The sequence below is a fragment of the Neopelma chrysocephalum genome, unplaced genomic scaffold (assembly GCF_003984885.1).
Source record: "Neopelma chrysocephalum unplaced genomic scaffold, ASM398488v2 Primary Assembly neopelma1_44, whole genome shotgun sequence".
NCBI lineage: Eukaryota > Metazoa > Chordata > Aves > Passeriformes > Pipridae > Neopelma > Neopelma chrysocephalum.
Window position 1 is genome coordinate 4570018 of NW_020897703.1, and position 72089 is coordinate 4642106.

Below are 72089 nucleotides of genomic sequence, written 5' to 3' on the forward strand. Positions count from 1 at the left end.
TGTAATGTTTTGCTTCACAAAGAGCTACTCCGTGCCAGTGCATTAAAATGACATGTGTCAGCTGTAGAAATGGATTGCAACTCTGATAAAGAAAACAATCTTAACCTGCCACTATTGGTGTAATTTATATAAAGCTTTTAAAAAGCAACCTCTGAGATGGGAGAAGCTATTTTAGCGACACGTCAACACGTGCATCATAATCTTATCCCATGTCAGTAAGAGTTATGTGTCTTTTCTGTTCTCTCATCGGCCATACTGAGCTGAAGGTAATTAGTTTTATTATTATTTTGTCTTAAAATATTCTATTTGATATCAACTTTTATTTATGTCTAATGAAAATACTAAGTGGGACTAAATGAAGGATATAGTAATTCTCTATATTAAATGCTGTATTTTTAAAGCTCTTGAAAAGAAAAAACAACTGGAGGGAGGGTTTGATCCTTGAGTAGCAGCACAGTGAGGCCTCTCAAACACATCACCACTCTTGCCCTCCTGCTGCCTCCACAGGGGAGTGCAGATCTCTCCTGTGGTCCTTCAAATAGCTGATGCATCACTTAATGCATGCTACAGCAGCACTGTAAACACATTTGGGAAACTCCATCCAATCCAAGGTCTTTTTCTATTTAATGCTGAAGTGTGTCCAAAGAAGGGAAGTAGAGTTGATGAAGGGTCTGGAGCACAAATTTTGTGACGAGAAGCTGAGGATGTTTATCCTGGAGAAAAGGAGGCTCAAGGGGGACCTTATCACTCTCTACAACTACCTGAAATGAGGTTGGAGCAAGATGGGAATCAGTCTCTTCTCCCAAGCAACAAGTGACAGGATGAGAGGAAATGGCCTCAAGTTGTGCCAGGGAAGGTTTAGGTTGGATATTAGGAAAAATTTTGTCAGTGAAAGGATGGTCAAGCACTGTAAGTGCCCAAGGCTGCCCAAGACATGTAGATGTGATACCTGGAGATATGGTTTACTAGTGGGCTTGGCAGTGCCCGGTTAAGGTTTGGACTTGGTGATCTTAAAAGTCTATTCCAAACTAAACAATTCTATGATTCTGTGATTCTATGATTCTATCTCTTATCAAAATTATGTCCCACGAGTATCCAAAGTTTCAGTATAGTCTCAAGAGGGAAGAATGGTGTTAAATAGGATTAAAAGTTAATGAAATATTTTATGACAGTATTTTACCATAGCAACAGAAAGTTAGATCTGAGCATTGTATAAATATTAATATTACTCTCCTCATCTCAATCACTAAAGGACTTGGAGAAGGTGTATGCAGGGGAAAGAAACTCATTTCTATGGTTCTAAAATTCAAATGTGAAAGAGGAAGAGAGATTAGGTTATAAAAATAAGGTACTGCATAACTTGCCTAATGGCCTGTAATCCGCTGGAAGTACAGCTGCAGTGGGCTTTTAAACAGGTGCTCTGATTATAGAGCATAACAAACATGTTAGGCTTTGTAGTGCATTTAATATCTTATAAACAGCCAGGCTAATTTAGGCAAGGCTAATGGGTTAGCTCAAATGGTACTCATGTAAAAGGTTTGTGATTATATCTGTGTACATTAAAGCTGAAGTTTCGGCGCTCTGAGCTCCCCAACCTGCCTACATCTCAGAGCAGAGGCTGCTTCAGGCACAGGCAATGCCTGGAGGCTGTGGCAAATCCGCAGTGCCCGCCTGGTCAGTGCAACAGGGAGATTGAGCTGCTCCTGCTTCTGATCACTGGGTTTATTTTTTGATCCTGTAGCTGTGTAATCTTTCGGAACAGGAAAGAAATTGAAAATAAGCTTGGTGTCTTGAGGTAGTTTGCTGTCATTTATATTTGCCCCCTCTTCAGAAACCTGTGACTGTGGTTTTTTTCAAGTGCAAACCTGGCAAGTATGATATCCCAGCTGTCCCTTATGTTCTGTGTTTTCTGAGGTTCACTTTACCAGGACGCTGAAAACCTCTGCTAGCTTGAGACTAAGTGGGTTATACTTCCAAACGAGAAATGAAAATCTAATGGAGTGAATGAACACTGATTCTACCATGACGTAAGACGGATTTCAACATGTTAGGACTAACAGGAGGAAATAATCAGGGTATTATTGTGTGCGTGAAAAAACAGAGTCGAGAACTCAATGCAATGCCCTGTCTCCAGCAACACTGGTCTTGTTTGGATTGTTAAAGCCTTGAACACTGATCGCAGATGCTCAGTCTCAGGCATCAGTCCCAATCTCCCACAGGACAAATCCCAGCTGCCTGCTGCCTGTGCACAGCTGCCTGTCCTGCCTGCCGGCACAGGCGCTCTCTCCAGCCAGCCCCTGGAGCACATCTGGGAAAGACACTCTGCATGTGGACCCACTCATCTGTCACTGTTTTGTGCTGGCCAAGTAACACTTTATGCCTGTGGTTATAATCATGCTCCCTGTGGGCATAAAAATGAGGTGTTTAAATATTTTATTAACTAGATCGTAAAGCCAACATCCGAAGGGCTGAGCCTGCACGAGGCAGTAAGATATACTGCCCTCACTCTGCTGTGCAGCTGCACCTGAACTCATTAATCCTTCTGAGAGGTCAGCATAGCAAAAAGAGAAAGGATATGTTTTTTTAGGGTGGACCATAAGGCAAAAACAGATTTTGTGAATTTAGAGGGGAGAGGGCAAAAGATGCAAATGTTTGATAGGAAATTGCAGTGGTACCTGAGAAGTCCAGTCTGGAGCTGGAGCCCCACATGTTGGCTGCAGCACCTGCAGATACCTCAGTGGTGCACAGTGCTAGCTTAGGGATTTGTAAAGTACAATATACTTTAAAAAGCCATTTTTTTGATGATATTTTATTTTTAATTGCTGGGGTTTTTTGTCAGAATGAATTTGTATACCCTGGATGAAATTCAATTCAAATGTAAAAATAATATTCAGTGCACTCCTTTGATGCATACTGTAGTTCATTGCACAGTCAGAAATTGTTAAGTGATTTAGTTTTTCAGGTTCTGGGAGTTTTTCTAACAACTGACACATTGAAGTTTCAATATTTATGCTCAGTTGAATTTCGACACCTAAAATATCAGAAAGCGATGTGACCTTTCAGGGTTTCTATTTTGTTTTCATTTGAATCGCTGCTGTTCGTTCAAGCATCTGTTTGGTGGCATATTGTGGAGGAACACCTATTATTAGATAGTTTATTTTAAGAACAATGATATAACAGATATGTCATAGTTAGTTCAAGCACAAAATATAAGAAATAGCATATTATGTTGGCAATGTTAATACATGTTTCTGGGATGCATCTTAAACAGTGAATACATTTCTTACCCAACCTGTTCCACAAAAGAAGAGAAATAGGTTCTTTTATAGCTATACTAATGCCACATGAGCCATTCTGATTAAAAAATTTAGAGTTTCACATCTGACGCTGAAATCCAAGAGAACAGTGAGATTGAAACATGCCACATCTTCAGTGTGGCATCTCCCATTCAAAGAAGAATGTCATAAGAGAAAGAGATTAACCTTCTCACGCTGTAAAAATTCAAAGGTTAAGCCCAAAGCATTTACAGCAAGCACACATGGTGGCTTAAGCCAGAAAACAGTTTCTAGCGGTGAATCTCAAGAGTTACCAAGGCTCTATCTTAGCCCAATTAAGTTCCTTGAACTCCAGATATCTGTGGATGTGTACAAATCTCCCTGAAATCCTATAATAAACCAAGAGCAAAATACCTGCTATTCTAATGACTGAATGATTTAAGTCACGCTCCTTCCTGCCACCCAGATACAGCCCCAGTGCAACACTCAACCCTGGCGCTGTATCACTTTGTAACATACTGCATCATGGGTATACTACTCAAGATCACTTTAGATTTTATGTGTGCTTCATTATGCAATCTTAAAAGCCTAAAATGTGATATAATGGAACGTTTAGCTCAAAGATAAGGAAAACAGCACGCAGCACTTTGTAGCCATTTGATATCCTGACAGGAAAGGGAAGTGACACATGATAAAGAAATAAATAGCACTAGGAGTGAATTATGGCTAGTGCAGATCCATTCATGCATTATTAAACTGGTATCATGACACAGTTCACTTTGGAATTGGTCAGGCCACCATTTTGCATTCCTTCAAATAGACTCGTTTCCTGTGTAAGGAACTGACAGGAGCAAATAAAATGAAAATACACATGCAAATGGTAGGCAAGAGTATGAAATAACAAACCCAAGGGCAAATGTGCACATCCTGTCAATTCCCAGACCATAAGGGAAATAAAGTATTCAAACATTATGATGATTCATAATGTATAAAAGGTAGATAATGTAAAGCAGTTGTAGTGAATTCCTATTGCACAGGACATAGAATTGCCCCAAATTATGTTTTCCTACTTTCAGGTAAAGACTCCTACAAAAAACAATTTTTAAAATGAATATTGAGGGAAAATCCAATGCTTTCTATGTTAAATCACATTATGGTTAGTTATCCTCATGACCATAATTCTTTAACAGGCTCTTTGATTAACAAAACCGCTCGAGCACCTTGATTCTTTCTGTTAAATGTGTTTTCTATTTCTTCCACTGTTCCCATAGCTACAGAACTCTCTTCAATTTATTAACACCCAAAAGTTCAGAGAAAGCAATAAGCTGATTAATTATATGTAAAGAAGGATCTCCAGAACGTAAATCCAGGAGGTCCTTACTGATGCAAAGAAGGGCTTCAGAGATAAAATCAGAGAGTAGAAAAAAAAAGGAAAAGGAAAAAACCTCACAAGTATTTTCATGCTTGCCATTTTTTGTTGGTTTAGATGTCCCTGTAGTCCTGAGGTTGATGACAGTCCATCTTGTCCTGAGAGTGCAAACACATTACACCATTGCCTGCACTGTCAGTCTCTGCCCTCCCGTCCTGTCCTGCCTGGTGCTCACCGGGCAGAGATTTACCCTCTGACATTACTCCTGTGAGCCTCTGTTGTGAACATGTTCATTCTGTTCTTTCTTTCTCCTGCTTTCAGTGCTGTTGATCTGGAGTTGTCCTGGCTCTCTCTTATTTTTTAAATTACTATTTCCCAGGAGTTCGACAAACATTCCTTCTCAAATGTTTTCTACTTTCTTGATGATTTTAGCAACTAAAATAAATTTCATTACTTTATTCTTTATTACTTTATTCCAGATATGTAAATACAAAGTGCGTTTAGTTAATGCCTGTTCAAAATACAGAACACTAATAATAGGAAACTCTTTTCTTGATTAATTTGTCAAGCATAGATCTTTGCACAGAGCATCTGAGTTTTTGCAGTATTAATCTGAGTTGCTGCTGATAAAACGAGTGTATGTGAGGGTGCACAACAAGAACATAAATTCCAATTATCAACCAAAGAGAAGAAAGAATTAATTCAGTAGTTTATAATACGCCAAAAGAATGCTGCAATTGTGGATGTTGAAGTAATAAATATTATAAATATTTCTTACATTTTCATAGTCTTCACATGGCAGGAGCTAAACAAGGTTGAGAAAGAAGAATCAATATTAAATTACACTCTTTGCAAACATTAATAAATATTCCTGTTGCTCTACAGCCCCTATACAGGAATCCAAACTAATAAATCATAAATCTTGTTTCATTTTTCCATTTGGCCACCACCCAGACCAAAGCAGGTGGAGAGATTAAAAAGAGTTGTTGGGAGATTTTCCTTTCATTCAGTTATCTGTCTGTCCTTTCATTGTTTCCTTGATAGTGCTACTATTTTCATTTTAGTATACAACACAATTGCTTTTGTCCAATTAGAGCTTTGTAATTTATGTAATACTAGCTCTGGAAACAGAGTATGATTATGTACACGACAGTAACTCCTCAGGATAAACAAATGCATTTAAAAATGGTAGTACTCCTGGCTACAGGACTTTATGCAATGCAGAAATTGTGTCTGTGATATAATATATGCAATTAATTCCAGACAAATCCACAGGAGTTCCTGATACTCTTCAGGGTACATGAAGGAAGGAGAAAAAAGTATTGGAAAAAAGGGTGGAAAGAATTCTAAAATTTGATTGTATTTTATGAGGAAATGTTCTTAGAGGAAAAAAAGGAAATTATTAAGTTTATACTATATTACAACTATGTTCAAAAATGCTATCAACATAGATTCTTAGTAGTATGGATAATGTAAGAATCAGTAGGGTAACCCACATGAATGGGTCTGGAAATTGTGCTTGTCTAAAAGATATCTAACTTCATATGATAAAAAAATGTTGCTGTAAATTGAAGTCTATTTATTTAAATAAATTTACTTAATAAATTTTTTAAAGTAGGGAGAAATTAGAAACAGGACCAGGAGTTTTAGACCCATTTAAGTAAGGTCTTAGCAGGGCAGTGATACAGTCATTTGTCACTTCCCATATAGCAGGTAGGGGCTGTACCACAATAGGAAAACTCAAATTGGGCTCATCCTCCTCATTCTCCTTCTCTTCCTTCTCCTGCTTATTCTCAGTGAGATGACAGTACTGGTTTCACCCTGGGGAGGTGGCTGGTGTTGTGTGAGGGAGCTGTTGGGTGACTGGGCCAGCCCTTGTAGGGGTCGAGGGGCAGAAGGAAGCAGTGCAGACCAGGGGTATCCCACAGGATCTACTGGTGGGACTCCCATGGGTGACCAAGACAGTGGGACTCCTGCAGATCACCAGAAGTGACTCAGCCCTGTGTGACCCCAAGGGATCTCAGCCAAAGCACTGCAGGAAGGAGAAGGGCAGGCTGGGCAGAGCAGACACTGCATGGAATCCAAGAAATTCCTTTAACTCAAAACAGACAGCATGACTGCCTTGACAGTGCTTTCCCCTGTTTCATCTCTGCAAGGGATCTGTCACATCAGCAGTCAACACGTTGACCTTTCAGAATTTTAAATCAGAAAATTAAGGATGTTTGGGTCCCATGTCACCCTGCAATAGTGTTGTGGGGGCCAGGAAATAAGGAGCAGGCTTTGAATTTGATGTGATTTCTTATTTTTTAGTATCTTACTCTGTCTAAGAAGGGACAGAGTGGGTGGGTAGGGAAAGGCTGAGGAGGAAGAGCCTCTCTCTGTTGCTGTGTTAATTACCTTGAATTATTAGATGGTTGTTTGGCGTAGAAAAATAAGTTTTCTATTATATCTATTGTATTTTTCACTCATTCTGTTGATGTTGTTGCAGCAGGGAAGAATTTTTAGCTGGAAGGGTTAAACAAGAGCCCTTTTTACTCCTGCTTAAATGACTGAATGATGCTAATGCCAAAAAATCTTTCAAGCCATACCTGCCACACAGCTGCCCCTGTTTTGCACAGCCTTTCTTTCTCCAGATAATGGGACAAACAAATATTAGTGCTTGTATTCCACCAGAACAGCAAGCCTTTTCTCTTGCTACAGCCTGTTTATTTTCTTATAGTCCTTGGAGGGGGAAACAAGAGAGGAAGATTTGAAGAAATAAAACCTGGAATCTCATTGTTCTGCAGAGCATAAGCATTATGTGGGATATCTGAATCTGTGAAGAGGCAGTTAATATTGTTGTTCTTTGCAACAATACTGTGCTTAAAGGTCATTCCTGACAGGGGCTTTGAGAGCATCTGTTTCTAGGAACACACGTGCTGAATCCCGATATTGAAAACTATTTGAGTGACAATCATCACAATGTTTCACTATTCATTATCTTTTCTGATTTGCAAGAGATCTGTACCTGCTTTCCCTCGTTCCTGTTACCCAACAAATATGTCAGACGTTTTTCAGTTTGACAATTGTGACCTCAAAATCACTATTTCATGTTTTATTTTATTCCCATTTTACACTGCAAATTAGAATATTTGTCATCTTGAAGCAGACGATTAAGGAGACATTACCCCATGAATAGTCCAGCCACTGTGCATGATAAAGAGGTGATGCAGTTCAAACATTGAGACCAAATAGTTCATTTAAGCAAACCACTGTTTGAATGTTTCCTCAGTGACTTGAGAATAACAATATTATCCACCTTTGAATCTTCCCTTGAAGTTTGCTTCCCATTCTGTTTAGAAATCCCTGCTGCAGTACAGAATGCAAATGCTGGCTGTGGGGAGGAAAGCTGTACCAGCCCTCTCAAAGCTCTACACTGTCTTCATTTGTAGGAAGAATAAATTTAATATTTTTGCAATCTGATTGAAGAAAAAATTTTATGAAGAAAAAAATTAAAAATTCAGGGACTTTCATCAGGCTGATTCACATTATTTTGTTTATTAAGTAAATTAAACATGCTTATCTTTTATTATAAACATATGTTTTAATTCTTCAACATATTTAGCAATATATATGTTAATTTAAAACCTTTCAAATTCTCCATACCAAAATAAAGCTTCCAGAGAAATGTAGTGCAATATTATCAACATACAGCTCTACTGGTGTTACACATTTTGCTACTTCTGATACTATTCCTCCATTAGAAGCACTGGAAATGTCATCTCTTCATCCAACAACGAAAACATCTTTTCTGGTTAAAAATTTTCACTTCTAGTCTCATATGAAAGCATGAGGGTCAACCAGTTCTGCCATTAGCTTGAGATTTTAAGTCTAGGAACAACTGTGTTAAACATTCAGCTGGACATGAGAAAAAGTGATATATGTGAATTGTCTCTGCAATGCCACTAACCTTTAAAGCTGATCTTGGGGAGGAGCACTTTGCAGTGTATGAATGCCATCCATCAACAACCTGAACTGTAGCAGCTCTTTCTCTCCTTCTGAAATAAAAAAGGTAAAATTAGGGGAAGATGTAGGTTTTTGAGATGGGGTTACTGGTCTCTCAAGGATTCAAGAGGAAGAAGACACGGAAAGATATAAACCCCTAAAAGCCAAGAAGTAGGTGATCCCCAACCAAGATGTAGGTGATCAAGACATGTAGGATCATCAGATTGAGCTGTCCATTGGTTGTGTCTCTGCTGTATCTGCCGTGTTGGTGGTGATGGAAGAGTGCAAAATTTCCTCTGTCCATCAAGGGATGGTGGCAACACTGGAGTTCAGCCCAACCAGCTGCTTAGAGCCTGTCTGTCCTTAGGGTGTGTTGGCCAGCCAGCAGTAGCTTTGTACTTTTGCATTCCTGCTTGAGGAGGTTCTTTGGGCACACTTGAAGATGCCAAACAAATTTGCACAAGAGAGGAGGGCAGCACTGCATGGTCAATAGGATTTTATAAACCTCTGAGCAGGATTTTGGAAATTTGGCTCATCTCATAGGAACTGGAACTCCTCTTGGACTGCAAAGACACTGAGTGTGTTGAAACACAAATAGTATGAACCACAACAACCCCCTGAAATGTAGAAGAGATTTAAATGCTGGTGTTTTACAATCCGGCTTACAGTGTCACTCGCAATCACAAGAGAAGCACACTGCTGCACCTCAAACCAGATTACCAATACACTTCACAAATCCAGTTTGACACTTATGTGTCTGTCATATTTTGTTTTGTGTACCAGTGCAGGGGTGACATTTAATAACTTATATTTGCAGCAGCTGAAATAGTAGTCTGGGTTTCTAGCAGATAACATACAAGCAATATTGGGAGTTTGATCATTCTGTCATTTGTTATGAAAACCCAAAATGGTATAGCTAATATAGATTTTTTTTTTCTCCTATAAACACCTAAGATATAAATTCACATATAGCATTTTGGAAAAATTCGGGATAAGGGTCTGGTGGTGTCAGTAGTATTACTATCTATTAATCTACTATCATATGATATACATTGGAAAACTTTGTTACTTCAGTATTCATAACTCTTAGTTTTCTGCCATATTGCCTCTATACATCACTGAAAATCTCATTTACTGATTTTTACTGACAATGGCAGCAAACAGTTTTCCTATTTTGTATATTATGAGTGTATATGGAAACAGGATAGCCATTTTAAATTATTTAGTTTCTCAGTATATGGCATATTTTTGCAAACAAGAATCAGCAAATGCCAACACAGAATTGTTAAATAATGTATTGGTTTCTCTTACATTGTGCATAAAGTGTCTTCCCTAAGTATCATTCTGTCCAAAGGGAAAATCACAAGAGCTCAAAACCCAAAATGCCTGACAGTGAAAACATAAATCCCTGTGGGCATATTCCCCATTGTCTTCCTACCTGCATCATCCTTCATCCTTTTGTAAAGTGGGTATATGGTACAATCAGATCTGAAAAGCAGATGATTTATTCTGCTTTTCACAATGGTAAATGAAGATACAAGATGCAGAACAGCAAGAAATTTGATCCTTGGTCCTTCATAAGCCTCTTTTGTTTGCTCTGAAGTACCAGCTGTATTTCAGGTCAGAGATTAAAGTGTATTGGAACAGCTTTAGTAGTTGCCATAAAATGCTTTCATTTCCCAGCAGTCACTAAAGTGATCATCTTTTACCAGGTTTTTATGCTGTCCCTAGGAAACATCTAACATCTGAAACAAAACAGTTGGCAAATACTGACTCTGTACTTCAGGAAACTTGCATGTGCACACTATTTTCCCACTCAAAAATACAATCTGCATTACTCTCTTCATTACTGGCAGAAGATATAGTCTCAGAACTGGTCACTTCTAAATTAGTAAGTGCATAAAACTCATGATTAAGCCTAGATTTTCAAGAGTACTTGGTATATGCAGAGCTCTCTTGGAAACACAGTAGGTTTTCAAGTGAGCTACTTTACATCTGTCAGAAACAAATTTAAAGGAGCAGCAATATCTAGTGAAGAGGAAGAACTAACTCGAACTAGCATAGTCTTCCACTTGTTTAATCTTCAGAGAGTGATTATTTTACCTGTTTGTATTCCATGCAGTAATATGATAATCTTAAATTACTATGGAGTGGTTATTAAAAGTACTGCTTTGCAGAAAATGTTGTCATTCAAACACATCTTCATTTATGTCCTATTTGTGAAGGCAGCAGTGGTGTCAGAGCTGCTTATAACTGTGGTCCTCACAGTGCTGGGTCCTTGGCTGTTATCTAAACTACATCTGATTTCTTTTATTTGTGGTTTCTGCAAACAGAAATATTTACTTCAATATCCAATAAAGATTGTGTGCCACTCACACACATATCCTCCTTCTGTTGTCAGTGTTCACAAATGTCTTTTGTGGAAGTTCCTCTCCTTTGCAATGTAAGTTCTTTTAGCTGGCTTCAATTTTTTTCTGTGATCAAAAGTAGAGTAGGAAAGGGAAAAAAATTTTTGAAGAAAAGTAACAACAAAGCAAAAAACATTCTTACCTTTCATTAAACCATTCAAATCCTAATAAAAATCATTTGCCTTTGCTTCTACTTTGTACTGCACAGACCAAACAGTTTTGAGTTGGGATCAAAAAAATCATAAAGATAGTGGATAACATGCTTTCAGATAATGTGTTTTTTACTGAGTCCCACAGTCTGAGAACGTGAGGGCAATCAGACAAACAGAAACCATTTCAAAACACATAAGGGAAGACAGAGTAGCAGATGGATAGATAGATAGATCGATAGATAGATCGATAGATAGATAGATAGATAGCAAACTTCTGGATTTCTTTGCCACACAGATTTGCTGTGGACGCCCACAAGTGTCCTCAGAGTCAAAACAGGAGTCAGACAAATTCAACTCAGCTTCATAAATGGACACTGTAACATCACTCCTCGTTGTGTCCTTGCACATAGGGAGGAGAGGTGCATTTCTCAACAGTTTTAACAAACAAAAGCACATCAGAGTAAAAGTGAGGATGTGGGAAAGCAAGGAGGGGTGATGGCACCTCCTTGGTAGCACTGCTACAGCCCCGGTACAGGGGGTGCAGGTAACACCTCTTGCTACTTCCAAACCTTTTGCCTGGATCCTAGTTCTGATGGAGGAACCTTCTCTTGAATATGGAAACACACAGGCTTATGCCCTGTGACAGAAACAATTGCAGATATTTTAATCAAGTATTTTAGCATATTTTCTAAAATTATATTTGATTTTGCAGTATTTAATACTATCTTCTGCTTTCCCAAGGCACATTTTTAACAGACATTCCCCAGGTAGGAGTTTGACATGTGCTTAAAGATCACAAAATAAGTTAGCTCTGCATTTGATTTTAATGATCTAACATCACTTCAGCAATGTTCAGGAGAAAGAATTTCAGTTTAATCTTTAAGCAAATCTTTGTCCCAGAGTACATTCATCCTATAGGTGCCCTTGCTTGCTTTTCTTACTCCACACAATTTGATACCTTTCAGTTCAAATGTTAACACTGAAGTATGGAGTTGATGTGGAAAAGTAATTTCTCACTGGTACTGTCATATAAAAAGAGAAACTTTTGCCAGACTCTTTCTGGGATTAAGTTTGAGTGATCATTCTCTATGCAATTAAAGTAAGGGGTTTTGATTATTTTAGTTCTAAAACCTTATAACAGAGAGTTCTTCAGGAAATGCCTCATTTTTCACAAACTGCCTGGCACAGAGAGGGAAATCACATTACTGATTAAAACCAGCAAATATAATGGGAATCTAGTTTTCATAAAAATAATACAAGCTGTGAGAGCTGAATGAGAGAATTATATTTTTATTTGTGACTGTAGCTACACATTAAAATATGAAATATTAATAAGGACTATAATAGTTATCATATTTCATATTTCGTCTAGATTTTTGCCACATCAGTCTAGTTTAAATAAATACCAATGAGCTGCATAAAAAATAAATCTTCAATAAATGGAACAGCATGTACCTTTTTCTTTGGAATTACTTTACTTAAAAAGATTACTGCTATTTCCACATGTTCCACTTTGATTTCTGAAAATAGGGTCATTGTCAAGAGTCACAGACATAATCAATAAAAATATCTGAATTGACACAGAAAACATGAAATAGCTGATTTTACGGAGAGTAGAGCAGAGCATTTTGTTGCCTAGCACATAAACATGACAGAGAGGGGGGACTTGGAAAAGGGAAACATAAACAGCCAATGTTTTTTTCATTCCTACTTTTGGTGGTTTCTTGTTCTTACTTTGCTACTGAACTCTTGGATGAAAGTCTTCACTCGTGAAAAGGCAAAGGACCTTGAGAAATAACTTAGTTTGATTCAAGGTGAGAGTTTCCAGTAGCAGTCAGAACCTAGAAGTTGCCTGAACATATCCTGGAACTACACGTACCAGGAGGAGGGTTCCTCCTCCTCCTCAGAATTTGACAGGTAGGACTGGCACCTTCTACAACAGGTATGAGGCCCTGGAATGAGAAGGACAGAAAACTGATGAGGCGGGTGAAGGTCCTTCTGAAAAAGCTGAAGTTGTGCTTGGCTGACAAGGAAACCTGGCAGGATTGCACTAAATGGTATCCTTTCAAAACGCCCTGTGGGAGGGTCTGTGCCCGTGACTGCAAAACCTAGGGAAAGGAAAAAAATAGCGTTCCTAGTAGCTTGTGAGCCCATGCAGTCTGCAAATGAATCCTCAGGCCCCAGAGAAGTTACAGGTGATTTTACCAGCATCTTTCTGACTATTCTCTCCTGGGGGTTTCCCCCTTGCCCAGGTTTTTTAGATGGTGAGCACACAAGGGCAACTGTAGAGTGATGAACTGCCTGACTTGATGGGTCACTCCCAGAGGGCCTTGAAGAGTCTGGCAATGTGCATGAAGCAAAAGGGCATCGAGTTCTGTACCTTAACTGCTCCCACATGTCTTTCTGTAGCATGCTACCAATTGTGCAGAGAATTTGCCCTTCCTTGATTTGTGGGAGGTCGCAGACATGTGCCAGCTAAGTGCTATAAATAACAGCAGCTCCTCTGCTGTCCTTTCAAGGGAACTTCAGGCTTTCTCTTGAATCAACACCACTTTTAAGCAATTTCCTTGAATTTGCAGAGGACATGTGCAGAGATGTCAGGGTGGGGATGGCTTATTTTAAGCTACAATGGTGTGGCAGTGATGCAAACCATGACTTTCAAAGTTTATTTCTTTCCACCTGCTTCCCTTTCCAAAGCTGATAGGGCTTGTCAGGTCTTGAGGCCTGTCATGTCTTGGTTCTTTTTGATACACTGGGCCAGGATCTATGAGAAACAACAACTCTTAGCTGTCTTTAAGCTTTCTGGGTTACCTCTGCAGTTATTGGAGAGGAATGGAAAAGTTAGAGTGGGAACAGAGACCAACAGGGAGGGTGATGAGACGTTGTGCTGCAGCGTCAGTTCGAGGAACATTCTCTATGTCGGAGCACTGCTGTGTTAATCTTCCAGCTGAGAGTGGATTTTAGAAACAAACATGGCTTGTATTCCCATTTGTGTTACATTGGTAAAAAGGCTATGGAAAAAGAGTGGTGCTTTAAAGGGCAGTACATGCCTTCATTTACTTCTCTTCCATTTCCAACATCCTATTCAGTGGTTTCGTGGAAGCTGGAGCGTGTGCCCTGTGTTGTGATTGTCTTCCCAGTGGGCACTGCCTCCTGTACATTCTCTTGGTGGGAATGTATTAGCAGGGAGGAATTACAAACCATGCTCTGCTGCCTTGAGAGCTCCCTTTATATGGAAACACTCTCTCAAAATGATTATTTATTTGTAACCCACTTAAGACTTGGATTTCTAAAATTATCATGAGTGATATTTAAGAACACGTTTACGCTGGCCTTGTGTACTTGATTTTTAAAATTTTCCTTAGAGTACAGTTCTGGTTTGGTGAGTTTTTAAATGAATTCTTATTGGTCTAATTTGGATAGGGTTAGTTAAAGATTACTGCACTATTTTATGCCTGGGCAGGTATTTTGACCAGCTTTGTGTGTAGCAATTGTATGTTTTTGTATTATAGAACCACCAGTACCCTTCAGACATCTTAAAATATTTCTTGTGTAAAGTATTTGAAGAGCTAATTGAAAATTTCTCCTTCTGTGTATGTACTGTGCAACCCTGCAGTTGGTAGCACAAAACAACAACCCTGCCTGGAGATATGAAAATTAAAAGATCCTATGCACTCAGTAAATAGTTATAGGAGAGGAGCAATGTGGACACTGACAAAACTCAACTGCAGTTGAAGCTGCCCAGAAATGTAGGGGACAATAAAAAAAGCTTTTTCAAATACATTAATGGCAATAGGCAGCATAGAAATATCATCATCCCATTACAGCATGAGGATGGTCACCTCACAAACAGGGACAGAGACAAGGCAGAGGTGTTTAACACTTTCTTTGCCTCTGTCTTCAACACAGATGACGGACCAAGGGGTCTCAGTGCCCTGAGCTGGAGGACCATGACTGTGAGAATGATCAGCTCTCAGTCCACCCTGAAATTGTGCAGGATCTGCTGCTCCAACTACATCCCTACAAATCTATGGGGCCTGATGGGATTCATCCCAGAATCCTCAAAGAGCTGTTGATGTCATCACAAAACCTCTCTTGATGATTTTTGAGCAGTCTTGGGAATCCGGAGAGGTCCCAGCTGACTGAAAGCTGGCAAATGTTGTCCTGATTTTCAAGAAGGGCAAGAAGGAGGACCCTGGAAACTACAGACCTGTCAGTCTCACTTCAGTGCCTGGTAAAGTCATGGAGATTATTCTGGGAAGTATTGAAAAACGTCTAATTGACAACGCAGACATTGGTCACGGCCAGCAGGGCTTCATGAGAGGAAAGTCCTGCTTATCAAACCTTATTTCCTATTATGACGAGGTAACCTACCTAGTTGATCAAGGGAAGCCAGTTGATGTAATATGTTTGGATTTCAGTAAAGCTTTCTATACGGTCTCTCCCAGGATCCTTCTGGACAAACATCCAGCACACAGGTGGATAAACACATCATGTGGTGGGTGAGCAGTTGGCTCACAGGTCAAGCACACGGGGTAATAGTGAATTAGTAACATCAGACTGGTGACCTGTCAACAGTGGGGTTCCACAGGGCTCCATCTTAGGCCCTATGCTCTTCAACATCTTTGTAAATGACTTGGAGGCAGGACTTGAAGGGATACTGAGTAAGTTTGCAGAGGACACAAAACTTAGAGTAGCTGTTGACTCCTTCAAAGGCGGGGAGGCCTTGACGAATTAGAGGGCTGGGCAATCACCAACCCTATGAAGTTCAACAAAAGTGCCAAATTCTTTATCTGGGATGGGGCAAGCCTGAATGTTCGTACAGACTGGGATGATGAACTGACTGCCTTGATGGGTCACTCCCAGAGGGCCTTGAAGGGTCTGGCAATGTGTATGAAGCAAAAGGGCATTGACTTCTGTGCCTTACCTGCTCCCACATGGCTTGATGATCCCTGTGTGTCCCTTCCAACTCAACATATTCTGTGTTTCTGTCATTCCACCTCCCAGGAATCCCACCGAGGTTGAGTTGATGAGCAGCTGCAAAGGAACCAGCATTTATTGTAGTCAAGGAAAGATTCCTACATCAGATATAAAGACCAAATTGTCGGTGCGGGAAAATCCATGTCTATTACCATGTACTATGCAACACAGTTTTAAAGCAATATAGGTAAAGAGGAGTGGTCTTCCTGGATGCTGTGTGTGCTGGCTCTAGAAAGTCCTGTGGGATGGGTTTCTGCTTTAGCTGTGACACCCACAGCTCACTTCTATTGTTTCTTACTCAATGGAGAATCCCAGTTGATGTACAAGGAAGCAAAAGCTGTCAAAATACCAGCAAACATTTGAGATTAACTGCACCTCCTCTGTCTTAAATCCAAGCAGGGACAAGGGAAATTCATTGAAAAAGTTGCAATATTTGACAGCACCTTGGAACACAGAATCATAGAATTGTTTTGAGTTGGAAAAGACCTCTGAGATTTTTGAGTCCAACTGTTCACCCAGTGCTGCCAAGTCCAGCACTAAACCTCATCTCCAAGGGCCAGATCTACATGTCTTTTAAATAGCCCCAGGGATGGTGACTCCCCCACTTCCATGGACAGCCTGTTCCAATGCACAGAAAGAAAAATACATATTTCATCAACTATTTATTCTGCATTTCAATTTATCTCCATTGCATACTATTTTCTTTCTGTCACTGTGCTACCTTATTTTGTAAAGTACTTTAGGGATGAAGTGTCAGGAAAGACAAAAAGAGAAAAATATGTATCTTGATTTAGAGATTTAGGTTTTACAGAGACAGAAGATGCTTTGATATTTATTAACATCACCTGTTGCATTGTTCCAAAATTACTTCCGAATCCCAAAAAAGGAATTAGTTATAGGAAATTAGAGTCCATTAAATAGTCTTGTTCACAAAGTAATCAGTAATGAACAGTAATCCTTCAATTTAAAAACCTATCTTCCTAATAGCCAATGTAATGCTCGATTCAGGTTAAAAGAGCACATGTTTCTAGTTTGTCTGTCTCAACAGAAGATGATGGTACATTTGTACTATGCTGACACCCCTCCTTATCTGTCTGCACTCTTGTACTTGGAGAAAATCACTAGCAGTTGAGATAAGCAGGTACCTGAACCTAGGGCTGACAGATTGTTGCCTTTTACAAGGTGAATCATATTTCTTAAAATGTACAGCAGAGGAATTTTACCCTGCGAAAAGTAAAGTGGCAGTTTTGGAGTTCCATCTCAGTGGCGGAAATCTTGGAAGTTGCAATGACCAAAACTATCTCCTTTTTCTGAATAATAAGGAATGTTTGCATGTTATTATTGGAGCTTGTAAAACAAGGATCCAAATGTCCCAGTAAAACTAAATAAATTCCTACACACTTATATTAATTTTCTTTCTTCTCTCTTCTCCTTCACTCTCAGTAGTTGCCTCTTAAGAGACTCCCCATCTTCAGTTGTTCCTTGGTCTGTGAGATGTGTATTTACATTCATGTACAAAGAGATATATGCATTTATATATGCATATAGATAAATAAAGCAGTTATAGACTAGCTATGTAATGACTACACTGCAATTGATTAAGAAGTACAAGTGTGCTAGAGCAAAGAGGTAGATTTTTGGGACAACTGCTCTGTTTCAACTAAGATGGAATCATGGCACCAGTTATGCTGTGTTTGTGTAGTATTTCGTGTGTTGGTGTACCCATTGTAGATACCAGGGAAATGGCAAGGCACATATAATCATTAAATCTAGCTATTGGATGGATATTGAAGGTCTCAGCATTCATCTTCAGGAATTTGAATTCTTCAGAAGCTGATGAAAGGATGCACACTGGTGGTGTCTGTTTTGATACACCATAATAAGTCTGAATATAGTGCAGAATGAAGGGCATTTGGGAACCTGGTATTTTAAACATGCAAAAGAAGTGAACCCAAATCATTAAAATAAAAACTGTGAGAAATTGAGCAATGATTACAATAAAACAAAAACCAATAAGCATATCAAAAGTAATGAGTAGTAAGCATACCAAAAAAAATGGTATGACTGACTATGCTACATCCAATGATGAATAAGGATTAATTGCTGCTCCCATTGCAGCTGTGAACAATATAAAGGTAAAGAAATACTGCCTTCCTTATGGATAGAAGAATAGACAATAGAGAACCAATAAAGGGAAAATGAAAGCACACCTCTGTATAATGAACCTAAGTTCTACTGCAGCTGTTTGTATAGAAGGGTTAGTGTGGGGAGAAACCTCCACTGCTGAGCTGTATATTTGATTTCTCCCTATATCCTGTAGTTCCTGTGGCTTGGATTTGCATAAACTGTGACAAGGTGCAGCAGAAATCTCCATTTAGCTCTATTTTCTGACTAAACTATGCATTTACTCCAGCTGTGCATTCTTTATCGGGATTTGGCCCTTTGTATAAAGGTGGATGCTTTTTTGGCCGTGGTCCCAGTGGGGTGTTTGATAACTTTGTCAGAGAGAATCAAGAAAATGTAATGACTGAACAAATAATAGGCTGTCAGAGAGACTTGACTTACAGGAACTGAAAGATAGTCCAAAATGCTTTGCTCTTCAAAGAAACCTAGAAAAACTTTGTCTTAATTTGGCCTTCAGAACTTTGACATCAGCCTTTGCTTGTCTGCAAGCATCAACTCAAACACAGGAATTTCTGTGGATAGTTAGTCCTCCTGAGAGGTTTCTGGCAGGCTGCTTTCCCTCAGGTCAGTTACATACTACATATGAAGCTACCACAACTGCTTTTTCACCTCCATCCCTTTATGAAAAGTCTTACAGATTGTATTAGAAAATGTTTCCTCATTAGCTTTTTTTAAAACAACTCGAACAAGGAATTATTCCTATTATAGAATATTAAAAACAGACAGAAAACTGATCTATTTCTACAGTATTTTAATATGATTTTAGTACTTCTCTCAAAGCACATTTCAATCAGTAAATTCATTGACATTAAAGTCAATGGATATTTTTAGATTTTTTAGGAAAATATACAGTAAAGACGTAAAAAGAACAAATTTAAGTCCTAAATATATTTAGCCAACACCAACTTTGGACTTTGATAAGGGTTTTGTAGGGCAAATACCCTTTGAAGACCAGAAAAAAAATCCCTCCAAGCCCCAGAGGCCTGCTGCCACTTTTCCCCAAGCCAGCCAGGAGATGATGTTACGGAGAGGGCAGGGGGGCAGACCCACTTGCTTTTGGAGGGTTGGAAATGCTCTTTTGGGCTACACCACCACAATGCTGAGACATGAAGGCTTGATGCTGCTGTGATAGACAACCAGGGACTCATAGAGCCGTTCAGGAGGGTGATCGTTTGCCACTCAGAAAAATGGTTTAATGAGGCCCAGCTTTGAGCTGAGGCTTGGTCCAAGCTGACCTCCAGAGGTTACTTCTGTGATTTCCGAATACTGATTCTACTCTGAAAGAATTTCTATGCTCCCCAAAAGCCCTGCAACTGCACAATTGCACTGAGCCTCCTCCAGGGGAAGGCAAAACAGTGATTCTATTTGCTTGTCTTCATACTAATAGCCACCACCTCAGTCGGCCCCAGCCACTGAGCTAGAGGCTGCCTTACCCAGAGTATCTCATTCTATCTGTCCACTGAAGCTGTAATAAAAATTCAGAGTTTCATTTGCCAAGACAAATGAGAGGACACTTGTAATTGGGGCAAGTTTATAGCCAGTTCACTTCTCTGTGATGATGGATCCAGAGATCCCTTCTTCAAGGATATCCATGGTGAGGTTTAGTTATAAAATACAGGAAAAATCCTTGGGTGATGGCAACAGCATTCCATACAGTCACATAAATAATCAACTCCAAAATGAAGTTTTGTCAGTTAAATAAGGAAACTTTATTTACAGAATACCTTTAGAGCTGTACATATTTTCAGCTTACACACCTAGTCCTTGTTTGGGAACTTAAGCTGTGTTTATTTCAAAGGGCGTCAGTTCACCTTTAAATGGTTCACCTTTTCACATCGTTGGGTCTCTGCCATGGAAACTATTTCCTCTCTTTAGATCATGATTCAACTCAGCTCAAAAAGTTAGATATGTAAAGGCATAACACGGTCATATCTCCCATTTCTGCATTCAACACAATAAAGAAATGAAGAACAGGAACAACGTGCAGCAAAAAGATTAAGAAGTTGAATTTCTGTGCGGGTCTTTTTCCTTGCCACTTAAGGCAATAAATCATTTCAATTAGACATAATTAAAACAGTCTGCATTTGAAATGTGAATTAAAATTGAGATCAGTATTATCCAGTTTCCCCTTTTTACATTCATCTCAGCTATCAGGAGGATTCTGCATATCTATCTACTCTTGGCATAGATTAAGTCATAACTTACAATTTTTTTTAGTATAATCTCTGGTTGTAATCAAGCACTGGTATATGGACTTTTATCATCAATTCCACATTTACACAATCTTTTCCAAGTTCCTGTCCAGATACCTCTGGGCTTTAAATCCTTTATTGTCTTTTATAATTTTCCCTTTTCATCTAAAATTAATTAGAGTACAGACTCTCTTGTCTTTTTGTTATTCCATTCAGCTTTCAGGGTGTTTTTGTTCTCCAGCTAAACAGCAGTTTTTCGAAGATTTAATACACTGGCCTCATGTCTAGGAGTATGAACTCAACAAAAAGAATGCCACAATAGATATGGGCCAAAAATTAGGTGAAGAGAAATAAAGAAATCTTTTGTAGTCCATTATAAAAAAGACAGCATTATGATATTAGAGTGCAGTGCGGTGGACTGATTAATTAAGATAATAAAACTGATGTAATTAAACACGACTTGGATTCTGTTTATTAGCCCTTCTGTTGTCAAATAAACCTTTCAAACCCTGTAAGTAAGCAAACCAAATGACAGTTTCAATTGGTATGCAGGGGATTCAAGTTACTTAATGTTGTAATTTTTTTCCTGATTTTCACTCTTTTAGGGCATCAGTGCTGGCGCTTGGAATAAACACATTGATTTGGCTGTATTGTCAGTGGGTCACTAATCAGAGAAATCATTGATTAGACAGTAATCTGACAATTAAGTCTGACATTGTCTCTGGTGCCTTGGCAATGGAGGGCCTGCATTCTTCTTTGAACTGAGACATTGACCTTGTTGTTTTACCATGGAGGTAAAAATGAAGACTCACAATAAGGACAATGTCTTTATCTTTTGTTTTCTCTTCTTGTTGTATTGGGGTTTTTTGGTTTTGGGTTTTGGGTTTTTTCTGTGTGTTTTTGGTTTTGGTTTTGTTGGGTTTGGGTTTTGTTTTGTTTTATTCTGTTTGGTTTTGTTTGGCTCAGGACTGATTGTCATGTGTTTTTCTGCATTTATCTCTTTTTAAAATGAACACACACCATTCCTGCACATAGGTGACATTTTGAGAGAATGTTAAAGAACTTACACAGTTTCCTCCCCTTCATTTCCTGAAAACTTATTTTTAGGATTCATTCATTCAAATAGTGAAGTAACGGTTTAGCAGCCTTCATTTAGGAGTGGGGTTGGGTCATTCTGGTTGGCTCTCGAGGAACTCAGAACATCATTCGTGGACAAATCTGGTTGTGCATCAATATTTCAGAGCTCCTCCAGCACATCCACTGTGTACCAGCAGCATTCATGGAGAAAGTGAAGTGAAATGTGATGTTAATCTCCCTGGATAGTGCTGGAATGAGTAATTCTTCCAATCTAGCAATAAGACACAATGTTAGTCTTGAAATTAGACACTTGGGCTCCAGTTCATCATTAATCAGAAAAGCACTTGAGCATGTCTATACCTTTAGGCATGTGCTTAAGTGTTTTGCTGCAGTGGGGCAGGCTAAAGTAAATGCTTAAATGATTTGTCAAGCTTGTGTTTCAACATATTGTTGTTAACATTTGTATATAGCAGCAGGAATTTGTGTTGTTTTCTACACAGAGGCTGAGGACAGTTATCAGACTCTCATTTCAATGGATTAAATTGAAAGTAATTTGGGTACATGAAGCTTTCAGCGTGTCATAAGAAAAGATCCACTGTCAGTCCATGATCCAGTGGAAGACAGTGACACCCTATCACCTCACCTTTTGCTTTGTACCACCGGATCATCACCACTACTCATTCTCAGTGTGTGTTTCAGACCCAACGACATCATACATGTCTTAGAAGCACAAATGGAAAACAGAATTTAGTAGCCAGATGTCAGAAGGCATTTACCTTTAACTTAGAACAGAGTTGGTGACAAGAGAAAATGGAAATCAACACTTGAGTACTAATTTCATTTTTCCCATCTCATAGCCTTGCATGAGATATATCATATTTACCTACTAAGGGATCTGAAATCCAAAGGTAGAATATGGGGTTAAATAGGTATTTAAGGAGATATTTCAGGGGTTTTAATCTTTTTTCTCTCCCTTTTTCTGCCTTAAAAAGTTTTTCCATTAAAAAAAGACTAAGAAGCTAAAAACGTTTTTTGGAAAAAAAAGAAAATTTTATAGGCATGTGATAAATACCCAACTGCATGAACCAGTGCTTAACTTAGAAAATCTTCTGATATTAGTAGAGTGAGAATTTAATAAAATTGTGCTTAGCTCCTAAGAAGCCTGTAGAAACATTAATCAGGTTGTATGAAGGATGGTTCTCGCTTGGTTTGTTTTTGGTTTCCATGGTTTTTCCCTTTGAAAAGGCAATGACCTAAAGAAGAGGAGATGGCTGTTTCTGTGCAGAGCAGCTAAGCAGAGTGGGGTCCTGCCAAAGGCTTCGGGCTGAGGCAAGACACGAGGGAGTCACAGAAGGACACTGTGCCCTCAGGCAGCCAAGTGTCCTCTGATTATAAAGAGAGGAGCTCTGGTTCATTTGCTAATAAAACCAGGCTATTGAGTCAATGTTTTAAGACTGCTTTGGGCAGTTCACTTTTAGATGGAGATCTAGACAGATCCACCTTGACTGTCTGATTGATTTGGCTTCTGCAGCAACTGATGTATAGGCTGAAGTAGCACTGATTTTCCTCACCAGAAAATAAACTGCATCAGTATAGGATTATTGCTTAAAGTCAGGGAATCTGCTCCAATTTATTAAAATACAGGCAAGAATTTTGGCCCATATCCAGTTGCTTCACTGCTCTTTGTTATAAATGGAAGCTATGTATCCAGAGGTAAATATTTCTATCCAAAAGGAATACGTATGGTTGTTCATTATAATAAAAAAATGGTAACTTTCTTTAAAAGACCCCCTCTTTTGTTTCCCTCCTTTTTTCCTTTTCTATATTCTCTTTCCAATTCTTCCAGCCAGCATCTTGCTGAAATTGTTTACAGCACTGAGAGCAGAACACTCATCTGATGGAAAGCTCTGAAGTACTTTGGTACACATTTCTCCAGTGGGGAAAAAGTAGTATCCAACATATTCTACTTACTTAACCTCCCTTTGAGCAGCTGTCCCTCAATGGAAAGCCACCAGATTTCTGTTCTTTTTCCTCAATTACATGTTAGTGGCCTTCACCGCATTTCTATCTCCCACAATGAGCATCTGACAGTAGAAATGTAACACATTCAGCACTATCAATTTCAAACACAATACACAAGAGTAATAGATGTTAAAAATTGCCTTGGCCATGCAGTATATTGTCAAAAAAATAGATTTCTTAGAGCAAACTCTGGGTTTAAATAAAAGGTGACACTGTTAACGGATGTCGTCAGAGTGATAAAGTGATAGATGCCTTGCCATTCCTCTCTGTGGACCTTCCCGAACAAAGAGGATGTAGGAAACAAAAAGATATTTTTTGAGAAAAATTGGATGGAAAACTAACGTTCTATGACATTTATTGTCTTTTCCTCAGCTCCTGTCTACTATAGCAGTATATCTAAATGTTTGTATACCTTCTTATTTGGTTTAATTTTGAAGTTGATAATGATGAAACGAATAAGCATAATTTAAAAAACTCTTCCACTCTCAAATTCATTTCACCTATATTGCCCTATCTCTGTCAATGAAATGAGAAAAATTAAACCACATATTTAGAAATATGTATATTCTATATCTGCATATAGAAGAACACATTAGAGAGGGGAAAAAAAATCAGTTTTCCTCCCAACTAATTTCTGGAATAAAACAAAATTTTCATGCAAAAAGACATTTGCCAGAAAACAGTGTTTATGATATAGTAGTTTAAATAAATTATTAGCTTAAGGTACACCTTATATGAAATCCTGGTTGCCAGATAACTGATAACAATGCAGTGGGGGAAAAAACCTATTTAATTCAATGCAATTTTATGTGAAAATACACCTTCTTGCATACAGTTTTGAGGACAGAGCATGACAATAATCATCAGCCATCACTCAAAGAAATCCAGATACCCCTCCTTGAGTCATCCTTCCTGCTGGGACTCACGTATACTTTTGTCTGTCTACTTCCAACTAAGGTCCTTTTTAAAAACAAAAAGCCAAAAAAACCTCAATCGTTTTCTTGGGCTGTACAAGAGCAGAACTGACACAGCAGTTCCTCTCTCAGAGAGCTGCAGAACGTATTGATAAAGGTAATAGTTCCATACTGATTTTCCCTGTACTGTAAGTACATTAAAATTGCAGAAGAAATGTTATTTGCAGAAATATGCAAACTAGGACCAGCTCATTTGTAATATTCACCGATAGGCAGCATTGACAAATACCACTTATTTGCTACATGCAGTCATTTTGATATCATTGGCTCTTCTAATTCACAAGCCAAAATGCTTAAAATTCCAATTGACAGGATTTTATCATGATTATTCATTATGCTTTGTTAAAGCCATTTAATCATGTGCAGGCCCTACAAAGGATTTCTTCCCCTTTCTCTTTTTAACAAACATGCTTTTGAAGGTAAGCTTGCATAGCAAATAACTTATCTGATAGAAATAATTACAGACAGCAACTGGGAAAAAAATCTGGTCTGCTGGGAATTGTTCTTTGCTTTCTTTGTCCTGCAGCACCATTTTACCAAAAGTGCTCTGAATAATTTAGGGGCTGCTAATATGATTGCAATGTCTTCCCATGTTCACCACAACTGCTCGAGGTCAGTGTGTTATCTGGTTATAGTTGATGCTCCAGAAAAGAAAGAAAGCTCTAAAACTGAAGGCAGACTCCCAACCAGAGAGACCACTGCAGCTGGATTTAATAGGTGGACAGTAAGAAGAGGCAGATATTCGGATAATATTCAGAAGCATGATGGATTCAGAGGTTTATTTTAGTAAAAACTCAAAATGAGAAAACTGATTATTATATGCCCTCTACCCATGTTTCGTGTTAGTGGAATAGGAGTTGTTTAAGTCAATTAACACAAGGTATTAAGAACACTAAGTTAGAAAGCCATTTTCTCCTCATTAACAGATTAGCACTCTTCAGCATGATACCCTAATCCACCATGACCACTCAGGTCCTTTTCTTCCCTCAAAGAGGGAGCTTAAATTGAAAAACCACACCACCTGTGTCAGTGCCAGGCGAGTGCAATCACTGCTGACACTGGCCTGGGTTATTTCTAAGGCTCCTGCTCACAAGTAGTAGATTTTAGAAGCCCATGCTCTGTTTGGTGCCTGTATTGCTGAGATGGATCTGTGGTGGGTATCCAGGGCAACATTTTGGTTGTGAGGGAGCTGTGGGGTGGCTTCTGTGAGGGGAGATCAGGACTGTTTCCATCACACGTGGTTGGTTCCAGCTGTCTCCAGGGACCTCAGAACAGGGCATGGCTGAGCCCTCAGACATGTGTGGTGCCTCAGGGGACACCTATTTTAGAAGGGCAGAAAGCCCATGCTCTAGTGGGAGGAGGGAAGCCAAAAATAATAACAAAAAAAAGAGTATGAACACTAAGACTTGAGGAGAAGCAGGTGCTGCAGTAGAGGTTTCTTCACTTTCCTCACAGGTTGTGGAGGGCTCTGTGACACAGCAGGTAAATACACCCTGAGCCTGCTGTTTGCTGTGGAGCTCATGCAGGAGAAGGTTTATCCTTGGGGACCCACACTGGAGCAGGAGAGAATCCTGAGGAGAAAGGAGCTGCAGAGAGGTACTGCTGTGTGCTGACCCTCCCCCTGGTGCCCTTGTGCTGCTTGGGAGGGAGTGGAGGTGGGAACGAGGGAGTGGAAGTGAGCTTGGAAAGGCAAGGATGGGAGGAATTGTATTATGTCTTCTGTTTCTTTGTTTGCTATCCAACTCTATTTTAATAGTCAGTAAGTGAAAGTAATCTTCCTTAAATTGAGTATGTTTGGCCTTGATGGCAACTGGTAACCAGTCTACCTGTCATTACTTTCCCTCATGAGCTTTTTTAATCTTTTTTTTGTCTCGGGAGGGAGGAGTGAGCGGTGGGCTGGAAGGGTGTCTGGCAGCCAGCCAAGGTAAACCCACCACATATCTAAACTAGCAAACTCAAAATCACATACTTGGAGATATCTTTGCATCGTTAGACTCTTGTTCATTGCATTTATCGTCCAAACTGAAAAGGTTTTTTTTTTGCTATTCCTAGATTTCTCTAGATAAAGATCAGTGGATTTAGTATCACTTATTCAGAGAGCAATGAGAATGTTGGAGGAAGTTGCTCAAAGTGAGCACTTTCTAACCTTCAGGATGTTTGTAGAATAATTTTGGTTGCTTGGATCAATTATGTGTGAACAGCCTGGGATAAAACTTGTGCCTGCTGCTGCAAGGGCTTCTGCATTCACCTGTGTGCTGGAAAAACCCTAGGAGCCCTCATGCAGTGTGAGATCAATGCAAGTATTGGCTACGAACACAATAGCTTCTCTCTTAGATGTTGCAGGCTGTTATGTGAACCTCTTTGTGAGTTGATTCATCTGGTAATGCTGTGCAATTAATAAATCAGAAAAAAAATCCACCTATTGTACATGTGCAAAAAACAAACAAAAAGTAACGTATGCAACTGAAGCCTTCACTCTAAATCACTTCCTCAGCAGAATGATGTGCTGACAGGTGGTTAAAGCTGTAAATGGAGTTAGACACTATCTAGAAGTGAATGATTGTTATTTTGTTATGTAACATGATGTGTTCAGATTTGGTTCTGAGTCCTGGATGTTGGTATCTTGGAGCTGTACAAGAGTGAAATGCAAATCCCCTGCCTCCAAGACTTCTTGATGCAGGTTTATATATATAGTGTTAGAGATAGGGAGGAAAAAAAGGTTCCTTTAATATTGCTGTGGGTTTTTTATAAGGAGTTTGCTGACTACAAATTAGTCAAGGGTTGTTTCTTTGATAGAATGATCCAGAATGTTGCAGTAGGGACCTCAAGTCATCCAAAACACCAAGATGTCACCAAACAATACTTCCAACGCCATCTTCCAGATAAATTAATCCATACTGTGCTTAATCCTTAAAATTTTTGCCTTGGGTTTTTTTTCATGATATTTATATATTAAGAAAGGTTTGAGTTATGAAGCAAAAGCCCTAGGAGGAGAGATGCAAGAGATGTGTGTGGTCCTAAGAGCAAAACCTGAACCTAACAAAGATGTTGCAATGCACAATTTAACACTGCCATCAAATGGCCAAATGTATTTCTTGTTCTGCAATGGCATCTCAGCTGACAGTCTGTTATAAGGACTTCTAATTTCGAGCAGCCCAATTGAGTCACAGAAACTTAAAGCAAAACAACAATGGCTTTCTGTTTTCATGTTTTAATGGAAAAGGGCCTGATTTTGCAGCTAGCTTTGGTGGGAAGGGCCAAGTCTTAGGAGATGCCTTGCTGGTGCCTATAGTAGTTTTTCAATAGCCTATAAAGATTGGATGAGTGTGAGTCATTACTGATAGGTATAACCTGCCAGTTAAAATCTACATGATGAATATGACCAAGTTATTTGTTCATGGTGTGTATATATATATATATATAAAGTATACATAAAGCAATTTCAATAAACTAATTCATTAGAAGTACATATGTTTTCCTGGTTATACTTACTGCTCTAAGCCAGAGATCAATTTATGCAGGTCTATATTTTATTTCTTTTATTGCATACGATGAGCCTTAACAACCTCTCAATATTACTGTTAATTTGAACTCACTATAAAAAAAATCACTGAACTTCTTGGGGATGATTTGATCTCATGCATTTCCCATCTTCTCTAACCCTTATAATAACCGTATAGTCTTAAACTAAAACTGTATTTAATATTGAAATCCCCCACTTAAATTTCCAACAGAGTACTTCTTGGTGCTTTAATTCAGTTCTGAAGGGCCTCTTCCTGGGCAGATACTCTGACAATCACAATTCCTTTTTTATCTAGTCTTAGAGAATTCTTTCACACCGAATTCATATTAATATAGTCTGGATGTAGACTTTTTCCCACTGCAATTTTTCCAGCTGCTCTAAAGCCATCTTCCCTAATCTTTACTTTCAATATATAACTAAGGCTGAGGAAAAAAACTCACCTGTTTCAGACCTGTCTGCCATATGGATTTTATTAAGGGTTTAATATAAAAGTCAGCTTTACTGAGTATTCCCATCTTTTTAAATGTAATTGTTTACACCAGGAAGACAGGCTTAGTTGTCTTGTATTTTTTGTTGTTTGGGGTTTTTTTATGTCCATGTTCCATATTTTGTTCCATCCTCATAACAATCTGAAAGAAGTGGGCATCTGCCCAGTATTTGAAGTTATTTAATGCATTTGCACTATTAGTTCTATATTTATTAATGTAGCATTTGATCTTCTAGTTCTTTTCACTTAGTGCTCAGGCTGGGAAGGACTAGTATTCAACACATGTTGGACATTTGTGCATTTGGACACCTTTGTGTGGTTGTGCACTATGTTGATTTTGGCCTGAGTAGGGTTTGTTTTCTTCACCATAATTGGTATGGGGCCGTGTTTTGGATTTGTGCTGGAAAGAGTGTTGGTGATACAGCGTGTTTTAGTTATTCCTGAGTAATGTTTACAGAGTCAAAGCTTTTTCTCCTCATCCACATCTTGCCAGTGAGGAGGCTGGGGCTGCACAAGAAATTGGGAGGGGACATAGTAGTAACAGCTGCCTCCAACTGACCCAAGGGACATTCCACACCATATGGCATTACACTCGGCACATGGAGCTGGGGGAAGAAGGAGGAAGTGGGGGATGTTGGAGTGATGATGTTCATCTTCCCAAGCAATCATTAAGCATGATGGAACCCTGCTTTTCTGGGAATGACTGAACACTTGCCTGCCCATGGGAAACAGTAAATTAATTCCTTGTTTTGCTTTGCTTGCATGTGTGGCTTTTGCTTTACCTGTTAAACTCTCCTTTTCTCAACCCACTTTTTATCTTTACTCACTTTTACCTTTCTGATTCTCCCCTGTCCTGCTGGGGGAGTGAGCCAATTGCTGTGTGGGGCTGAGTTGCTGGCTGGGGTTAAACCACAACACACGCACATGCAGTAGGATTTTCCTGTATTTCTCACTATTCAAAGTGCATTTTTTTTGTCTCCTAGTGGTCTGGAGAAAGCACACTGGCAAGCATAAAGATGAGAACAGTTTTCTGTGGGCCACAGGCTTCACCCTTTTTTGTTACCTTATCTCTCAAGTGCATTTTGGTACACATAAATTGTATTTTAAGCTATGACTTCATAGATTGAGTTTCTTCAATACTATGCAGTGTTGTTCATTTCACAGATCAAAATGTGACCTTTGTAAGGTGCATGCATTAAAACCAATCCAAATGGCAGTATGGAGAAACAGCTGTCTTGCACATTTAGTCCACAGAATGAAATTCCTTTGCTATAAGTTATGAATTTTACTGGCTCCCCTCTTTCCTCCAGTTCACTTTTCAAGGCTAGTTTCATTAAAGATGCACTTTAGTTTGGGTGCCCCTACTCAGTTCAACACTTCTCATTTAAAAAAAAAAAAAAAAGAAAATTAGTATTTCAGTATCTTGTTCTCCCTTTTTCTGTACTCTCTAATTAATCCAAAAATATAATCCAAACTTCATGTAGTAGTTTGTGGCAATTCCTTCGGTTCTTTTAGAATTTTACATGATCCTGTCAAGTTCTTTAAATGGTGGCAGTGTCACACTTGTCATACTAGGGACATTGACATAAAAGCAAAAATGAAACATATGCAAACTGGTAATTAACAGAATTGTGGAATATGAACCACCATTTATTGACTGCCATAGATAACGTTGAGTATTTTTTTTCCTAAAGAAATACATTTTAACCTGAAGCTCATAACACACGGGCCATGAACACAATCTCCAGACCTACCCTGTGAAAAAGAAAAAGAACCCTTCCCTTTCTCAGTTCCAGTGGAACACAGGTAACTTCTTGCTGCTGGCCAGCGTGGTGCTGCCAAGGGCTTCACTGTAGATAAGAAATCCCATCAACCCACTTTAACTGCTATACATCTTAAGCCTCTGTAGTTTGATTTCAAGTCATCACCTTATACGCTGCACCAAGCTCATGAGAAGCTAAATTAATTAGCTTTGTCCATCTTTGTCCTTGTCATCTATTTATGAAAATGATGGCAAGTGCTCTGCAGAGCTGGGAAAGTGTAGATTAATCTGTGGACTGAGACTGCCCAATACGTTATACTTCTGTCTTTATGGTCTCTCTATTCCTGATTTACAATAATAAAACAAAGCAAAAGTCACAGGAAAGTCTTCCTAATATTCCTTTAAGGAGTGTTTAACTGGTTTCATCTTTATGATTTATATGCTGTTGAGGGAGTAACCTTTCCCTGCACATTCAGAATTTCTCTTCTCCCTAGACCAAAGTGCCCTCTGTTCAGATAGTGACCATTCAGGTAATTCATTTTTACTTTGTACTGTTCTGAGTACTGACAAGTGACATGATCTTTAGGAATAATTACACTGAATAGTCTTGTCTAATTCATATTAGATAAAAACTGCAGTGACTTTAAAGTTACAATAGGCAAATCCCATAAATACAAAAATTTTCTCAGAAAGGTTGCTATATAGATGTCAAACAGGCTCAGTGCAATGCTAACAGAATTCTTGGCTTGTTCAGTCAGTACAACATAGCCAATTCCATGAAAATCAATAGTACTGCTCCCTTCTTATGTCAGCAGAGCATCTTTTATTTCCCCTTCTGTTTTGCACACTTCAATCTGACTCCTTCCCAAGCCACAGATGTGAGAAAAGAGGCACTCTTCTTCCTCTGAGTGAGTGGAGCCATTCCACGATGACCTCAACTGCCTTTCAGAGCTGGACCTTCAAACCCAAACACTGCAGCACCTGAGCCCCATCCCAGCACACAGGGGGCTCATTTGTTGATAATGCTGCTCCATCGATTTAGTGATGTTACAGTAGCTGAATTAGGCCCATTATTCCCTACTCAAGTGACAGAAGAAACTGCAGCTATAACTCAAATTTCTCTGAGCCACTCTAACTACTTAACTGACTTGGCTTCCAGACACCCTCCTTGCTGCTCTCCCAGGGTGTTAGGAGTTGAGCAGCACATGAAGGTGCAATGCTATTTTCTTCATAAATGAGAACTACATCTTGGATCTATAAGGGGAGTACATATTACATACCAAGCATAGAGAAACATAACAGAGCACCCATGAGAGCTGAGAATGGCTTCAGAAAACAATCTATAAATCTCGGGTGTTATCTTTCTGACAGCCTCCTAATCTCTGCAGGTTGTTGTTAAGAGCTGCATTAAACTAGCCTGTCATTGATCCCAGCTTTCACTGCTTCTCCAAGAGATGCACTTCCTGTGATCAATTAGGAAAAGAGACAACAGCTTCTTAAAAGCATCTTTACAACAGGACTCTGCAATAACATATCTTCCCAAAATGTGTATCTCTGACATTTACATCATTCTTTGTCAAACTACAGCCAGCATCTGCACCAACAACATAATTCAGTCATCTGAAATAAGCTTAGGTTCCTCATGTTGAATCATCATTCTTGCCTCCAACTTCACCCCAAACAGAAATAGTTATGTTAAGAGTGCTTGTAATTTCCTGCCATTTCTTTAATTTAATCTAAGTGTTAGATCAGCTCTGGATAGGAACTACCTTACTGTCAGTGACTTAGGAGAACCTACCTCCTTGTTAAAACTCTGAGAAGCAGCCCGGCTAACTGTCCAGATGGGGCACAGAAACTCAGCACTTGTAAGAAAAATACTCAAAAAAGGAATAGGATGTGGTTGTCTAGCAATAAAGGGCTTAGCTTTGTGTACCAATTGCATTTCTATTATGGAAATTATGTTTCTGCTGACTTGTGCATTAGCTGAAGAAGATAAAATTAATTTTTATCCCTGTTTGGGTGAAGTCCCATTTTGTTGATGAACTTGAATTTATTTAATATGCAACTACCCTAAAGAGGTAATTGTTAAAGTATTAGAAGATGATCAGCTTCCTGATTTCTCTATAGGAACTTGAATGTAGTGTGGACAAAAGGATGTGGAGAGGCACAGGTAATGCTATACCCTGTTGCTCAGTGTGGTGACTGTTTATTTTATACTGGATTATTTAATTCCAGAATAACTTGCATTGCACATATCAAGACAGGACTTCGATGTGTCACTCCTTCTGTCTATATTTTAAAAAGGTTTTTATGTTTAAAAGTTAAAAGAGATTGGCCTTTAAACTATGATGCTTTTGTAATACTTGGAGTAGTCTGTCACCTTAACAGGGGAATATAGTGAAAAAGGAAGATAATGATCTTTTGAATTAAAAATACATATTCCTTATACTTGCTGGACTATAGGAAGATAAAGTAGCACAAACTCTCCCGGCCTGATTTTCCATTTCACATCTTTGTAGCCACTGACAATCTGACAAAGAAAGCTAATTTTGTGTCTTAGCTCTTAGAAATTTTAAGAAGAAACATTCTAAAATTGCAACAAAGGGATGGATCTGTTTCAGTGTGCACTCGCAACACTCCATATAATTAGCAGGCTAAGAGGTAGAGCTGTATTTAGCTCACTAGCTCTTAAATGGAGTTACTTTCATTTGTTTACGGAATGTCTCTACCCACTAAAGGCTAATGAACTGGTAATGGATCTGTCAGAAAACGGAAAAGACAAATACCTCTAAATGTTGCTATTACAGCCTAGGAACGTGGCTATTATTGTTCCTCTAACTCATGATCTTCATAAGAAGGAAGGCGGCAGAAGATTTGGTATTCAATGAGGGTAAGGAGCCACAAGCATAATTTATGTACTGATGGAATGGAAGGGAGGAGAGTAGCAACCCTCAGGAAATAATAAAATAAGCAAGCACATTCTTCCTGCATATTTTTGTTATGGCTTCTTTCCCATCTTCAGCTCCCTGCTCCCGTGTAAAGTATATTAATCTTCCCAATTTTTATTTGTGGTAGATAAAACCCAAAAGTCTGAATCAAAAGCAGTGTCCTGTTGCAGTTACATAAAGAATCTAAGGTCTGTAAAAGTGTATGACAAGTGGGGAAGAAACACACAAGAAGGAAATGTTTATGCTCTTTTTCTAACATGAAGATCTGCATTGAAAAAAAGTCCTAGGTTATGAGACTTTCAAGGAGCAAAGCCTAGGCCACCTTCACTGGCTCCATTTTTTTTGAGTTGTTATATTTGGGGTTTTTTTTGGTTTTGGGGTTTTTTTGTTTTGTTTTGTTCTGGGTTTTTTTGAGTGGTTATATTTGAGTTGGGTTTTTGAGTTTGTCTTCATATATATGAGAAAAGAAAAAAGACCTGGATCTACTTGTATCTAAGTTGTCAACAAATATAGCAGGATGTCTAATAACTTTCCTAGAGAGGAAAAAAAATCCATTAGATTCACTGTAGCAAGTGATGGAGAGATATTTCATCACCACAGTGCATTCTTGCTGCAGAGAGTGAGTTAAAGTCAACAGTATGGAAGGAACATGCATGGCTGATGGGACTCACACCTCCTCTCTTGACTCTGCAGTTTACATATGACTTAACTGACTTGTCTAAGGTTGCTTAGGATGTCAGTAGTGGGAAAAAGCATCTGTTTTTATTGTCTAAATCCTTGGTCCAATCCTATTTTACCAATTAGGAAATCACCCCCATGTGTCTCTTTCCCTCCCAGGACTATCCTTTCTAGAAAATCTGTAGTATACCAGTTATGAGCCTAACATCACTAACCTTTTGTGATGCTGCCTAGAACAGAAATTAACAAAACAGAAAGAAAAAAAAAAAAGCCAGTTCCTTGGATGTGCACTTGAACAGAAATGATCCCAGAATTGCTGCAGGACAGAGACCATAGCTCAAAAGTGTTTTGGATACAACTATGGCTGTCACATCCCCTTTCTAGGGAACTCTGAATAAGAGCAGCACTTGCAGCCTTTCTAATCAATCATCACCTTTGCTTATATCAACACAAGATCTGTCCTACAAATTTCTGTGGGGTGGTGCTTGGCTACAGAAGGCCCGGATGTCAAAGTAAATTACACTTCACAGCTTGAAATTCGTCAGCTGAAACAAAAGGCCGGTCAGGTTATAAACTTTTGGAATGACGGGGAAACACAGTATTCAGAGTAATGTCCAAATAATAGAAGTACTTTCAGGTTAATTTAAAGAGAGAGAAATTTCTCTCTAAAGAATGTAAAGAAAACACAGGGTCAACACCTGCCTGAAAACTACACTTACTATGTTTTGTAGTTTTTAGCATTTTCTTGTGAACTAAAATTCCATTCTTATACTTCTGCATTACTCAATTTAGCACAAAAATTCTCTGACTGAAAAACAACTAAGAGAGCTCTGGCTTTGCAGTTGAGTAGTTGTAATATTAAGTGCAGTCACTGTGAGATCAAAGCTCTTATCCTTATGAATGCTATGCTAGTGCAAACAGACCAAACTTTACACATTGAGTAAACAGCACTATTAATGCTTTAGTAACAGAATTAAGTAATTCCTGCCTTTAAAAAATAATAATTTTCATAATATTTACGTATTGAAAAGGTTCTTCTGTCTGATTTGTAACACCTCTGACCTTTAGAAGCAAAATATGCAAATATGTAGAAACTTTTCTTATGTAGTACAATTTTAGCTTTTGTCCATACTCTGTTGTTACTCCTTCTATATGCAGTTTAACTTTTCTTCTTCAGTCTCCTCTGGTGGTGTTATTCTGCACTTCTTAAAATTTTATGTGAGGACTGTATTTATGACCCATGTTACATTTTATCTAGTGTTATTTCATTCCCTTTGCACCTGGAGGCTGTGACAGGTTTAGACTGTACCTTCTGTCAGAGTCTGACTTTGGACAAGCATGGAGGAAGCAGAAGAGCCTCCTGACTCTCAGCTCAGACCTCCACAGAATCAGAGTTGTTTCTTTGCTCTCTAGCCAGCACAAGCAGTTTGAATTTTAAAATGTTATGTGACTACAGGAGTAGATTGATTCCATCCCTGGTACTGCTGTCTGCTGAAGTGAGGGCCCAGAGTTTGACCACCTCCATTTATTCCTCTCTAGTAGGAGGTATTTCTGCTGACCACCTCAAGACAGTTTTCAGTTTCCTCACCTATCTTCAAGGCTACAGATATGATCAGAGAATGTGGATTAGCACTACAGCTTTTAGGGACAATTTTGGCCTGATTTTTTTGCAAGTAGCAGGTAAAGAACATAATCAGACCCATAGTTTTTAGGTGTGGCGTGACCATTAGAAAAAGTGCAAACCACGATTTAATGATGCAAAATTAGGTAGACTTGCCTTCCTTTTGGGGGGTTGGGAGGGATCCAACAAGCCAACAAAAAGTTCCTTTTTGGTTGAAATCAGGCTATTGAAAGAAGAGTCACCCTTGTAGAACATAAGATTGAATAAAAAAATACGGTATTTCTACTTCTTCAGAAAACAATAATACATCCTTTGGAGGTATGATTGCTCTTCACTCAAATATGTGCACTGACTTTTTAAAAGTCACTATGGCATCTAGGGGCTGTTATGAAAACACGCTTTAGCTACTCAACAGTCTGTAGTGACTCACTCAAAAACATTAGTCCAGTATTTTCTGTTAAGAACTTTGTAGTATTTCTTAAAAATTATGTTAGCAATAGTCCTTTCTGAATCACTTTTTTTTTTAACTTAATTCCTGTCAAATCTACACTTATTAAGTCATGTTACATATCACTGTGAGTTCCATCTTCCAAACACTGAGTGCTGTGGTCCTGACACAGTGAGGTGTGTAACCCCCAGCTTGAGAGAAATGTTTTAACACAGCTGTTTGCCAATACTGACATAGTATTGCACACATCTTTATCAAGGAATTTTGTGTGTTCCTTGCATTCTCCCATACAATTGTGACACCTCTGGGCTCTTTGATACCGCAATAACTCACCTTCTTTTGTGTGTCTCACCTTCTCTGCGATTCCCGATTGCACACTGTCCCTATAGCAACAAAACACTGGTGCTAATTTGGAGAAGCAAGTTAGGAAACATTAATGCATTTGACAGTCACAGTTTACTCCTTTTAGAAAGCCATCTGACTTTCACTGCGCCCTGCTTTTCATTTTTTCTTTTCCCTTCTGTTTGCAACAAGGTGACTGGTGTAATGAGTCAGGCAATCCACGCCCCAGTGGGACACACAGTGGTAGCAGACCCTCATCCTCTGACTTAGAAACACTGTGCTCAGTCCCAGCCTTAGCCTGACCCCTGACCAAATATTACTTTCATCTTAAATTTAATAGTAATATTGGAAAAATTATTTACTGTAATCTAGTAAAATGATGTTTTTACATTATGTGACTTCTTTTTTTTGTTCAGATTTTAGTAGCACATTATTCTCTGTCCATAAAGGATTCAAGCTGTTTGAAAGTAGACCTGTATATTTTTTGTTTAAGAATGCAGCCTGTAGAGACCAATGTGCCTGTTTAGATTGCTAGAACATCATGGATAACCAAAGACAGATGCTGTCTCTAAAGTAATGTGGAACTTCTCGAGACATGTCATTCTTTTTTGTAGACATTGCTTGAAAAAAAGTACAGATTTCACTGCAGTAATACACTTAATTTCATTTTACATGCATGCAAGTTCCTGGTTAGCTTGTTTAGCCTATTTGTCTTATTTAGCATATAAAATTACATTTTTAAAATAAATGAAGTTATATATACACTATATACATTTTTAGGCTGAATGATTTCCCAAATAACATTGCTTCTTTAATTAGAGAAATATTCAACCTGTCTTGCAATAGTTTTACAAAGTCATTACTATCACTTCATAAAAAGTTATTGGAGAACACCTACAGTATTTTTAAAGTATCATAAAAAATTGAAACATCATGGAAGCTATGGTTTCTGGAGGATCCCCCACAATTTTGTATTTTATAGCTTTTATAATAAACAGACTGTTTTCTTTGCACATTTAGGAATTTTGGAAACAGCAGATTCCTACCACAAGGCTTACACAAAGAGTTTCCAGAGAAAACTCACAGTAGTCCAAGACAATCCTGTCTTTACAGCCTACAGCAGTATTTACATTGTGCCTCACAAAACAGCCCTGGAACTGGTGTGTCCATCAGGGATTGCTTTGGGAGGGACTGGGAGCATGTCTGCTCATATGCTCCTGTATTTCATATCAAATTGATAGCAGATCAGACAGGTTATACCTACAGCTCGCAATGATTCTGCTCTTAAATTTACCTCTGCCCCTGCTATCCCAGATCTGTGTTCTGAAATCCCTGAATCTTAGTCCATAAAACTTGGATGGTTGCAGAGCTTCAGGGATACTCAGCAGACTTAAGGAATTTGTGTACTCAGTGACCACCTGAATTGTATTATGAGCAAACTGTAGGGTTCCTTTGATTGACTTTTTTTTTTTATTCACAATTTAGACTAGTATCCACACAGGCTTCTTTCTTTTCTGTTAAAGAAGACGAAAGTATAATGGAAATAATTAAATATTTTTGAAAATAATTTGAAAATACATCCTCTGTAAGAGTGTACCTGTAGTTTTAATAGTTTTCGTCCTCAGAATTCATTGTTGTATTTTTATATGCATTTATTCAGGAAAATGTAGAGTGTTTCACGATTGAGTTTACAAAAGGGTTTGTAATGCAATCTGCCTACATTTCCAGAATGAAAAAAAGAAATGCTCATCTGGACTACCAAGTTTTTTTTAAGATATTTTTAGAAAAACCTTGCAGAAGAAGGGATGCATTGTGCACTTGGACAAAGCCTAACACATTACAGAATGTGAATGTGTTATACAGATATTTACTTATTTCAAAATGGAGGTTTTAATTTTTAATGGTTCTTCAGTATTTTTAGGTAGGGATCTCTTGACATACTAGTTTTAATATTTGTTTATTGCCTTTTACCTTCGTAGATACTACAGAATTTTCAGTTTTATGTACTAAGAAGACGACAAGTTCTATGGCTTTTAAGTGACTCAAGAAATCTGAAGCAGTTGGATCTTGCTGGGGGGTTTTTTGGGTTGTTTTGAGTTTGTTTTTTTTTGCCGGGGGGGGGTTGTAGGAAAAGTGCTATATTCTGGCAGGTATTTTGAAGGCCAATTTAAACAAAGAAATTTAGCTAAGGTTCATAAAACAAAGCAAAGCTAAAAGTGTCTCCACAGTATCACAGTTTAAAATGCTGCCCTTTTGAAGATTTAATGCAGGGACATGAGAGGGTTTGATGTGCTAGATCAAGCACTCTGAGACCACTGAGCCCTTCCTTGATGGCAGCACAGGAGTTCCCCTCTGGCCACAAGGGCACAGTGCCAGCATAAATCAGATGTGAAGGATCATGATGAATTATAACAAGCAGAATATTCATACCAGACTGAACACAGCCTGGCTTGACGTGGGCTCTGTTTCTACTGATCTTATCAACGCTGATTGCGCCACAGGGCGGGGTGGAAAGAGTGCCTGGAAGATCCATATAGCTCTGCAAGCACATGGACTGGGAAGCTGTGCCTAATCTCAGGTTTGAAGCTGCCCCAGTGTTCCCCACAGCGTGGTGTCACGATAGCCCTGCGAGAAGTTAACACAGCTGACACGTGCGAGAGGGGAAACACCAGCTTCTAGTTCCAATGGAATCAAGATAGCTAAACCTGCAAAACCACATGTCATTGTGCTTCCAAGGCTTCAGCATGCTATAAACATTCTGACATTTAAGGGTTGGAAAGGAAATTTAGCTGAGGTCGACATGGTCAGTGCACGTGGCAGTCAATCAGAAGCTGGCGTGGGGAATGTGTCTCACCATGGCCGTGCACATCAATTAAAGAAGGATACATAATGACAGAAACCTCAGATACATAATGACAGGTTGCACACAGCATGAAATGACTGAAGCCAAGATTAGTGGAAACAGAAAAGTGTTATAGAATCACAGATTTCAATGGGGTGTTTATATCTCCAGGGTAGTATAGATTTTGACAGAATGGCAATATTAGCAGAAGAAATCAACAGCTCCCGAAATCCTTTGTTTTTAGTACAAAGACTACAGTTTTTCAATATGGTAGTTAGATCAAAAAGCTCTGGTAAACCAGATATATCTCCTTTTGCTGTGTCTGTTTCCTCTTCTCATTAGGTCTTGGCAGTAGCATAGACAAAATTCAGAATCTAGAATGGTGCAAATTTCTTTGAGAACATAATCCTTAGCACGATTATGTTCTCAACGATCATAAATTGTTGCACATTTGGACCTAATAATAGCAATGAAGTGTAAAAATTTAATCCTCCTAGCAGTAAAGAGAAAGTGTACTTTAGAGTGACCAGAATAGCAGCCTAAAAGCAAATAAGTAGTAAAACTTGAATAGTAGATATCTTTTGTGACTAAATAGCAGATGCTTCCAAGTAAGATGTGAAAACTATAAACTTTTGAGTTGCTTCAACATAGTTCATTTTGTCTTGAATATCTAATGGATTTGGGGATTTGTGCTTGTCATTACCATTTCCTGGAATAAAAGGGGTTCTGAAGAAATCTGTGTTGTAACACCCTCTCCTAAACTTCCTAAATGCAGGGGTAGCAAAGAGGAAAAAACCTCCTAGTTGGCTTCCTGAAATATTGTCTGAATTTGGATATGCCATAACAGGCTGTTGTTGAGGACTGGAAAAGGATACAAGTGAGAGCTGCCCAGAGATTTTCCCGTTTATGCCAAGGGCTAAACAATCCCTGATTAGCTCCTGGATTAACCGGAGCTTCATAAAAGTATTGTACAATTATCTTTCCTCCTTTTTTGAGCTCTGCACAAGAGCTTTGCAACCAGAGCCAAGGATCTTGCAAGGATAGAGAATGCTGTGATTAAAACCTGTTACTTTCAAAGAATAGGTAGGCAGAAATTTCTATCATATCGCTCATATGTGAAAATCTTTCTAGCCAAAGCTGGTTGGCTAATAACATGATGTTAGTTAATAATGAAAACATGTCCCAGACTTGCCTCACACAACTACTAACTTGTTTTTCAGAAACCAGTAATGTCAGTGTCTCTAGAAATTCCTCTTTTCTATAAGCTTCTGCGATACTGGTGCTCAAGTGCCCATATTTTATCAGCATACGTAGCTATAATGAACAACTATGTTGTCTCCTCTTTTAGAGCTTGATTGCAAAGGACCATTTTCTGTAAGGCACGGGGAGTTTGTTTAAATATTATGCTCTGCATCATTGTATCTTCCCAAGAAGCAGTTTAATTTTGTCTAAACATTTTAATTGCGATCCTAAGGGAAGGGAAGTCATTGCCCATATTAAACATGAATCCCATTATACTAAAGTGTTTATGTTCCTCAAAGGCTATTTATAGATGCTTTGCTAGTGTATGAAAATGTAAAATGCCAGAGCTGAACAATCATCTCCTGGCTCTGCTCACCAGTCTGAACCTCAGCTTGTTTATTCCAACAGTCAGGCGAGGCACAGGAGCAATATTCCTCTCAGCATTACCATGATTTCCTAGAAACAGTTCTGACTGGCTTGTTGAGTGAGGGCAGATGCCAGAGGAAAGAGGTCTGCTCAGCAAGGAGAATAGAAACTGATATTGCAGGTGTACAGGGGAACATCATGTGGATGTCAGTCACAGGGGGACAAAACCACTCTGGAATCCGGTAAACGGTAGGTCTGCCACAAAACTGTAGTTAACCGAGGAAAAAAGGCATTTACTGTCCTATTCTTGTCTCAGAATTGTGGCACACACATTCCTTAACCTCAAAGAAATTTCTTTGCCTGCTTGATTCAAAATACATTGAACCAGTGTGAGCAAAACCTAGCCATGTTAGCGGGGCTCTTTGTAGAGTTAGATGATTTTTCACTCGTGGGAGCAGATGACCTCTTCTTCCTCAAAAATGGCCATGAAAAAATGGAGTAATAGAATTTACTTTTAGTAGCTTCTATAATAAACTGATCTGATTTACAAACGTAAATATCTTTGTATTATGCACCAAATGAAACCCTGATGTAACCCTGGATTTGTTTCGCAGCTTCTCACTTTTCAAAAGTTCACAAAGTAAGTGAAAGCCCAGTTTTATCTGCTAAATGGAAAAGGGAAAAGGAAACTGGTAAATTTGCAACACTACAATCAAGGAAATGTGGGGATCTAACACTAAGTACAATTGCCATTACCTTACAGATATGCCATCAAGAGAAATAGATTTTCTTCCAGATTATTAGTGAATCTCATTTTCAGTGAGAATGAACATAATTTTTGACATTTAATAGAAAGTATCACCAATAACAAAATAGCACTCCTGACAGTACCAGTGCAACAGAAAACCCATTACTTGCTTGGAAACTACTGAAAGTGCAGCTTGACTTCTGTCACAGGCAAAACATCTAGGAAGGAGAAAGCAATTATATATTTCTGAGTACCCAGTGTAGTCTCATATGTTTTTGTGTTATCGACAATAATGAGTTTTCCTTCAAAAAACATCTTCCATAAGCAAAAGAATATTTTTGGAAAGCAGAACCTGGTATTTATAGAAAAAAAATTAGGATTCCTGGAAAACAATTCAATTTCGATGCAAAGGCTCTTAGAGCAAGTTGAAAAAATATAAATAGAAAATATTTATTTTCCCTTTTTTTTTCCCCAAGATTTTTTTTAAACTGCTTATTTCAATTTTTTTTTAATTTCATATTGAATAATGTTCATGGGACATTTCCTCTTCCCTCAAAGAACTTCTCCCTTCCCCTGGTATATTAAGATTGGCTGTAAACTTCTCACTGAGTTAGCTGGCTGTACACAGTGAAATTTCTTTTTGTCCATATATCATTACCTAGGAATAAATCATAATAAAAATGAAAGAGCAGTGGAAAGTTCTAGTGAGAGCCAAGCTATACCACTAAAACTTGCTTTTCTTTTTCCCTTCCTTTATCCTACTTGACAGTACTTAATAGACCACATGACCCTGCTGACAACAAAACTGTGAAACTGCATTTTCTAATATCCACAGCATCACAGGGAGCATCCATTTCTGGGAACCCCTGAGTGCTGAGTTAATATTGCAGGCTTATTTGGTCCTACATAATTAGTTATAATGACAAAAAGGACTACCAGAACATAAAGTCTTTTCAGCAGGCACTGTCATTTCTGTGTGGTGTTTTATATTGTCTAGACTGTGGCTCTCCAGCTCCGATGGAACCTCAATTAATGTGCAACATAAAAGAGGGTGAAACATTTTGATTACTTGGAGCATGGAGGGAAGAAATGATGCTAGCATTGTATTTTAACATATTAATCTAGCCTTTTTTTAAACTAGCATTGCAATTACTTTTTTTTCTTGATAGTAAGAGGAAACTAGTGCATTATAAGGCTTACACAGCAAATTAAACAGGAAGAAGACAGGCATATATCACTTTTAGTATGTTTGTAGCCCAGACAACTATATATATATCTGTCTGTGTGTATGTATTTGTGCATGTTCATGGATGCATGAATAATTTAGTGAGCTAAATAGTAACAGGATGTGAAGTTGAAATTGGGCATTGTTACAAAGGACATATAACTTTCTAAGTGCTATTAGTACTTAGAGCCATATCTACACAGCACAGTAATGGACAACTGGCAGAACTTAAGACTGTAAATCCAAATGGTGTTAATCTTGCCCATTTCTTATTTAACTTATTAGTTAAAATTTTTGAAAACTTTTGTCACTGTCAACAAATGTGTAGATTTTATCATCTTGGGCCTGTCTAGAGTCATTCATTTGCAAAGTTTAAGATCAAGGAGGGTCAGTCATTTAAGGACATCAGAAAATTCCTGACCGCTACACTGGATGAAATATCTGTAGTGAGTGGTCAGGAGGATCTATACATTGGCAGTCAGCTGTATTTCTTCTTGTTAGTATTGTGGATATTTTGTTTCTCATGATAAAAGTTACCCTGACTTGCAGAAAAGCACTTTTGGAGAAAAACAGGCAATGAAATACCATATATATGCCATAGTGTAAATGATGTCTACTGACAATACAGTGTGCAGGAATCTAAATTTATTTTATTGGTTTTAAAACCTGCATATTTAATTCCTTATGGATTTCAGTGGCCACGTAGCCCTCATTTGTGCCCAGTCTGAAGACATGGCTCAGTCAGGTTCCCTTTCCCCTGCTATCTGCCAACAGCTAGCACTGAATTACCTGTTTCAAATATAGACTATTGGCCAGGAAGTGCATTTACTTACAGGAAAAACTTTGAAGTTGCAAAGGTGTGATTCAATGTTCTGATTAAAGAGGCTCTGAGGATTTTCAATTCTCATTCCAGATTCTGGCTGAGAATTTAGAAGTAACAACAGAACCCACCACTGAGTTTGTCTCTTTTCTTTCCCCATATTGATGTTAAAAAATAATATGAAAAAAGCCTTATGCCCTCTGTAGATATTTGATGGGCTCATTCTATAATCCTATATCTATATCGAGTAATTACATTCATATGTCTTCACATGCATGTAACTTGCAAGTTAATACTTTGTCCTTTAGAAAAATCTTGCAAAAATCAGGGAGAAAGAGTGAATCTTTCTTTCTAAACCTCTGCAAATATGTAGCCATTTACAGTTGTGATAGTAAGGTATTGTGGTGCTTATCACATACCCTTTACTTTTCTCAGTTTTATTTTGTGATTATCATAAGAATGGTCTAAAACTGTGCTGTCCCCTGCCAGTTTCGGATTTTTATGACAGAAGCAAGTGTCAGACTTGAGCAGTGGCACAGTGTTTTGACTTCTTTGAATATTATTTACCAGTGTAAGTTTTGAATGGTTCACATTGGACTGGCACTTCTGTTTGTACCCAGTGAAACCTGCTCTGCACTAAGATCAAAGGCACAGGGAATCATTATTCTGCCTCACTGAGCGTAAGGAGTCATAAAGATATTCTTGTGACACTCTGGAAAGGACAAAAAAAAAAAGGCTTGGCATTAAACCCCGTGTAGGGTTGTGATTATAACATAAGGAAAAGTGATGAAAATTAAATCCAATCCTAGAACATGACTGTAAGGATTTGTATAACCATAGTCTCTAACAGATAATTTGCCCGCTCTCATTTGGCAGTGGGGCCCACAAGGCACGTAACCAGGCAGCAGGGTGGGTTATGTCTCAGGCACCTGGAGAAGTTCAGCTGCTGTTTCATCCTCTTTAGCCTTTGCACTGCAGACATTCCTCTCTGCTCCAGTTAACAGCAAGTCCTGAGACTCGTAGACTTGAAGAACCGTAAAAGGCACTGGTGTATCTTAATATAGGGGTAGTCCTGACATTTAAAGTTAATAAACTTTTTCTAGGCACTTAAGTCTTCTTTGTGTTTTCACAGAGGAAGTTTCCTTTGTACTTTTCCCGAAAAAAACCACTAAATTACGACTTATATGCAATTATGGTACAATATTTAACACTGCAGTCCTGTCTTTAATTGTAAACTCTCTTTAAAGAAAGTCAGAGGAGAGTTACACCTTTCTGTCACTCCCAAATACCAGCAGTAACTGACTGTAGCCTATAAAAAGCAAGTGTTCCTCCGGTCACACTGTCAGTAAGGACAGTCCCAGTGGACTTTTTTCTTCCCTGGTGGGTTTTCAGAGGAGAAATGGCCCAGGGAGAGATTTTTGCATCTCCATGAGTTCAGCCAGGACAGAGGTGGGAAAAGCAAGCTAGATCAGAGACGGGAACTGCTCACTTGGTGGCAGATTATTTTCTCATTGAAATGTACTTATTCTTAGCTATAGTCAACCTGAATCCATGTTTTCCTCAGCTATGTCAGATTTGACCCAGGAAAGTATAGTTTCAGCAAAAATCATAGTTTCAGGAGGAAAAAAGGATTTTACATTTGGAATATGGAAGCCAGTACATTGTCTAGGAAACAGGCCTCTGGGATCTCAACCTATCATCACTGAAGTGTGAAGTTCTAATTGTATTGCTTTTCATAATGTATCTGCTACATAAATATTATTCAATACCTGCAAATTTGCACTGGTGGGAAATGGAGAGGTTATAATGCAGGGAAGATTTATGCCAGCTAGATGCTGGGCTGTCATGATTAAAAATTTTCCACCCATTATGTGAATCCTATTGATCATTGCAGGAAGCAGAAAATTGTGCTGTTCATTGATTTTGCGTGGCTGCAGAATGCATTAGGTCTGATGCATTTGATGGGTGGGCAGGTTTTCAAAGGAAGCTCAGTTAAGCTAATCTTAGTTCAGAGGAATATGCACAATGGAATAAGAAACCTTGTAATTGCAGGAGCAAATAGAAGAGTCAGAGGACTATATTATGAGCCATATCAGCATAAGAATTAGACATGAGCCTTCCCAAGAGACAACAGTAAAACGCATCAAGGCTTTGATGCTGTTTTTCATGAACGTAGCAATTACTGGATGAATTGGGTTTTAGTTTCTCACCCATCAGCCAAGATAGTGAACAAAAAGCAATTAGTTCTTCCTCCTCCTTAGCAAAGGGGGGTTATCAGGTTTTCATCGACTACTTAAAATAACATGGCGAAGGAATGAGTTTGAATCCAAAAGAAGAGCAGAAAGGGTACGAGGGAAAAGGGGAGAGAAAAAGAAAATTTGCAGGCAGAGGGAATTTTACCTTTGAAATTTGGTTTTTACTGATTTGGACCTTATTATCTCTGTCTTTTTATTAGCTTATGGTAATGCTTAGCGTCATGTCTGTATCACAAGCTGAATTTCCTACGAACAAAGGCTTCGAGCAAATTTAATCCCCAAAATAAATTCTGTCAGTATCTAATGCAGGGATTAATTCCAGTCTTAGAAATAAAGAGAAGAAAAGATTATTTTGCATCTCAGCTGGATGTTGTTTTACTGCCATGTTACTACAGTGTAAAGAGTTACATATCTGTGATAAAGGAAATATTAGAATTGCATCTATTTTTGGGTAGTGTATTAACTCTTCCTGAAAGTCTGTGACATGCAGACATTAAATATCTGAGTCAATTCTAATAGTTAAGCCTAAGCCACTTGGGTCCTGCAATACCTTTGAAGGATACAAGCACAAGCACATGTTTAGTCCATATTTTTGTGTTTTTTTTTCTTGCTAGTTCTGGTGATTTTATCAAGAAAAATGTGTGCTGAAATTACTATCTATAGACTATGTTAATGTTTATTTTATATTAAAAAATGCCAAAAAATATTACCAGCAATATTAAGAAGTCTTTTTTAATTGTAATAAATACCTGTGTGTGTTTATTCAAATAATATCATGTTGGTTTACAAGGGGAAAAAAACACATGGGTGTTATCACATTCTCACTGGTTTATATCATTCAAAATCAGATTTTCAAAATAGATTTTCTGTAACAATGACAAATTTAAAGGCCCAACTCCTTTAGCTTTCATGTATCATAGTTGTATATGATCTTCCCTGTATAAAACAGTAGCAAGTGAGGTTCGAGAGTTCTGGTTTTGTATTTATTTGTGGTTGGTAACCTTGAGAGTTAAAAAGAACATTTTGGTCTTAAGACTGCAAAGATGTTATAATTGTAAGCACGAGTGTGAACTCTTTAAATAAATTGACACTAAACATAGGTATATGATCATCATGAAAATCTTCATAGCTTTAGGGATGTACCTTTTCCAGGAGAATATATGTTCAAGCCTACTGAATTGTTCTTATTAGATGTTCTTGGTCCCACTGAGTTTGAATAGAGGGACTTAGTGCATACAGCTGTGACCATATGTGTAATATGGTAATTGTCTATAAAAAAATGTGGAATTGAATGTGCTGTTATGGAAAGTTTTCACTCTTTCTTCTTCATTAAATGCACAGATCATAGTAAATATTTAATTTTGACAGCAGACTAAGAAAATTTCACTTAAACATCAAGTTTATCTATGACTAAGTCCTGCAACTATTTGAATGGCAAGTCCTAAGTCCTGCAAGGATGTATCCCACATGTGAAGCTTTGGAGAACTGGGATCCTCATCTGTAACGATGAAGCAAACCCTTGTACAGTAGTTTAGTTATTCCCCTGCTTTCTAAATCTAGCTATCTAAATCTGTACCTGGGGGATTCAAGTAACAGCAACAAAAGCAATGCTGTAACATAAAACGTCAGGATTTGAAAGAATGGGAAGTCACAGAAGGAACAACGATCATAGCTCTGCACTGAGGTCTTTAGCTGTACAACCCAGAGGATAGATTTGCTCTTGTCTGGAAACCAGCCCAGCTCAATTTAAAAGAGCAGGTTCAGGAATTACTCAGATACAGCGTGTCTGGCTAGACTGGAGCGATTGAAATATTTGCCCACATAGTTGCTTATCAGACAATGTATTCATCTTTTGACAGACCTTTCATCAATATTATTTAACAGTTGTTTACTCCTAGAACATCCAATTACCAATTAAATGCTATAAAAAGCATTGCATCACTTTTCATTTATTTAATTCTGCTGTTTCCTCAGGAAGATGTCACAGACCACATGCCTTAAATTTTTCCAGTAGGCAAATTCGAACAGTAATTCTGTGGTGTGCATCAAACTACATGGTTATAAATAATGTGGGATGACAAATGAACACATCCAGAAACCCAGGGGTAAAACCAAAAAAAATTACTGATAGATAAACCACCTGCGAGCTTGAGGTTCTCCACTGCAAAACAGAGTTTCCTCTCTTATTTTGCAAAATATTTTATGGTGGCAGCCTCTGGTATTTTAGGCTTGTAGCAGCCACTCTACTGCCCATATTCCCCATATTCACAGTAGTTGTCAAAACTCATTGCAAAGCAATTATGATGATAAGTACCAAGACAGAAGAAGGAAAATTAGATCAAATGTAAATGAAGGGAGATGATGCTGAAGCTGTAGGGTACGATCTGAGTGACCTCCTATGGGGCTGTGAGGAGCCACAAAAAGAGCTGTATAATCTTGCTGTTTCATAATTTTTGCCATAAGGTTTATTTTGCTGAATCCTAAAAGCTTAACTCTCAGGAATAAGAAGCTCGTAAGTCACTTGACTCCTACTCTGGAGGGCACGTAGAAAATTTGGGGGAGCAGCTCTGAAACTAGAAATTAACAGTTCCATTTTGTGCAGCTAAATGCAAAGAATTTTTATTCCTGTCAATGGGAGCTGTCAAACATCATAGCCAAGTCCAGTAATGGGTTTAGACCACTGTGGCTGTCAACAAAAAGAAGTGAAAAAAATACAACAATTGGCTTTTAAATCATCTTGCTGGAAAATGTTACTATTTATCTAAAACTGAAGGCTTCTTCTGCTACGCAGTCAGGCTCATCTGCAAAATATGTGCTGCATCCCTCCAGGAAATTAATAGTTCTTCCTCTATCATGGCTTCATAAAGGAATAATCTTTTGGACAAAAAGCCACACAAAGGTCAATATTGTTTTCAAGAGGAGTAAAGTACCAGTATTTCTTTGGTTGTTTGGTTTTTTTTAACAGAAAAATTATGAACAGGAAAGAAAACCAGATACAAAATGCCATAATTTTAAGGAGTGTGATTCTCTCACTATCAGTAGTTTTGGATCAGGCTTGAAATGCCTGCAGTGGGCGTGTAGAGCTATGTCATTGAAAAACACAAGTGTTTGTACAAGACCATGAAAAATTCACACAAAAGAAAATAAGGATTTTTAATGAGCTATGTAGAACCCATTGAAGGGTCCAAGATCATGTTAATTATTATAGTTCACAAAATTTGGGCAGTGTTATGCTGTCCAGTCACTAGTAATGGGGATGTCTCGTGAGAATCTTCCAGCAAGGAGGGAATCTTACCAGTTTACCTAGGACAAAGGGGAGGTGGAGCAGCAAACATTATCATTATAACAGGGAAAGAAAGTTAGCAGAAAGTTAAACTGATATGAACCATTTCAGTCCTTCTCACAGAATTTTTTTTCCCTGGGGACTGAGGTGTTGTGCTCCCTCTGGGTAGGATCTTATCACTGTGCCATGAGAAAATCCATGTGCTTCTGCAGCCACATGTTCACCCCTGGTGACAATAATGATGCTAAATTTCTGGCAAATTTTTTTCAGTATAGCTTTTCCTTTTTTCTTTCCTGAAACCTCACCTCCTCCTGCTGTACCCTCCTCCCCTCCTATCCCGTTGGCCAGAGATTTGCGGGCGGGCTGTCCCTAGTACATCTCTTCAGAGCATGCACCAAAGTACAGCTACTGGTGCTTTCAGTAGATAAAAGAATGAAAAGATTTTTGCCAGAGTACCTGAAACATAGACAGAATGAAGTGCTGAGGAGTCCCAAACGACTCAAGTGTTTGATGAGCTCATATCCATTTCTATGACATTCCTGTGAGTTCACAAGTATAATCTGTGGTGTTTTCTCCAGGTTTCCATCCTGGGTGCATTCTGTAATTCTAGAAATGCCCTTTGTTCACAAACACTTCTATAAAATTTCAAAAGTTTTTACTTGTACGTGTTCACTTTTCTTACAAATTTCATGATCCATCACACAGTGTTTTAAAGTACTGCTCATTCAGACAGCTACAGTCTGATAAGAACTGAAAAGCATGTTATCACGTTCTTCATGGCACGTCAGGCGTGGGTTTTACGCATTATTTGTGTCCCAAATAACCTTGGTCATTCCGAAAACTATCCTATTAAATGTTTGCTATTTAATGATACGAATAAAAGAAAAAAAATCACATCTGAAAATGGTTCCCCTCCCTTGTGATGGAAATTTACTTTGTTTTTCAATTTCCATTAGATCTCCTTTTTAATTATAAACCATGGTTTCTTTTATGTCAGCCTGCTAAATGCAGTGGAACAAAACTGATTTTGTAGAATTAAGTTCTATTTAGATCAATTTTTATTTTATTACCACTTTGCCCATGGGGTTTGCCTTTTGTGTGCATGTTTGGTAACTATTTTTTAAAAATACAGTATTACAAAAAAATACATAATTGAAAACAGTAAAAGCTGCACGAATGGGTAGGTGGGAGAGAGAAAGAAATAAATATCAGTTGCCAGAGATGTTAAATTAGGTGCTGGCTGTTTACTTACTTCAACAGTAGGTAAGTTAGCAATGACAGTTGAGCATGAATCCCACACCACATCATCTATAGCATGTGTCCATCTGGCTTACTATGAATCTGCTGTGGTGAATGTGCCTCTGGTGCTCCAGGGAGTGTCATGCTCCATGCTCTGCTTCTCCCCCATCCAAATGCTTGTTTCTCTGAGCAGCCCTACCTGAGCAAATGGGCCTGGGCCGTCCTGGCAGCGCATCCCCAGCTGGACCTGCAACAGTCTTGGCAGGAGCTGCCTTGTCAAGCTCTGGGCCACACAGGTCTGGAGTGACCCTCGAGGAAATGTGAGCATATCCACATAATTGATTGCCCTTGGCTTTCCTGTGGCTCTCCACTCAAGATTTTAAGTACTGTATTTGACCCTAATTTCTTTAAAGTGTTTTAAAAGGAGTGAGGGTTTAATACCCGCTTTTGTCCTTTTTTGAACTGCAGCCACCATGAATTGCTTAACTAACTCGTTAGGGCCCTAAGCCAAGCAATGTCTGAGCCAGCCATGCCTTTAACACCCATTGAAAGGGCTGGGACTATCCAAGCCTAAACCCACAAAATGCTCTTTTCAGTGCTTGAATGCCTCAGGTAACACAATGTATTTGGGGTTAAAGTAAAGCGTGTTTGAACAATATTTGACAGAGTAATTCTTTTTCTTTATTTTAAAAATATACACAGTTCTCTGTTCCTTGCAAAAATAATCAGTGCTACAGTTTCTTCTTTATTTTTGTTAGAAATTATTTGTAGCCTTCTAACCCCATGTTGCCTAATTTACTGTAAGATTTTAGGTTACCTCTATTCACTTTACTATCTGGGTTCCTTCTACTTAGCCAGAAACAATATTAGAGTTCCCAGTAAATGTCATGGAGCTCTACTACTTCTTTTATCTTCTGCTGTAAAAACTTTTGTTGGAGTATTGGTTTTTGCTGTTCTTTTGTTTTACTTTTTACTGGTTTTCTTTTTTATTAGCAAGTGATAATTAAATTGGAGAGTGTCAGTGACAGTGAGAAGCATCACAGAGGAAAGTCATTCTTTGAAATAAGGTTTTGTAATATTTTCTATAAGAAGAACATATTAAGCAGGACAGGGAAGTAGACCTGCTATATGAATGTAGCACACAACTAATAAGTAAAATATGGAAACCAAAATAACAAATGGCACATTGTAAAAAACAAATCTTTCTTTTTCTTGATGACACATTTGCTTATGTTAGGAGTTTTCTTAGCAAAAATTATTAATAGTTTTGTTAGTTGCTTCTGTGCCCTATACAATGTGTCAATTTTGCCAGTTAATTACATTCTAAATTCAAAATGCTGTGGAATAAATCTGCCTTTTTTTTTTTCTGGCAAACAAGCTCCAATAGACTATAAGAATGCAGAAAAAGTAAAAGTTGTTAACTGGAGAACAAAATCCCTATTGTGTTTCCCATCATGGAAAAAGTGAGATTCCATACTGTTCTACTGTTTTATTTTTTTGTCTTGTAGAGGAAAAAAGTACTCTGTACTTGGTTTTAATGTTAATTATTAAGCATTCCCCTGCCTATCCCCTAAGAATAAAAATATTTCATTTTAATAATTTTGAGGCTTGAATAAAAATATTTAATTTCTATAACTGAGATTAGTTTTACTCCTTTTTTTCAGTATTTTGTTAGCACACAAACCAACATTTTCCTGTGTGCTTTACCCAACCAACAGAAAGATCTCTTCATCCTAAAAGTTTAACTTCTTCCAGCCCTATACAACCTTAGGCTGTTTTTCCTCCTGTGAAATGCAAGAACTGGGGAGCAAGAAAAAACAAAGAGTGAATAATGCCTTTTAATTCTATTCTACAGTGTCTATATGTGAGGATAAACGCAGACTTTTCACATGAACAAGAAGTAGCCCGAAAGCTGGGGCCAGGAGCATTCCCTGGCTCTCTTGGCAACACCTATGCCTAACCTGCTTACTCAGGCTCAAGGCAGCTACTGGCCTTTACAAGGGGAAGAAAGAATTCAGCTTTTTTCTTTACCAACATCTTCACAGGAAGTTTAGTAATCAGTCCGGGTGAGGGAGTCATTGTTAAGCATGCCATTAAGCATCACTGCTATTAATATGTGTAATTTATGTACTCTTTAATAAGACCTACGTAGCAGCTGACTGAATGTTCCTACTTCATATTTCTACTTCAGTATGTTGCAAAGTAACCTATTGCAGTATTTCAGAGAGATATTTCTTAGGTCTTTTGTTTTATAGCTAAATTACTTCAGAAGTCAAAATTCACTGAGATGCGGGTAAATGTTTGAGTTTGGTACCTGGCTGAGCACATCTGAAGGGTTATTTCCCTTTTCCTTAGAGAATTTCAAGACTGTTTCTTCTGTATCCACTAACATTCTCCAAATGTACTGTTTGAAGTTAGTGGCACTGACAGATACAATGGCAAATTGGAAGGACCACACGAAGGATCTTGCAGCACTGTAATAATTTCGCCTTTTTATTATAAGTCTTTCAGTAAAAATACAGAATTGCTTCTTTTTGGTGATAAATCCTTGGCAAAATGCCTGCATCCAGATAAACCAGGTAATTTTACAGACTGATTGAAAATTTTAGATTACAATTAAAACCATGTAAAAATTACATGCACTAAGAAGCCACTCTAGTCTTATCAGCTTTCAAGGACTTGCAAGAAGGATTCCTTCCACTAATTTTTTTTAATCTCATACTCTTTTTTTTCTTTTCCATTCTCTGTGAAGAGATAAAATGTTACATTCAGATATTTTAACAGTTTACCACAGTGACAGTTACCTGCTCCATGTACAGAGGGTTTCAGGAGGATTTAACAAGGAACACAGCACTATTTATTTTTTACTTTCTTTGGAAAATTTAGAGCCAAGTTTTGAAAAATAGAAAGATCTTGAACTCTTCTAGCTTTGAGTGAAGAACTGGGGAAGAAGGTGGTTAATAGATAAAGCACAGCAACTGTACTTTGTAGAAAAGTAATTGTGAAGTGAAAACTGCTACATCACCACAACCAAATTTAGATAAATTTTCTTTTTAGATGATAAAGGATCAGCATTGACCTGTTCTTCTTTTGCATTAATTGTGGAGCTTCTTGTGTTCCTATTAGTGATTATAAGTATTTACACTCTATCTACCTGATTTAACAACATATTTTATAAAATTCCCTGCACATAATGCTTGCAAAATAGGTCATAAATTTCAGAATGGGTTTTGAAAAAGAGATATAAACTCTATTGTATGGTGATTATCACATTGACTGTATAACATAATTTTTTTAATAATTAAACTGCTGTGATCAGTTTTACCCTCTGCTTGATTATAATGAAGCTTTATGGGCAGCTGTAATTAACCTCTACTGATGTTAATTATGCACAAAGCGGGATCTTGGAACTGCTGACCATGCAATTTGCTAAATGACTCAAGGGGTGATATGGATTGCACAGTGTTTATATGCACTCTTTCAACCTATTGTACAATGTGAAGTCAAAGTGGTGAGAGCTGTGCTTTGAAAAAATGTGCAGAATTTGTTTGCTCAGTAAAGTCATTGAAGTTCATTTATCTTGGAGCCAAAACGACCAAAGGTTTCACCACAATACCTCCATAAGGGTCCTGCTGTGAAAAACTTCTTTGTAAAAGGTTATCAAGCAAAATTAAACACGATTGAATTCCTCAAAGACTCCTTTCATGAAGGTCCAGTTCCTCTAAGAGCCCATACACAGCATTCTATGTACTACCTCTGCACTGACTTTACAGGTCCTGACAGTAACCTCATGAGATATGGAAGGGTGAGGACACAGTTATGTTCTCTTTCATGATGTAAAGATGTTGGCATTTCAATAGAAAACTGCTCAGTTAGTTATCCTGTGTAAAGCTGAAATTTTTTACGTCAGTTTGTAAGATTTTTAGGAAAATTTCTTGCTCCATTACCTTAGAGAAAATTAAATTCTGTTTTAAGCAGGGATCAAGCCAGTTTATTGGTGCATGGTTTCTCCAAGCTGCAAGCAATGCTAGAATCAGACTTGCAAATAATTCTGCAAACAGACTAAAACAATTAAATTGAAACAGCCCATGTTCTGTTAAAAGAAGAAGGTTTAACTGGCTAAAAGCATGTTTGAAATGTGTGTTTAAAACTAAACAACATCTTCAAGTTTGTGATTTGTTTGTAAACAAGTGCAGATCAGAACCCAAGATAGAAGCTTCCCAGTAACAACTGGGGGCCCAAGGATCCATCTCTGTCGGGACAAGTGCTGGAGCCTGCGGGGCCTCTGAAAATATCTGGTCTTTATGGTAGTGTCTTTGTGGAAATATGGTCTTTATCTTCCCAGGTCTAGTCCAGTTTTGCTGGATGGGAGAAATAGCAGGGAGTAAAAACCTGTTTGTGCTGATGGTCTTGTGCTGAGTTCTTGTGGTCCTCATGACCATTTAGATTTGCAGAGTTCCTTGGTGCAATGAAACCTCTCCAAAATGAGTCCCTCACATATACACCTTCTTGCCATAAAAAATATCTGGTGAGACCTTCATCAGTATAGTTTAGCTTTCTTCTCTGCATACTCATTAAATTACTTCACCACCAGCAGAGAAATACAAGGTCAATGCTTTATTAACATCATCTCTCCATATTACCAAGTTTTCTTTCCTTGGTAGTTTCTTGTGACTTTGAATTAAAATGCCCAATGTCATAGTGGGATTAAGTCTATATATATATATATATATATATATATAAAGTCAATATAATAACAAAACATATTCAGGTAAAAATATTTTTAATTTTTTAAAAATATTTTAAAGTACTTGTGAAACAACAACTTGAAACTGCTGTTTGTACCAACAACATATTTCTTTAGCTGAACTAGAAATCAGCACATTTTAAAGGCTGGTAAAGCTTAAAAAGTTATTTTTCTTTTTGCTAATCACTCCTATATAATTTCAACGTGTGAGTACAATAGTGCTCCAAAGCAATATTGTTATGCATGTCACAACAAAAGAGTTTGTCATTGAAAAGAACAAAAATAGAACAAATTACCACACACTAAAACTGGCAAAAGATTTTTCCCTACTTTCCCATCTATAAGCCTTACCAGCAAGCACAAAGTTTTCCCCCAGATGGTTTACTCACAGTCTTATCCTGTGCCTTGGGTGTCTTCCTATGGTTTACAAACAATGGCCCCTAGTAATGCCTGGCTGATAGATGGAGCTTTTAATTTTAATTCCCACATTTAATTTAATCTTACTACCTGTTTTCTTAATCACTGCAGAAAATATCACTGGTTATATCTAACATTTGCAGATTGTTGGGGTTTTTTTGAATTACAGGACTAAAACATGGACTTTATATCAAAGCACACGGATGAAATTTTCATCTAGACTTTTCTTTTTTTACTTACATCACTCAAAGTATTCTTTTGCTGATACTTGACAAACGTAATCTTCCCTATTTCCCCCCTAATCTTCCAGGAAAATATTGAGGAGAAGATTTATTTCTGGTACTACTTCTTCATTTATAAGTCTTCTATAAGCAGCTCTCTGTGCTTCTCTTTCTGTTAATCTAATCAAGTACAAGCTGTTCAACATCCATTTCTAAGATGCTCACATTCTATTCCCATTTTTTTGCTATTGCCTTATCATTTCTTAAATAATCTTCCCCTTCATTACAGAGAAGCCACTTGTCTGGCTCTCAACTAGTCCATGCCATCAGCCTCCTATATTGCTGGATTCTCATTAAAACAATCTTCCTACTTTTTCTGCTATGCTTCTCATACCTGCAGGGAGTTATCTACAAATAAGGGAAAAGTTCACGCTTACTCTTTCTTCCATTCCATGATTCCACTAAAAGCTTGCAAAAACTTCCTTCAAGTTTGAAATACTAAATGCTGCCCACTTGCTCTCCTGTTGATTGGTTCCTGGGAAATTGGACTCAATGTGTAAAAGAGGCAGTTGATGGGCAAAGGTCTTTCTGTGTTTGCAGACCAGAATCAACAGGGAGTCCAAGACTAGGACTGATGGCTGAGTAACCTGCAGTGCCAGATAATGGTCCTTAGCATATTGCTGTTTGATATAATGGTATACACAGTGCATATGGATTTCATGAATAAGATAAGTAGTGTTCTCCAAGCAGATTAAAGCAGATTGTGATTTCCCCAAAGCACCTGTTTGAGGTTCTTAAGAAGAATTTTAATTTACCTTCTGTACCTTTGAGCTTCTTTTCAGATGGTTTGCACTAAGTACTAGATTGTCTGGGAACGCTGGATGTCTTCCTCACTGCAGCGTTTCATAGAGACCCTTTCAGGACAAACTTAAGAGGAGATGATCTGGCTTTAGGGCAGGGGGCAGATCTAGATACTGGACTCTTTCTATCTCCCTATTTCTCCGTCTCCTTTACAAAGATAACAAAATCCCATTTTAAAAGCCCTTACTATGGAAAGCACACAAATGGAAATGGACCCTTTTTTCAGGAAATGTGTCTGTCACCAAACAGCCCAAATGCTGTGTACACCTGGAGCAAGGTACTCTATCCCTTTTGGATCAGGTAGGAAGGCCAGATGCAGCATCCTATGGAGCTTGTTCACTTCTTCTTCCAGGTCTGCTTCAGGTGTCTCCACACAGCACTGCCAAGCACAGCATAGCCCAGCTCTGGGCTTCAAAGACAGAGGAGTTGGTTTCAATCTAAAAGTAGGAATAGCATTTTATTGGGAAAAAACATGGATTGCTTTTCTTCCAGCTTCTTAAACTCTATTTCAGGCTTCTGCAGTGAGATTACCTGGCCAGGGAAACTAATTTTCTTACATCATGTTCAAGAAGGTAAACATTTTTAAAGTAGGATCTTATGAAATATGTTATTAGATCACTGCCTGGTGCATTTAATTGTCTTTCCAGCAGAGCTTTGGAGAGGAGTCTTAGGAAGTGTGACCATCTACTTGAGTCATACAATAAATCACAAATCCTCCATAGACATCACTGAATTTTGTCACTGGGGAAAAAAGAGGCTAAGGTTTCACCTTGGTCTTTTGTTTAGTGGTTTATAAAGTTTAATATATTATCTAAAGTTGATTTATTTGATAATTAATTTATCACTTCCCTTTCATGTTACCTTTGAATTTTAGATTTGAGTTTCAAGCTTCTGAAGCACCTCTGACAAACCCAATTCACTGTTTTTAATATTCACCTGTCGTGGCCACAAATTCAATCCATACTTGGCCAGAAATTTTTATTTTGTCAATGCAATTCTAAATGAGCATTACAAACAGAGAATGAAAATCTGTATCAGAAATACTCGTACTTATACCCATGTGAGTCAGAGTTTTATTCCAGTCTACCATAATTTGAAATGAGAACTGAAAAAAAAATTGTTTTACAAAAGAAAATTTCAAAATAGTCCACATGCAAATAAAGAAAACAGGGGGTGGTGACTGTGGGTATTTAGAACACACCACATTGGTGCTTACATTTCAACTATTTTAAACATTGAAATGTATTTTCTGTTACTTATATATATATATATATATATATATAGCCTTTTCCTTCTGCACAACTGACAATCTATTTATAAAATACAAAATGCTGCAACTTTTCTTGTCAGGGCTGTTTAATATCTCTTATCAACTAATTTGTGTAGAACTCAAATTTAAGCCCAACTTGTTTTTAATATTATTTGATTGTTGACAAATTTATTAAAAGATTAAGGAAGCCTTTTTAACCTACAATTTAATTTAAGGGAAATAATTAAATATATTATAAGAAATAACTCAGTTTGTGTTACTTGAGTGTTACTCAGCTTTCTGACTTTGTTATTCTCATGTGCATGTGCTCACACTGGTGTAAACACCAGTACCTTTAGTTTTTGTGCAGAAACATTCTGCATTTGTATTAATATTGTATGTAAAGGAAATAAAAACAAATATTAGACCAAGTTCTTGGGCATGTCTAGAAAAGAAATAAAAGGTAAGCTAAACTATCCTTGAGGCCCACAATTTCACCCTAAAAAAATAAAAGTCAGGCTACAGAATTATTAAAAAAAGAAGCTTCTGAAAAATATTGCATGTGGATTTTATTATTTATAAGTATTTTATGAATAGGTGATTTAAGATACATAAATTTTGCAAAGAAACTTTGAATCCACGCCTCAAAGTAACACTTATTTCTCTACCATTTAAATATTTTATTGCTTTGCTACCAAACCAAGCTGTGTGATTTTTACTTCAAAATTGCTCTTCCATCACTTCATAATATTTAATCTATCTTAATAAAAAATCACTGATGGTTATTAATTGGTTGCCAAAAACCTATGCTTTGATTTTATCAGACAGAAATATGAGTTAGTCTAGACTTTTCCCCAAAGTTTGAGCCAGCCATATAATGACAAAAAGGGAACAGCAGAGCAGAGTTTTTTGTCTTCCAACATGACATTTTCATGACAGGCATATCCAGTCCAAAATAATTTTATTTTAATTATATTATCTTTGTTTCACTGCATATGCAGTAGTTGCTTAAATAACAGAAGTGTAAATCCTTTAAACAATATTCTATATGGAGAAAATACACCCCATCAGATACAGTTATATGTCTACTTCTGCATGAAAAGGCACAGTTTGGCTTGATATAGTTTTGCACCTCCTTATTTTTGTTAGAAACCTTAAGAGATGGGAGTAGTTTAATATATGATACCTATATTGTACTGACTAAAGATATTATTTCTGGTTTATTTATTCACTGATTAAAAAAATATCAAAAAGGAAACCTAAAAATTGGGTGACAGCAAATGTATTTATCAACAGGAAAGTGCAGAACTTGCTGGGGATACAGCAGTATAATGAAGCAATGTGTGGTCAGCTTCCTCAGTGCTAAAATTAACAGGGACTAAATCAACAGCTTTAGTGTATTTAAAATGTACCCTGACTACCAAGGCTTAGCTGCTGAATTAAATCTATTGCTGAGACAGCCTGGCTTTGGTAGGTATATATACTATGCTAATTATAAAATAACAACCTGGATTTTCAAGGGAACCTCAATGTGACTCCTTAAGTGTGGTCACAGCTTTAAGTAGGTAAATATCATTGACATGAATAAAGTGGATATCCACACTGCTAATTAGAGACATCGCTGGCCAGTGTCTGGCCCCAGACTTGAAACCAGGAGACCTGTGCTCCTTTGGGGCCTCTTCCACTGACCTGAAGTTTGACCTCAGCTATTTCACCCCAATGTTTCTACTTTTTTAACACTGTTTTGTTCCATGTTTTTTTATTTTTTGGACTGCCAGTACTTTAAAGCTTATGCAAAGCTGAAGGTTGTTGATAAAAGCTACAAATTTTGAGACTCACTGATTTTTTTTGTTTCTGTTAAAGCTGGTTAGAAATGTTCTGACAGAACAGTTTTTATTGGAAAATAATCTGGTTAGATTAATTAAATTCAAAATTAGCTGAATACAATAAAAATAAGTAATTGGTCTCATTTTGACCAAAGCTAAATGAAAAATACAAATTCCCAGCAAACTGGAAGCTCTTTCCCAAATCCACTTATTCTTTAGGTATGGGACCTACTTGGTAGAAAGTTTCATAGGTCCATTTAAACTCTCAGCAGGCTGGTTCTGCTTTAAAAATTGAGGACAAAACAAGTACATTCAGCTGGCTAGCCAATAAAAAAAGAAGAAAATAGAAAGTGACCCATCCAAAATCAGCTCACAGTTTAGAAAGAATAAGGTTCTAGCTTTATTTCAGTAGTAAAGTTTAGGAGGTGAACGTTCTGTCAGTAGATACATGATGCTGAAATAACGGCATTAAAACCAAGAGTGACCTAACCCTTGGCATACTTCTGTCCATAGATGTTTACCAATTTATAGCTTCTGATGGTTGGGCTTGGCATTTTAATCTAGCCATTGTCAATTCCAGTTCTGTTTTTATTAATCATACCAGTAATGTCTGAATAACTAACCTCGGAGAAATTGGATTTAGTAGATTCGTATTAAAGAATAAAACATACAAGTACAAAACTGATGAACAGAAATACATATATTGGTTCTTTTCAGGTAATATGTATTGCTGCATACACCTTCAAGGTATCTGTGAGCAATTGAACTGTGTTTTCTGGCAGCTGTCACTGGTATCATCCATCAGAATAAGAGCCCTGGCCAGCGACACTTTGCTGAGATGCTAAAGGGATATGGATTTTAATTCTGACCAGCTTTATATGACAGATAGCGTGACAGATGAATGCCTGAAAAGAAAAAGGGACCAAGCTAGAATTTGTGCAATTTCAAGTTAATCATTAGACAATTTTTCATGTAAAAGCAGCAGCTGGACTGTTGCTGTAGTTTATGTACAGAATTGTTCCCAAGTTCAGGTGTTTTACCACCTCTATTCAAAAGCAAATAATCACGGTTGACATTGAGAGAGAATTCAGGGATAGCAAACACTGGATTTCTGCAAGGAGCCCTGAGTTCTGAGATTTGTTGGAGCATCTCCTCTCTTTCCTTCCTCTTGGTCTCCTTTTTTATTACATACAATGAAGCACCTAGATGACACATGTAAGAAAACGTATCACCAAAAAGGCTTGATGTGAGGGTATGAGGGAGGGGGGAAAACAATAACTTGCCTGCAAACACATCCATAATTTCCTGGAAGGAGAAGGTAAAGAATCATTTTGGGAGACCTGACAGCATTCACCTCTGACACAGGTGTCTTTCCCTGTGCTAAATGGAGAGGTTAGGATCCTTCATCTTCAGCTGCCTGATGGTTTTTTCCCCTCATCTAGATATTGTACCTTCTGTACTCTTGCTCAGCTCTTTGGCTTCCAGGTTCAAAATAAACCAGATTTACTTAGGAATTTAATAAATAGATCTTTGTTAACCCAGTTTACTTTGACTTGAATTCAGTAAAGTCTAAACTCCATAGCAGATTAGGCAGCATCCACATGAGCAACCTGATAGGCTGAAGAAATCAATGGGGATAATGATATATGACTGCAAGGGCCTTTTCATTTGCATCTATATGAGGAAAAACCATCACCAAAAGAAAGAAAGATACTGTACTTCAACTTCTCACAGGTTCCATCTAAAACTAAGGATGTTGGTGCTATTGTTGACCATGCCCTGTGTGTGCCCATGAGGAAAGTGGCTGTTTCCAAAGCCATGAAATGTTTTAGCTGAATGGTGCAGACATAGGCTGCACTTTCACCCAGAAAGGAGAGATTTTAACACACCTGCACATTTTCTGCAAGTACATCTCTTAAAAAAAACAATAATTGGAGCCATCACTGCTCTGGTATCAGCTGGAGTACAGCACAGATAGCCTCAGGCTTCGTTTTCTATACTTAGAATTTAAAACTAGAAAATTGCTGAGCATCAGACTGAACCATCTCCTAAAGGTTTCCACTGTTCCAGCATGAGGCAGTTTGGGGATTACTGGTGGCCTTTGCCAGCGAATGCAGTGGGGGGGACCCTTCTCTAACACTCAGAAATCCAAGAACTTTACATGATTCTGTCACATGCTGATTTTACTTGAAGTCTTTACAAGGAGAAGTGACATTTCCCTGCTGAAAATTTGTAAGACTGTTTTTCCCACCCCGTAAGTCTTTGATAAGATATCAAGATGGGAATGTTACACTCTCTGGCACTGTATTAAACATACAGCTTTTGTTTAGTTTAATCTCCTGTCCTACAAGTGTTGAGTATCTAAAGATGTCTTGAATGAAAGGAAGTATTTCACCTTGAAAATGAAAAAAGTGTTGAAAATAGTGGGGGGAAAAAAGAGAAAAGAGAAGAAGGATCAGACCTAGTGATTTCAGCTGTCCTATTTAAGAAGGACTAATTTTTAGAAATGCTGATTACTCATTCTGAGAAAACAGATAAGTAAACATAGATATAATTTCTGAAAATCTTAACCTGCCATATAAATTTAGCTAATTCCTCATAAGTGCTAGATGAAAAGTTTATCATAATATTTTTTTTAACATAACAAACAATTGGAATCTATCTCGTTGAAAGCATTCTGCTTCATGTATCTCTTGAACTGAATTTGAATTAATAAAATTCTTGTAAAGATAGCTGTAACAGAAATTAATTAAACCAAAAGGAAATACATTTTTAAAACACTCAGGATGCTTAAGTCTTCTTTAAAATAATCTATATTTTAATAAAAAAATCAATATGTGTTTAAAATACCCAATGTGCTGATTTATTCCATGCAGAAAATATGCTGCAGAATATTCTGAATTATTTTAAGAAGGTAAAAAATGGAATTTCTGTCAGATTAGAAATTACATTTTCTGATTTTCATCCTGAATTTAAATGGTAAAAGTAACTGGAAAGAAATTATTTCCATAGAACAGAAAATTCCATTTCAGATATCTACAATCTGTAGGTCTGCACAAATAAAACTGCCTCCCTTTATAAGAGAGTGACAAAAAGGGAGGTGTGTTTAGGTTGGTTTGTTCCAGTTTGTATGCAAGGACTCTGTCTGACCTGTAAGGTGACTTCTGAGGTGGGGGAACACATGGGAGGGAAGCAGCCTGGTCAGTGGATTTGGGGTGCTTGTTGTGGAGGGAGGGGAACAATTTCTATCTGGTGAGTGTGCCCAGCATGAAGAAGGTGTTGGGGAATGTGAGGACAGGAAAGAGGAGGACTGAGAGTAAAATCTCAAGGTAGCAGGAAGAAGAGGGAGCCTTTGCTACAGGTGTCTATAGCTATAAAACCCTAGGAAGCCACAGGAAAGCTGCTGAACTAGAAAATAATACTGGAGGGATTAGTTTACCCTTCAAGGACAGAATCAAGAGAAGTGTGTTTCAAACCTTTTTAATATATCTTTCCACCATGTTTCTTATTTAAACTGACACCTTGTTATAGTTTATTACTTTACTGTTCTGGTAAATATGTTTTGATATCCTTTGGCACATTTGCTTAAAAAAGGGGGGAAAAAACGTGTGAACAGTTGGTGGTTGAGCAGGTGGCCAGGGCTATTCTGCTAAACTGTTTTTCCTGAGATGCACTGAGATGCACCCTGAGACATCATGACAAATCACACCAGCACCAAGTAATACTGAAGTGACTCAAGCTAAAAAAGTAATAATTGCTTTTAAACTCTGAATTTGAACTTTCTAGCCCTGATATTCAGTAAATAAAAGGTTTGGTATATTCAATCCTTCCTCTCTCCCAGTCCCCTCAGTCTTTCTGTCCTTTTTTTCTCTCCTTTCTCTTCTCTTTCCTTTCTCTCCTCTTTCCTTTCTCTCCTCCTCTCTCTCTTGCTCAAACTCTATCTATACTATACATGGTGTGTTCCCATTCTTGCCTGCAAAATGTCCTGTTAAGACAGCAGTGATGGTGCCCTTTGAAACAACTCCAAGACTTCCCTCTGGGATACCAGGAATCTATTATGAACAACCCCATGAAGCATGAGCACAGATCCTCAGAAAGACAGGTGGCTTGCTCAAGAGACCCCTTCACCTTTTAGAAAATCCTAAATGTGTGGTTGCTCTTAGTAACAACAGTTCCAACATTTTTTCTGTACCTTTGGAAATGGAGAAAGGAAAAAAAAATACTAATTTTTGGAAAGATGGGGTTCTCATATGGAGACCAGCTAATCTATTTGATGTATCATAGCCTGAAAAGTCTGTACAAAGAAAGCAACAAACTGATAAACAAAAGAACCATATCAAGATTGTGAATTTATGATTCGCTGGTGTAGAGGTAAATAGTTACAACTGAGTATATATGAGAATCTGTTCAAGTAATTTAGCCAGGCAGAAAAAAACACCTTCTTAAGCTATGCTTTAGGTTGGATCTCAACATCTGTAACCTATCCTATCTCCTTACTACTTTTTTTAAAAGTTCAGGATCAGTAGGTTTTTCTGCGAATTTATAACTAGTTCTTGTGATGAGCTTCTTGACCATGCAGCACCCTACAAAAGAGCAACTCTGCCAGCACTGTCAGTGTACAGAGGAGTATCACAGAGCTGTACAAACCCTCTTAATTTCTACCAGTGATATGACAGAAGTGGGAGGTTTCCGTTTGTCAGCAGAGGGGTCGGTAATGTGTTAGGTTTGTAATATTCTTCCCCCAGTTACTTAAAATCTCTGTAAGTAGGAATAACACTCAGTGCAGTTGCCAGAAACACAGCATGTGCCCGAAGGTTTGAGGTAACTGAGCAAAGGGGAAGCACCAAAAGGCTTAAACTGCAGAGCAGCCCAGACATCCCATTGAGCGGGAACTTTCCTAGCTGATGCCAAGCCCCTTCCTGCCAGAGCAGCAAATGGTCCCTGGAAGAATGATAGCCATTCCCAACAAAATGAGAGTCTTAGCAGTATTAGCAGCCATCCAGTCTCTGTATCCCACCAATGTTATTTGATTAATAAATTCATAAACTAATTTATCTTCTACCTATTTTTTTTCCTGTGGCATTTGTTGTTTTGTGACATTGTCACTCAGCTACAGGAACTGAAAGAAATAATTGTTTGAGAATTGTCATGAAGTCTTAATATTTTTAAAATATTTTTCTGGTTGAATAGCTCAGAACACAAACAGAGTCACTGAGTACCTTTTGATACTCAGGTGCCTAGGAGGGCAGATTTCATCCATGGTTTCTTCAGCTCATGTATCACTATATTGATCACCATAAGTAAAAATGGACAAAACAGTCACCAACAAAATTCAATTGGCTGTTATAAAGAAATGAAAGTCAGTTAATGAACTGTAACATTAAATAAACACAGATCTTTTCTGGTCATAAAAGGGATGCAAATAATAACTTCATATACTTCAGAGTTTTAGTGGGAGAGACTTATTTTCAAACACAATTTGGTCTTTGTTTAAGTACATACTAGAATACAGCCACAAATTTAGTAAACTTCAGGCTACTGCCAGGTTCAGAACCACTCAGGAAGGAGTAATTCAGTGCCATTCAGGTTGTATAACTTTCTGCAACTCTGCCAAGGTCATATTCTCAACATGGGGTATGGTATTTCTCTTGGCTTTCCATTCTTTTCTTCTGAAAGAAGGCTTAAGTTTCTTAGAGAAAGGAAAACACCATATCTGCTCTTTTCATAGCACTAAGTAGCTTGTTGTTTTCATTTATTCTCACATGTTGACCATTTTCACTTTACTGTGATAAACAATGACAGAAATGCCACCCTTTTGTTTTCAGAAGTGAAAGACAGGAGGGGGAAATTCAGCAGCAGTGGCAGGACACCACTGGTGCCCAAGATCCTCTTGGCTCAGCATCCCTCTTTACCTGCTTTGCTAGGAGGAATTTAAAGGCCATTTGTAAGGACCTTGTAATTCAGCTACCACAGGTGCTTTCAAGCAGGTCCATAAGTTCGTTTCTGTGGGCAGGAGAATTAAATATTTTGTGAGTTATCGCAGGAAAGTGATTTCCGGTAGAAAATATAATTCTTTTCAAAAAGATTCATTCAAGGGCCAGGGAGAGCAAAGAAGATTCTTCATGTCCCAGTGACTGATTTTAGAAAACTCCTCCTCCTTCTGTTGTTGCCCTGCACAATACCTATGCCAGCACTTGATGTGTCTTCTTCACAGGCCCACAGGAGACAGACAGATGTGGTTAAACCTGTGTAAACCAATTGGCAAAGGTTAAGAAGACTAAGCCAGGTTTTCTGTTGCATCGTGGCCAAGGGCTCTATTGCTTTTCCTATAGATCAGCTGCTGTGTAAATAAATACTTAGACTTTACAGTGACTGAGGTTATTTTTTATTTATACTTTCTAATTTTTCTCTTTCTGTGCTCTTCACCAGTAGTATTTGAATCCCCTGATATGCAGCATTTACCTTGTAGGAGAACCACCATTGTCCATTGGGATACTCTCATTACAGCCTTCCCAACTCGACCTGGTATTTTACAGCTTGAATTCTGCTCATCCGGTCTGATCACAGATTTAAATAGAAAGAGAAGTAATAAAATCAAAAGGCATCCTTGTGGCAGCCAGTCCATCCCTTAAAGTGACAAGCTTTACCAAATCAATTTTTCAAACAGGTGCAAGAGCAGAGCTTTTAACCTCTGACACAAAGATTCTGAAGACTAAATTGACTATGGACCACAAAGTTCAGTATAGCTGACTGACAGTGGGCTTATATTTACTGTATGTAAATATATAAAAAATAATTAAGAACACTCAGATGAAAATAAAAATTGAAAACTGCCGGTGCAAGATAATATTTCAATGTTTACTTAAGATCTGATGGAAACATTCTGCACTTGGAGCCTTTTGTAATACAACAAAAGTACAAAAATCAAGACATTTGATGAATCGTTCTATAGCTTTCCCTCTCTTCTTTCCCCTGGCATCTTCTGAGTCCACTGCCCTGTGCCACTTTTCCAATGTTTTGTTCCTAAGTATTTGTCTCACATCATTGTGGACCCACAGTCAGTCATTAGGGATGTTTTCAGTACAGTGTTTATTGGTGCCATTAATCCAAAAATATGCAGCAGCTTCCCAGAGAGTTACCTGGGATCAGCTCTGGATGGCTCCTGAAGGGAGATCAGCTCCTTGCCTTCAAGGCAGGACAAGGGGGACAGCACCATGTGCAAGTGGACAGGCACAAGGTATAAGGCAAAGCAGAGGTGCTCTTTCCTGAGCTCCCTTCAGCAAGTGAAGCCCTGAAAGGTCTCTCCTTGTGGGAATTCAGCTTCACCTTGCACAGCCTGCTCCTCTCCTTGGGAAGTCCAGCACAGGGACTGGAAAGGGAACAAAAGACAGCTACCGGCCTCCAAAAGAGAATTCTAATTCTCCAAAAGAGAATTAGAAAATAAAAATTGATATTGTAATTTTCAGAGACTAGTGAAGGAGATGTTCCACTGTTTGCAGAGACAGCCACTGAACTGTTTTCTAGTGTGATGCACAGAAGACTCATATCTTTAATTCGGATTTCATTGCCTTCCAGGAAATGAGTGGGACTCTGTAATTGTTGGTCAGCATGCAACTAAAGGGTCTGCACTTCCCCAGTCACTCAGCATTGCTTGTTATTACAGCTTGTTATACTTTCATTCCTCTGGAAAATTTTCACAGATCAATAAGCGGGTGTCATAAGACCAGGATTCCCTGGACATCTGTAAGGATCTCTTCACAATCTGTGGAGCCAGCCATATCACAGAGTTCACTTCTGGAGAATGACAGCATTTTCATTTTAGCTGTGCAGAGAATTTTCAGTCTCTGTACTGGAGCACTGCTAATTGTTTGCAGAGTTAATTAAACTATGGGTGAGGTATTTGGTTAAATATCCATGTGTAATGCACATATTGACTGTTTCAAGGTGAATACTTTTCTAAATCATGAGTTATTGAATGTTGACTCACTGTGGTCCATTTTCTCTAATTGGCTTGAAGCTTCTCTCTACTGCTTGTTATGATAGAAGCTGTTTTTCCCCCCACTAAAATATTACTGTCTCTAAATGTGAACATCAGTGGGTGTTTTGCGAATCATTGTGCAGGAAAGAGACTGTCCTGAGAACACATTTAGGCTGGTAATTGGTTGGGGTGAACCTTCTCTCTTCATCAGAACAGCTCTTGAGCCAGGTGGTCTCTAGTGCACCTTGGTCAGGTTGTAAAAGTACAGCAGAGGACTGTGTCACTCATAGGGTCAGAGCTTTGCTTTCCCCCAGGACTCTGACTAGGTAAGCAAAGGTTTCAGAAGGGTTTTTTGTTATATGAAATGACAACCAAATTATACTTTGCTTGGTAAACATCTGCAAGCCCTGCAAGATTTCTCACTGTATAACAGCAGTCATAAGGTTCGATAAGTTGTCCTGGCTTCATGTGAGGTGATAAATGTTCAGTGATTCCTCACCACTTGCAAAACCTGTCATTCCATTCCAAGCCACTATTCAAAATATTCTTCATATCATAGCATGCATTCAGAGGCAGATTGATGAGGAAAACTAGCTCTCAGATGATATATCCTAAGTCATTATAAGTTCAGAAAAAATTATGGATTTGTAGAAATTATTTCAATTCTGTAGTTTAGTAAAATCTCTTGATAATCCAGACTATGGTTTGAGCTACATCTTTAAAGCAAAGTCAGGGAATTTTTCAGTCCATACTGGATGTTTGTGTATTTCTGCATGACTCTCTCCATTGCTCAGGATCAGATGTAGGATGATATATGAGACACTCATTTTAGCTGAAACAATTAAAAAAAAGACCTCTAGCTTTAAGGGATTTTAAGTTGTAATAGCATAAGTAGAGAGATTCAAACCACAACAGCAATTCAAGAGACATAATTCTATAAAAACTGATTCTGCTTTATTTCAATGGCTTTTTTTTCCCCACCAGCACAAAAAGAAGTTTTCCTCTGTGAATTTAGGTAGCATTTAGAGCATTTAAACCTATCTACTGAATGATAATTGCTGCATTCAAAATTCACGCTCTCTTCATCACACATTAGCAATAGAATGAGAAAGAAAAAAGAGTTTGGAAAAGTACAGATACTGCTGGGTACCACTCAACTCAGACAGAAAAGGTGACAGAATGTATTGCTGAGGTGTACAGTGCAAGGGAAAGTAAAACACTCTCCATGGTTTTCCAGTGTCTGTTTTTAATAAGAAACTGAACTCCTGCTCTCAGGAAAGTGATGCTGGAGCTACAGAGAGAGAAAAGCAGCAGTCTCTGTCTTTCCCTTCCTTGTTTGTCTTAGAACCCAAAGAGCTGAAAAAGATTGTTTGGTATAACATATTTATGTTTCAGATTATCTTTGGAGCAGTTATCAAATTCGAGTTAATTCTTAAAGGTAGAATTGGTAGAATTGTCCAGGCAAAAAAAAAAAAAATTAATCTGCAGAGTGCTCTGCTTGTTAGGTAAAAATTTTAATTTCCTCCAGGCCATTCTGGAAGATGGGAAGAACTCTCTGCAGAGACTGAAAAGCAAATTCTCTTTCTTTAGCTGCTGCGGGAGGGAAGGTTACACCTTCACAGCCCTCATCTCCATTTTTGCTTCCAAGGAAAATCACCATTAATGATATGAACTCCTGTTGTTTTTAGCCACTCTCAGAAGTATGTTTGGACTCGGTAATCAAGTAGGGAGGTGTGGAAATTACTATGGAGAGATAACTGCTAATAAGCTAAGATCAAAGCAAAACCTGAAATGTACAATTTCTGACTGCAGTGATGAAAAGTTGAATTGTATTTTTGTCATAGTCTTTACTTATTAGCTGGTAGCTAATCCTGCTCATTATTTTCCAGAGTGAATAAGTGTAAAGTTTTATTTTATCTGTCAATGAACTAAACTTTTAATTAACTTTCATATTTGTCTTAAGTTAAGTCTAATGACTCTCAAAGGAATTGCCTAAAACCCTTAAACTTTTGAACAAAGGGACCAGAGAAAAAGCACTAAGCTTCCTTTGAAAAGCAACCTTTCTATTAGAGAACAAAATCAAAAAATAAGCAACTAGAAACCGGGAGACACAGAGTATTAATATTCATCATGAAAACAAACTGAAAGAAAATTTAAATCTGTGTTAAACCCAGAGGACTTCTGTTAGTGGTTTCACACAGACTGGCAAATTACAGTAATGATTTCAGTACTCACTCTCTAAACTGGAGGAAAGTTGTTGGTGTTTAAATCAAGACTTTATCTGAAGTACAACATAATTTGCTTAATGTTACTTATTTGTTTTAGTACAGACAAATGATTGTTGACAATGAATTTAACAGAACATTATCCATTTGTGCTAATTTCTTGCTTTTTTTCCTCCCCATCATCATATGTGGTGAGGTTGATGGATGTCAGGATGGTTTGCAAAGATTAGGGCACTCTATGTAGAAGAATACCAGGTGTCACAGAGGTGAAAGTGCCAGAAACAACAATAATAGCATGTATTGTGGTATTGACCAAGTAGGTTTTGCATAAATAAAATTTTATTCCGGTTCTAGTACATAAACTAGTATTGCAGGAATAATTTTGGCAGATGTGAGTACATAAATAATAAGTGAAATATAAGCCGCAATAAGGATTGAGAAGTAAAAAAATTTACAAAGGTGTAAAATCTAGTTATAAACCCTACCAGTTTGGGGATAGTCTGCACTAGGGTGAAATTAGAAAATTATCTTTGGGAGGTGAACTAACATCCTCTATTATTCATCTGCTCACAGGAGATCCTTTCTTTAGTATGTCTCCTCATCATGGTGGTGTGTTAACTGGCAGGGCATTAAAAAGATGTCGTGGAAGAAAGTGAGGAATGTGGCCTTGTACCATATATTTGACAAGAGTTGGCTGCAGCTCAGGGGGTTTTTTTGAGCCGAGTATTCAGTTTTTTTCCTTCTTTCTTTCTGGCTCCTCTGATAGCATGTGTGCTTTCCTGCTCTGTTATTGACTTTGTTGCAAGCTGTCCTCCGAGCAGAATTGATTTATGATACACTTTGCAGCCATCCAGACAGCTTCCAGTGAAGTGACAAAGAAGTTCTGCTTCTGCACCCACCTGATCAATGAAACCCAGAGAAAGACTAGACAAAACAGAACCCCCACGTGGAACTACAGGGTGCCAAACATCAAGCACAGAAGTTCACAAAATCCACAAAAGTGACATGCAGTGGTTTTAGTTATCATATAATACGCCTTTTTTGTATTTTCAGCATAGGAATCTTCCTGTTTAACAGAGTAAAAGAAAAGCACGTACATAACCACTGAACAATGGGTGGAAATGGACTCAAAGTTTAGCAAATGGAACGTTAAAGCCACAGTGTGTCAATATATCAGAATAAGCAACACTTAGCTGTTTTCTCCATCTTTAGAACAAAATACATTTTAAAGCTGAAAATATTAAAGATATTTAAATGTTAACCAGGAATGGTTTGATCTTGCAAAGGACTGAACAGTGTTATTCTGATCCAACAATTTTCTGAAGTGTACATTTAATTGGATTTTCAATCAACACTCCAATCCTTGGGCCAACCACGTAATTGGCATTGAACATCAGTAAATGTTTTGTTAGACTGAGACTGAATGTCCTCTTCTGGCAGGATCTAGTCACCTCAGAAACTGAAGGGACTACCTTCAGTAGGTCCTTGATACCCAGATATCTGCATGAGGACGACAGAATCACAGAATCATTTAGCTGGGAAACTACCTCTAAGTCCAACCATTAAGCTAACACTACCAAGCCCAGCACTAAACCATGTCCCTAAGTGCCACGTATACACAACTTTTATACATCTCCAGGGATGGTGACTCCACCACTGCCCTGGGCAGCCTGCTCCAATGTTCAACATGCCTTTCACTGAAGAGGCCAAATGACTTGAACCCATTTCCTCTCATCCTGTCACTTGTTACTTGAGAGAAGGGACTGATCCTCACCTCACTCCAACCTCCTTCCAGACTGTTGTGGAGAGCAATACTGTCTTCCCTTGATCCTCCTCCTTTCCAGGACAAACACTCCCAGCTCCCTCAGCCACTCCTTACCAGACTGGTCCTCCAGATCCCACACTGGCTTTGTTGCCCTTCTCCAGACTCACTCCAGCACCTCGAAGTCTTTCTTGTAGTGAGGGGCCCAGAACTGGGCACAGGATTCAAGGTATGGCCTCACCAAAGGCATCAATTTATTTTAGAAGTGTCATCTTTATTTACTAGAGAGAGATGCACATCAGGATCCAAAATGAAGAGCACTGAAGTCAGCAGAGGTGCATGCTGTGGTCTGTCTGT